Source organism: Helianthus annuus, chromosome 15 (assembly GCF_002127325.2).
Source record: "Helianthus annuus cultivar XRQ/B chromosome 15, HanXRQr2.0-SUNRISE, whole genome shotgun sequence".
Taxonomy (NCBI): Eukaryota; Viridiplantae; Streptophyta; class Magnoliopsida; order Asterales; family Asteraceae; genus Helianthus; species Helianthus annuus.
In genome coordinates this window covers 174,041,861-174,113,949 of record NC_035447.2, presented here as the reverse complement: position 1 = coordinate 174,113,949, position 72,089 = coordinate 174,041,861, and the positions used below count along the sequence as shown (strand labels likewise).

Below are 72,089 nucleotides of genomic sequence, written 5' to 3'. Positions count from 1 at the left end.
AATAATGTTAGAGCGTAATTGATATCGGCTGCTGAGGAAGTGGCGGCGAATGCTAACAGGCGAGAGGCTGCAATGGTGTCTTTGATTAAACCGGTCTTGATGATTTGAGCGTGTATGATTTGAAGGTGTTTGATAGTGGAGCATTTGGTTTCTAGAAGGGAGAGGTATGGTTGTTCTGAAATGAATTTGGATATGGAGGAGGTTGAAGATGAGCAGATGCAAGGCACCATTTTCCAGTAATTTTCTATTGGATTACACTAAAAATAATCATTATATTAAATTAAAAATACTGAATATTTTTTATTTTGAAAAAATAATTTTAATAATGCAAACCATAAAAATACTGAACATTTTTTTATTTGAAAAAAAAACTATTTTAATAATGCAGACCGTAATATTTTTTGGCTGATAATAATTAAGAATGACAATTTAAACCGTAATACTTTTCATTTTCGGTTGTAGAAGACAATCTTACTTGTATAATTATCATAAATTTATATTTGATTTCACACAGAGGAAATGCACGTTTTTTTGTGTCGCTCATAACCATCTATATGAGCGAAATCACTTATAAATATGTTATGATTATATGAGTGAAATTGTTTTTGGCAACGAAGAGAAAGTTAAATATGTCATTATAAGTTATTAAAATTATTAATATCTAATTGTTCTTTTGTTTATTATACTGTGATATATTAAGTTGACATTAAACACATAAAAATTGGAGTTCTCTTCCATAACTCAACACGTACATCTAAAATAAAAATGATTTTATTTATTGAAAAATAATGTATATGAATGAAATGCAAGTGCTTAATTAATTTTAATTTTTTATTGAGATAATTTATGTAATAAACTTGTTACATAGATACCTAAGTATATATTATGTGTACATCAACTTTGATTTGAAGGATAATGCATATGAATGAAATGCAAGTGCTTAATTATTTTTATTAAGATAATTTAAGTAAAAAACTTGTTACATAGATAGCTAAGTATGTATTATGTGTATATCAACTTTGATAAAAAGAACTAAATTATGTAAGTTGTCTTTTAAGATAAAAATATTTTTAATAAGGTATTGACATATTATATGTTAAAATGATTGTATTTTCTACAAACTTATATTCATTTTATCATTTGGCATTTTTTTTTTTTTTTTTGAAGTTGATGTAAGTAACACAATATACATACCGCCACATTGGCCTTAATAATTTTCAATTACATAGGTCTTCGGATAAATTTGTTCTAAGAATAAATGAATAATTATGTGTGGTTGCACCTTACTGGTGTTACATACACAATATAATACCATCCTAATTTGTATTTAGCCGTATATTTTATGATTATAATGCAATAATAGTTGTGTTATGAGTTATAATCATTAGGTCTTACGTAGTGGGGCGCCATGGGGGGGAATTTTTTGAGCTATAGCGCCCCATAGTGCCCGCCACACCATTACAGGCGACGCTATGGGGTAGTTTTTTGATGCCAGCGCTATGTTCATAGCGGCGTGAAGGATTTGCAAACCTTTACCCCCACTCACACGCATATATATACGTACATATGTATGCATAATTGAAGGGGTTATTAATTAATTGAGTAATGGTGAGGTAGGGGCTTTATGACTACGGGCTCCAGTGATATAACGCCCAATAAAGCCCATGTGTGACGTGACACGACATGTGTCGCATAACGCCCATAAAGGGGCTTATGACTACACATGGTCTTAGAGTTTAATATTGAAATATTCTATTTTAAATAAAGCTTGTAGCCACGTCCAATGCTAGTGGTGGCAAATTGACTTTTCGAGCAAACGTCACTCGAATATGCGGGGGTAGAGACTGATTGGTCCCAAACACACACGAATATTAGATTGAAGAAAGAATAGTGTATCTTTAAGATGACATCGACAATAAAAACAATGAACACATGATTTGATCCCAACTAGACATGACTACCAGGTGGCATGGTACGATCTGAGTTGTGATTATGTAAAGGTGATCAAATTAAATTTTCATTCCATCAGAAATTAAACTTCAAACAGAAAAAAAATCAAGATAAATTACAGGAACCCAAATAAATATTTAGACTCAGAACAGTAACAAAATGGGCATTTGGTCTAGTGGTATGATTCTCGCTTAGGGTGCGAGAGGTCCCGAGTTCAATTCTCGGAATGCCCCATCTTTTTTACTTGGTAATTTATTTATGTCTTTTTTTATACGCTCATGCTTTTTGATAACATGATAACACAAGATATCGCCAATTTTATTTTTCATAGAATACAAATTATAATGGCCCTTCTCCCATATCTCCTAGTTTTATTTTTAATAACATGATATGTTGTGTATTTGTGGCACAGATACACCAAATCTAACATAAATTCGTGTATAAGTTTGGGTTTAATGAATATCATTGTGTGAAAATAGATTCTAAAAGATTTTATTAATGTGATGACACATTTTTTTATCTACGTTTTATTGTGTGAAATTTAACCGAGCTTACTACGTAATTTTTATCTATGTTTCGTTGTGGGAAAATCTATAGATTCTAAAAGATTTTATCTATCTCACGTCATATTTTTTATCCAGGTTTCGTTGTGTGAAACCGAGCCGAACCAACTACGTATTTTTTTATCTATGTTTCGTTAAGTGAAAAGCTATAGATTCTAAAAGATTTTATCTATGTCACAACGTATTCTTTATCTACGTTCCGTTGTGTGAAAATTTATATTACAAGATTTTATCTACGTGAAGACATATTTTTATCTACGCTTCATTGTGTAAAACCAAGCGGAACCCATGACATTTTTTTAAGTACGTTTCGTTGTGTGAAAAGCTATAGATTTCAAACGATTTTATCAACGTCACGACTCATTTTTTATCTTCGTTTTGCCGTGTGAAAATTTATATTACAAGATTTTATCTACGTCAAGACGTATTTTCATCTACGTTTCATTGTGTAAAACCAAGCCGAACCCATGGCATAATTTTTATGTACGTTTCGTTGTGTGAAAAACTATAGATTCTAAAAGATTTTATCTACGTAACGACGTGTTTTTTTATGTATGTTTCGCTGTGTGAACATTTATATTACAAGACTTTATCTATGTCAAGACAATTTCTTTTATCTACGTTTCGTTGTGTAAAACTGAGCCGAATTCATAACGTATTTTTTATATACGTTTCGTTGTGTGAAATCGAGACGGACTTAACATCTCAAAAATTATTATTTAGTCAAATAACTAAGAAACATAGAATTGAATAATAAGAGAAAAAAGAAATATTTTGTTTTAAATAATAGAGTTAAATGCAATTTTAGTGGACCATGATTTTATAGCCTAGTGGTATCTTAGGGGTAGGATAAGACTTTGGGACCAATAGGCTCTGGATTCGATTCCTACAAGGGAGTTTTCTCATATTTATTGGGTTTTCTCCTGAATTGGTGTATAGACATTATGCCTAGCGGAGATGAATATGATTGAGTGGTTTCGCTGGTGGCACGATGATACTACAGTGATCCAAATTTGCAGTTAAAAAAAAATGCCATTTTAGTGGCTGTGGTTTGAGCAATTTTGCTAGTTTAGTCCAAATGTTTCATTTTTCGTCTGTGAGTCCAAAAAGGTTTTACCATTGCCATTTTAGTCTATTGGGTTAACTTCATCCATTTTTTCTGTTAACGAGAATGGTAATTTAGTCATTTTATATGTAACTCTGTTAACTAGAAGGGCAATTCAGACATTTAAAATGACCGAATTGCCCTTCTCGTTAACGGAAATAATAGATGAAGTTAACATATAGTGGACTAAAATTGCAACGGTATTAGCAAAATGGTCCAAACCAAAGAGAGACTAAAATGACATTTAACTCGAAATAATAAGAGTTAATTACGCGATAATTACATGATTACTAAAAAGTAGTATAAAACAAAAAACGGCAAAAATGATTAAATTGTTAACTTTGGTGTCCAATTTACCAAAAAAAAAAAAAAAAAAAAAAAAAAAAAAAAAAAAAAAAAAACCTCAACAATTTGAGACTTTATTGTAAATCATTTCATTGATTAAAGCGAGAAACCCCTACGGCTTCTACTACCGACTCGCCCTACCGGAAACCTTCACCGGCGGCATCTGTTTATCACGCCGTTGCGCAGAGACCGCGGCGTATCTCCGGCTACACCTTGCTTGGCGACCAGTGACGTAAGATTCGAAGGCTGAGTTGACATTTTTACCTCTCACTCTACCGATTCATCATTCAATCAATAATTCTGGTACGAATCTGGCTTTCTGCAAGCTCTTATACGATTACAGACGTCTGTTCTTGTGCAATTCTCAACTGAATTTGAATTAGTTATGATAATTGACAATATACATGATAGTAATCTAGTATAACTCCAACAATTTTGTGCATAATTGTTACGCCGATACGAATTCTGGTGCGAATCTCGCTTTCTGTTTGATTTGAAAGCTCCTATAAGTTATATAATTACAGATGCGTTTTGCTTTTGTATTTTTCAATTGAATTTGAAATTAGTTATGGCAATAAACATGATAGTATATGTAGAATAATTTGTGTATAATTACGCTGCTAATACGAATCCTTGTCGAATCTCGCTTTTTGTTTGTTTTGCAAGCTCTTATATGATTACACAAGTCTATGCTTGTGTGATTCTCAACTGAATTTGAATTAGTTATCGCGGAAAACACGATAGTATAAGTCCAATATTTTTTGTGCATAATTAATATTACGCCGATACGTTCACCGTCAATTAAATTGATTATAATGAATTTGTGTTCTGATTTGGTAGTCATGTGAATTTAAGATGGAGATGATCTAATTGATAAGTGAATTAATTACTGTGCTATTGTTGTAAGAGTTATTATACTGTTTAGATTGTAGTTCCTTTTTGTACAAAGAAGAAGGAAATGGAAGAAGATTTGATGATTGGTATTGATGTTGATGGTGATGGGATAGAGAAGATGGAGGAGAATAATGCTGTTGCTGCTGCTGCTGCTGCTGACGATGATGATGATGATATTGGACATCAAGTGGATGATTTGTTCACCAAGGTTGAAAAGGTCAGACTTGGATCTTCTGTTACTTGACCTATAAGAGTCTTGAATGTATAATTCGCATTTACTTCCGTTTTTGCTGTTTTTCTTTTCTGGTTTGATTTGATTATGATTAAGCGTGTGCTTGTTTTCGTGGGGCCAAATATGGCGGTGCTATGCGTACCCTGACATTGAAGTGATCTGATGTTTAACACAACCAAAAGATAAATGACCTGTGCTAAGTAAAGGGTTTGAATTCTTATTGATTTTCTGGAATGATTACAACTACGGATTCGAAAGTAATAAACATAAGTAATCAGAAGAAGGGATGGGAAGAACAGAGAATGCAGATCGAGAGATGGGAAGAAGAAACAATAATACTTTCAGCAATCTTCATTTTCCCTCTAATCTAATTCTTTGCTGATATATATTCTGCGATGATCCTTCATTGTTCACACATGTGGGTTCATCTTGTTGGGCCTCATAACTTGGGCTTCGTGAACGAGTCGCTAGGTTGGGCCCACAGTAGTTTATACAGTTCATAACAGACATATAATTATTGATAATGTGAGTGAGGGGTTTTGATTTGTTTATTGGTAAAATTATGGATACCGAAACTTATGGTGCTTGTCAAGTAATTCTATTGCCAGTTTGCATTTTCCATTCATCCCTTTGCTCCTATATAAGAACTATCATTTGTCAATTTGTCTTTTAGGGGTAAAATGACCTAACATATAAGAATGGAAACATGTTGGTATTAATTTCTTCATGGAATGAACAGCCTGGTTATTCTTTTCACAAATCACAACTTTAATGTATGTTCTATGGATGGATATGATGATGTTTGATTAGGCCTTAGGGTCTTTTGAACCTTATCTTACTAGCTTTATGCTTGTTTGCAGCTTGAGCAAAGAGTAAATGAGATCGAACAGTTCTACTTGACTTCAAGCAAAATGCAATCCGGTACTTCTCAAAAAAGCTCTTTTGTAAAGGATAAAGAAAAGTTAAAGCATATTCCAGGGTATAAGAAACATCAACAAGAAGCAGCACGCAGAGAGGCAATCGCTGCCAAGAGAATGCAGGATATTATGCGACAATTTGGCTCAATTCTGCGCCAGATCACTCAGCACAAGTGGGCCTGGCCATTTATGCAACCCGTAGACGTTGAAGGTCTTGGATTGCGTGACTATTATGAGGTAATCGATAGGCCGATGGACTTCAGTACGATAAAAAATCAAATGGAGGCGAAGGATGGTACCGAATACAAACATGTTCGGGATATATGTTCCGACGTTCGGTTGGTTTTTCAGAATGCTATGAAATATAATGATGATAAAAGCGACGTTCATGCGATGGCCAAAACTTTGTTGGAAAAGTTTGAAGAGAAATGGCTTCAGTTTTTACCAAGGGTTACTGAAGAGGTAACTGTTACAGTTGGCAGTTGATCCTTTTGTAAATTCTGTCATATGTTAGTCCTTATTTAGATACAATCTGAGTAGGAAAAAAGGCGAGAGGAAGAGGAAGCAGAAGCGCAATTGAGCATTCAGCGTAGTCAAGAGGCAGCTCACGCTAAAATGGCTAGGGATCTAAGTAATGAGGTAAACTTATTATTTCTTGAAATTAAAACAGTTGTAGTTTTGAGAGTTTGAACTGACTTTGTTTTTACTTCAGCTGTATGAAACTGATATGCAGTTGGAAAAACTTAGAGAGACTGTGGTTCAAAAATGCAGGTACGTTAACGTCATATCATCTACTACTCTCATTCAAGTTTTCTTATTTCAACAGATTTAGTACATATTTGGGTCTTAAATAGTATTGAAATTCTGAAGTTTCTCCCGCAATAATGCTAATTCTTAAAGGATATACAATAAGCGGTTTGTTTGGTTTGGTTATATATCGGTTCGGTTTTGTTAATGTAAGTAACCAAAAAGCTACCAGTACCATAGTTGTCAATAGCGGTTGCTATGGTCGCTATAGCGAATAGCGTAGCGTATAGGTCGAAGGTCGCTACAGGGTATGCATCCATAAATAGCGGGATTTCAGTTTTTTTTTTTTTTTTAAATCATCAACATACTCAGTAAATCCCACCAATAGCAAGGCTAAGGTAGGGTCTGAGGAGGGTAAGATGTAGACAACCTTACCTCTACCCCGTAGGAATAGAGAGGCTGCTTCCAGTGAGACCTCCGGCTCGAAAATATAGCTATAGAATATAAATATACATAATACATGTAAAATAGCGTATATACCAAGGTATTTTGATATAATATACATACAATTTTTTTAGTGTATTGCTATTTATAAAATAGCGCCCGCTATTTATCGCTATGTAGCATAAAGGTACCTTATCGCTATTTGCCATTAACAACTATGACTAGTACAGTCAGTTATCGATAATATTAAAGCGGAACCATCTGTTTTCTGGTTTTTTTCCGGTGATTTTGGTTTGGTTTGGCTTTTTCGGTTATGGTTAGGTTACTCGGTTTTTCTGCTTGTTTCTTATAATGGTTATGTTTATAGTGGCCCATGAATTTTCTTACCTTTTTCTTATCAAGGTTAGTTTTAGGTATTTGATTATTAGTCAAAGATAACACTAAGTGTTAATTAAGTCTATGAAAAAGCTGAAACCGTAAAATTTTGTCAGGAAAATGTCGACTGAAGACAAAAGAAACATCGGGATAGCCCTTACTCGCTTATGTCCTGAAGATCTTAGTAAGGCACTCGATATTGTAGCTCGGCATAATCCGAGTTTTCAGTCAACAGCAGCAGAGATTGACCTCGACATTGATGCTCAGGTGAACATTAATTTTTTAAATGTATCTTTAACCACATACATATATTAAGTTGTACAACTCTTCATAGCATAAAACTTGTTAAATCATTTTATTTTATTTTATGCAAAAAATCATATTTATCAAGAACATTTTTATGTGAATCTATCTATACTATATAATAAAAGAAAACAATGTGGGACACGTGTCATTCATTGGAACCATCTATTTTTTTGTTTTCCCGCCCGTCTCTTCTACTTAAGTATGAATAAGTATTTTTTAATTAAAGATAGTTATTATATCATTAAACAAATAAATTTAATATATTATTAATTTTTATTTGGGCCTAGGCGCGCCTGGGCGCTCGCTTTAATAACTATGCTTAAAAGCTTCACTAACTTGAAAGTTGGTTAAAATATTAAAAAGAACGAAGAATAATGATGATAATTGTTTTTATGAGTGATTTCTAAAAATTTTCAAACACTTAATGTGGTTGGATGGTAGAAATGATAAAAATAAAATATGTTAAATATTTAAAATAGGTGGTATTAAAAAAATCAATGTTAATACCCAGTTTAAAGAAATAATGTTTAAAAAATTAACTTAAGAAAATTTATAACTGTCAAGTCGATGTTCATTTTTTAAATACATATCTTGACGATTGTATATGTTAACAAATTACATTATATTTTATTCTATTAGTATCATACATAGGTTTATTCAGTCGTGCAATGCATATATATTTTTAAACATAACTTTTTTATTACTAATTATATAACATTACATTTATCAACCCGTGTAATACACGGGAGTATAATCTAGTTGTACATAAACTTGGATTATTGGACGTTAAATTTCAAATAATCTAATTCTCGACACATGTAAAATTGTACGTTTTTTGAGCCATTACCCAACCCACTAGTGTGGTATTGTTGCTCATTTTACCACTACTAGTTGAAATCCTTGTGACGTTTACGTAATTTTTTACATGATCATTTGTTTATGTCTTTAACATCTTGAAAACCACCTGCCCAACGTCAGCGGCTAAAAGGTATCGGTGGCATAGTTGTCGATAGCGAATAGCGACAAATAGCGACAAGACACCTATAGGCTACGTAGCGAATAGCGACAAATAGCGACGGCTATTTATAAATAGCGATTACACTAGAAAAAGAATTTTGAAAATTATTATATGTATATTACATCAAAATACCCTTGGATATATGCTATTTTACATGTATATTTAACAAAAACCTATAAATCCAACTATTTTATAGCTATATCTAATTGATATTAACATCAAAAAAAAAAAAAAAACCTAACTGTCGCTAAGTTCGCTATTGATCGCTAAGACCCATATAGCGACACTTGGTCGCATGGCTACATAGCGCGCTATAGCGGTCGCTATAGCCGCTATTAACAACTATGATCGGTGGGGCATGTGAGTTTTCTAGTGATGGGTTTCCACTGTTATAAAAGATAATTTTGTGCCTCACAACTATATTGTACGTGGTGTGTAGAGTGAATTAACACTATGGAGGTTAAAGTATTTTGTAAAAGACGCTCTCCATGGCCAAGTCAAGAATGATGCAACGTTTGAAGTCGGAAACAAAGCTGATAGTCCTGTGAACCCCATCGAAACCATCGTGTCCAAGCGGAAAATGCAGATATGTAATGCACTTGCCAAGACTGCAAAGAAAAGGAACCAGAAACGCTAATCGCACACTCCTGCACACATAACATGACGGTGATCTTTATAGAGCATCATCATTCACTGAGTTATGCATGCATGATTCTCGGGTTGTATTAGATGTTAGATTCTCATTTCTTTCTTTTCAATCCATGCATCGATAAACTAGAACTAATCGAGTGTTGGTATATCCATCAATCATGTATGGGGATACCGAACATCGTAAAGAGTAGTTGCTATCATCATGTACATGTATCATCTATAGGCAGAAATGGAGGGGGTGAGGAGTTTGTTGACACACTGATCGACTAAAATTTTCTATTTACAAGTATACAACGTTATATTTTATGAGTTAGTTCCCGTATAAGGTGTCTTATCGTACATAACGTACGAAAGGCATGAAAAAGACAGAAAAACGCGGTGACATTTTCGTAATTATTCACTCGTAGAGTAAATATCAAAATTACTCTACAAATGATCTTGTAGGGTTATTTTGATCTTGTAGAGTAATTTCGTAAAATGTTCTTGTAGCGTAATTTTGATCTTGTAGAGTATCATAAATACTCTACAATTGATCTTGTATGGTAATTTTGATCTTGTAAGGTAATTTTGTAGAGTAGTATAATTACTCTACAAATGATTTTTGTAGAGTAATTTTGAATCATATGTTGTTTGTTAAACTTGCAGAAAAAAATTTAGATAAACTTGTAGAGTAATTTTGATGTAGAGTAAGTTTGATACACTTGTAAAGTAATTTTGATAATTACCATACAAGATCAAAATTACGCTACAAGATTAAAATTACTCTACAAGAACATTTTACAAAATTACTCTACAAGATCAAAATTACCCTACAAGATTATTTGTAGAGTAATGTTGATAATTACTCTATGAGTAAATAATTACGAACATACCATTGCATTTTTCAGCAAAACCTTCAGTTCGTACGTTTTGTACGGTAAAGTTATTTGTATTTGATCTTTTGTCTATATTTTATTTGTCTTCTAAACGGTCAAAAGTAGTGTAGTTGAATGAAAGTAAAATAAAATCTCTGTTTTCCTGTTTGAAAAGTTGTTGATACATCTACGCACGACAACATTGTGTCATCCTTCTTCTTGATGAAACCTGTACAACGATGAACTCGATACAGTAAGAACCCTTTATCAACTCGTGACGCTGATTTATTGTCTATTGCATTTCCGTTTGTGTTTGTATCTATGATTCTAAATTGTAAAATGTATCATGTAACTCTAAACATAGCAAAAGTTACACCCCTATAAGTTGGGTAATTTTCTTGCCCACTTCGTTAGCCTTATCATTTCTTGCAATGTCACATTATCCGGCTAGCTCAGACAATTGTTATCATATATGAAAGGCACAAATCTCATCTCTGATGGATCGTTTATGAAAACAGTCATTGTTATTGAAACCATCGTGATCAATCTTTCTAAAAGCTGTTAAGACATGATAATAGTTACACGTTCGTTTGTATTTTGTAAATGAGTAAAGGACATCTTATCATTATTAGCCATAAGGATGGCAAAAAAAAAGTTGTATCGGGAACACAATTTGAAACCTGAAATATTTGAGAGGTAACATGATACGGTTTAGATGGTCAAAGGGTCAATAAGAGTTAGTTGGAAGTAGTTATGCTTGAGGTGGAAGTTAGTTGGAAGTGGTGTGTGTTGGTTAGAAGAGTAGTTAATAGTTTGGGGTTATAATAGAACCGTTGTAATAGAATAGGGTGTCTTTTGAAAATAATAACTTCTTATCTCTGTCTCTCATCAACTGCAATTAACAACCTTTCGGAAGCTCTTTCAATCTCGAGCATCCCTGAGTGTTAATCAGCTTGTCCATTGTTATTCAATCACAAGCTTGTTCAAATTCAACCCTTAACATTGGTATAAGAGCAGCCTATCCTAGGACACTCTCAATTTTAAACCCTAATTCACTGAATTGGGGAAAATTGCCGTTCGATTCAAATTCTGAATTTGGTCATTCTTTCGATCAAATTCCATTCAATTCCTGTGCGATTCAATTCAAATTCATATGTTGATCACTGTTCGATCAATTGTAATTCCAAATGACAAGGAAACTTGGAATCCAGATGTTAAGAAAGCTGAAAGTAGTCAGCAGCTTCAGATGAACATTAAAATTGACGAGAACTCGAGGGTTTTGGAAGAGATGCAGAACATGATGACAGGATTTTCACTTCAGTTGACTCAAATAGTGAATAATCAGAGTAATACCAGAAATCAAATACAGGAAGTGCAGAATGAGGGTGAAGGTTTCAACTACACAACTAGGCTTACAAAGATTGAGTTCCCTCGGTTCAAAGGTGATGAGCTGACTTCATGGTTGTTCAAAGGTGAAGAGTTCTTTCAACTTGATAGAGTGACAAATGCGACAAAGGTAAGGTTGGCTGCAATACATTTTGAAGATAAAACGTTATAATGGTATCAATCATTTACTAGTCGAAGGGTTAAGGGTGAGGTCTTGTCTTGGGTAGAGTTAGTGGAAGCCTTGAAAGTTAGATTTGGTAAGTTGTTTGATGATCCTATAACTGAGTTGAAAAATTTAAAACACACAACAACGGTTCAATAATATCATGAAAAGTTTGACACTATTTAGATTACAACTGCCTGGGGTATATGCTTTGAGTTGCTTTATTGTTGGTTTAGAAGATGAGATACAATTGCAAGTTAGAATGTTCAATCCCAGAAATATTCAAGAAGCTTTTTGTTTGGAAAATCTGCAAGAGGCAACCATCAAAGCCAAAAACAAATTTGGATTTAAATCAGCTATTCTACCCAGGCCAAAATTTAACAAATAGTTAGCACCATATGTTAAACCAATAAATAATGAAGCTAAAAGAAGTGTGGTTAGAAGGACCTTGACTAAGAGTGAGATGGATGAAAAAAGGTCTAAAGGGTTGTGTTTTAACTATGATGAAAAGTATTCGCAAGAGCATGTGTACAGGGGTTATAAAATACCCTAGTTGTACCATATAGAGGTGGAGTGTATGGAAGAGAGTAAAAAATGAAGAAGAAGAAGAAGAAGAAGAAGAAGTTGTGATGGAGTGTGCTCAGATTTCTGTAAACGCGGTAGAAGGTAGTGATATGTATAAGTCTACTCGAGTGACGGGTCATTTTGGGAAATATGAGCTGCAATTGTTGATGGATACTGGAAGCTCTCACGATTTTCTGGATCTTACATTAACCAAACAGTTGGGTTGTAGGTTAGTTAAAGGGCCGATTATGTTGGTTAAAGTGGCAAATGAGCATGAGGAAGTCTGTGATATGATGGTTTAAAGGTTTCGTTGGGTTATGCAAGGCATTTAGTTTGAAGCTGATGTTTATGTGATGCCTCTTGGTGGTTGGGATTTGGTATTAGGAGTGCAATGGTTTACTACTTTGGGAAGCATTAAGATGAATTATAATGACAGGATTGTTGCGTTCAAGTTTAAGGGATAGAAGGTAGTATTACGAGGGCAACATGGTAAAAGACTAACTCAGTTCAATAAAGGCAGTTTAAAGAAGATAGAAAAGTAGAGGGGGGGAGTTAGCTATGGTTCAAGTTTGTGTTATTGAGGGGTATAGTACTGGTACCTGTGTTATGTTGCAGAAAACTCAGCAAACCAGTGAGCAGAGTCAACAATTACAACATATATTAGCTATATTTTGATGATGTGTTTCGGGATTTAAAGTCTTTACCTCCGTTTAGGGGGCAATATGATCATAGGATTCCTTTGAAACAAGGAACTGATGGTGTGAATTTAAGGCCTTATAGGTATCCTCTTGTCCAAAAGGATGTTATAGAAAAAATGACAAACGAATTGTTAGAGCAAGGGGTAATTAGAACAAGCACCAATTCTTTTGCTTCACTAGTGTTGTTGGTTAAGAAGAAGGGTAATACTTGGCGGATGTGCATTGATTATAGGAAATTAAACCAAGCTACCATTCCTGATAGGTTCCTTGTATCTTTGGTGGAAGATTTAATGGATGAACTATATAGGACTAAGTTTTTTTTTTTTTTTTTGCTAAACTAGACGTGATGTCTGGATATTATCAATTCAGGATGGGGGCAGAAGATATTCATAAAACAACATTCAAGACTCATAATGGCCACTTTGAATTCTTAGTAATGCCTTTTGGCCTTACAAATGCTCCTACTTTCCAAGGTCTGATGAATCAAGTCTTTAAACAGTATTTGAGAAAGTATGTGTTGGTCTTTTTTGATGGCATATTGATGTATAACCCCCGCTAGAACACTCACATGTCACATTTGGAAGATGTCTTAACTGTGTTGAGGCAACATCAGTTGGTGGCAAAGAAGAGTAAATATGAGTTTGGTGCTACTGAATTGGAATATATGGGACACATAATTTCTCAACAAAGGGTAGCTACGGATCCTGCAAAGGTGTCGGCTATTCAACAATGGCCTGTTCCGAGAAATGTCAAAGAACTTAGGGGGTTTTTAGGTGTTACAGGATACTATCGATTATTTGTGAAAGATTATGGCAACATTACTAAACCTTTGACTCAATTGCTTAAAAAGGACTCTTTTCAGTGGTTAAGCAAGATTTACAAAAGGATCCTTTATCTCATGGGCAGTATAGTTGGAATAATAATGAATTGAGAATGAGGGATAAATTGGTCATTGACAGTATAGTTCCTTTAAAACAACAGATCTTGTAATGGATGCATGATTCACGGCAGGGAGGCCATTCGGGAATTCATGCAACTACAAATATGGTTTCTAGACTATTTTATTGGCCAAAGTTAAAAAAAATGTCATAGCTTATATAAAGCAGTGTACTGTTTGTCAGCAATGTAAGTCTGAAACAGTAGCTTATCTGGGTATGTTGCAACCTTTACCTATTCTAAAGGGTTATGGGAAGACATAGCTATGGATTTTGTTGAGGGACTACCTAAATCTGGCTTGGGAACAAAGTGATCATTAACCGATATTTAAGGATGGCTCATATTTCATCGCTGGCATGTGTTGTCCTAGGTCTTCAATGGGGATGACGGTTAGGAAGTTTTGAGCATGAGGACCCAGAAGACACTCTAACACTGCTTTATGGTGCAAAGATAGGTTATACTTCTCTCCCAAACATAAAAAGAAACCACTTCACCTGCCATAGAATTTACCTTCAACATATAAAGATTAGGCTAACGAGCTATAACTCAATTGACATTAGAGGGGAAGTGAAGATTGGGTTTCAGGCTGTAGGTCTCAAATTTGAATCCGATCCCAACCGGATTTTACCGCAGTGGACATTCAGCTTTTTCCCAAAATTAGAGATGGTAGGCTTGAACTACCCAACGCTATCTATGATCATATAGCCGTATGAGTCCCATTTTACCATTGAGTTACTTATTTAACCGGCCTTTTATTTCCTTAGGCCGTTAAAAAACATATAAAGATTAGAATTGCTTTAATGATTTGTAGTTTTTTTTAAATGACAAAAAAAAAAAAAAATAATATTATATATATACAATTGAGGTAGATGCTTATCTACAGTACTAAAATAAACCCTCTTTTAAAATTTATTTACAAATATGCCATTTGTTAATAATATGTCATTTGTTTACTTCTGATTTTGCGCAGGGAGGAAAATGGTTTGTGTAGCATTGATTTTTTTTTTGTCTTTTGTTATATTTGTTATGTAGTGAAAATATATTATATTTTGGATCTTCAAGTTAAATTTCTCGGTATGAATCCGAGTTTATATACAGTATAAGTTTGAGTTTGTTTTTGTCTACGTGTTACGTAACGTGGCGATATAAATTCGCGTTTATGTTTTACGATTTTTTCCGATTTTGATTGTCATTTACCTACTACTTTGCTCGATTTTACGACTCCCGCACCCGCAACGCGGGGTTGAACACTAGTTTGATTTATAAGTAGGACTTTTGTGTTGATGCATGATTCACATTTTATTATGAAGGGTAGAATAGTCAAAGATGAATACGGCGTCGTTTGACAATAGGAGTGTGGTGGGCATATTACCCAACCCCTTTTGTGCATTTGTCCCACCCACTCCTCCTCCATTCCCCAACTTGCTTTAAACTTAACTCATCATCTGGGTTTCATTTCATTTGTCTACCCTCAATTCTTCCGCATCGGCATCATCTAAGGTATGAATGCTTCGATTTCTTCATCTTGAATTTTGATCATCAACTTTAATTTTCGATGAAATTGATAACTGATCATATGGGTTTTCGTTGCTGAATGTTTATGCTTCTTAAATTTTGTTTGGATTTAGACGTTTTATATTCGTTTGCATGTGTATTTTCATGTGGATCCATAAAGTTCCTGAAGCCCTTTGTTTGTTTTTGTCAAATTTTGATTATTTGCTTTCTCCACAAATCATCTTCATTTTGTTATTATTGTTTAGCAAATGAAGGAATCAGTGATTTTTTGCATGTTAATAATATTCTGTGTATCTATCAGGATGTTTGTTATGTATAAAAGTTATATATATGTAAAAAAAAAACTTATATAAATAATACCTTGTGTGATGTGGTGTGCCTCATGCCTTTTAGAACCAGGGGAATCAAATCACACATTTTTGTTAGTCTCGTGCAACTTTTTTATGTGAATTTGTAGCTTGATGGTGTTGACTTTGACTTTCGATGCAATTTCTATGAGGTTTTGAAGAAACTGTGAGTTAACTAGGTTGATCAAATGGTGTTTTGACTTTTGATTTGGAGTCATTATTTAGATATTTGATACAGTAAAATTGTACTTTTCAAAGTGAATTAAGTATGCGAATTTATAAATAACTATACACTGTTCGTTTTGATGTTAACTAACTTACCATTGTGGTTTGAATGTTTGATGAAATGGAGTATTACTTTAATTCGATGGCTTCCTTGTGGGAAATTTGACGTTTTTTTGTGACGGATTAGGTGTTTGATGTATAGGTTTCCTGTTATCATATAACATGAATGAGATTAGAGTTTGCATAACATGGATGGAGATTTCAGAACGTGCGTCGTGTTGTATTCATGTTAAATTATTAAATAAGCCTATAGTTATTAATTGATTGTTATGACTTTATGTATGAACCCTAGTTACCATCTTTGTAGCTCAAATTTATAAAAATCCAAGCTTTTGTAGCCTTTTTTAGTTAACATGTAAATTGTTTTCGTATGTGGTAATAGTGGCAATTTCGATCCATTTACTTATGAATGGGTCGATTCGGGTATGTTTTTACTTTTTATCTCTAACAGGTGAATTTAGAAAATTGGCCAAAATGAGATGCGTCAAACGGGTTGAAAGTTACTGTTTATTTAATTGCTTACATTTCTCTTACATGTGCAGGTCATCCTGCTGTCAAAATGATTTTTTTCTGTAGGAAATTGGCCGATGAATCTTCACCGTCGCAGGATGACATTGTTAGATGCCCATTTTTGCGCAACATTAATGAACCAACTAACTTCTCCTTTTCTTCATCCATGGCTTTCTCAATCCCCGTAAGCTTTTATTATTTTCCTTGTCGATTTCACTTGGAGGGTGAGTGGGTAGTTTTTTATACGGATCCAAACAGGTTGGGTGATCCTTAACACTTTGTGAATAAATTTTGTTATTTTTATTTTAGAGTAAAATGCCATTTTCGTCCCTGAGGTTTGGCCAGTTTTGCGACTTTTGTTCAAAGGTTTGTTTTTCCGCATCTGGGTCCAAAAGGTTTGAAATCTTGCCATTTTCATCCGGCTCGTTAACTCCATCCTTTTTTCTCCGTTCAGTCAGGGGTATTACCGTCTTTTCTGGTTAACTTAAAGGGCATTTGTTCTTTTTCAGGGGTATTCGGTCTTTTTACATAAAGTGAAAAAGACCGAATTGCTCTTTAAGTTAGCAAAAAAGACTGAAATACCCCTGACTTAACGGAGAAAAATGGATAGAGTTAACAAGCCAAATGAAAATAGCAAAGATTTCAAACCTTTTGGATGCATATGCGGAAAAACAAACCTTTGGACGAAAGTCACAAAACTGGCCAAACCTCAGGGACTAAAATGACATTTTACTCTTTATTTTATAAATAACTAGTTTTTTTAATGTCGCGCGTTGCGGCGAAACCGAACAAATGATAATGTAAATAATCAAACGTGATTTGAATATAAAACATGTTTAGAAAGCCAAACCATTAAAACGGTTTAATTTATCATCGTACCGTTTTATGATACCAAATAAATACTTTATTTTAGTACAACTTCGTTTTAACAAAACATATAACGGAATGTCGAGAGAATAAATCAAGCACAAATACGTACTTAAGTTTTTAGAAAAAAGTTATAAACGTAATTTATTAAAAAAAGTATCAAATTAATTGATAAATTAATATATGTTCTAAAAAAGAAAAAGAATTATTAAAAAATGATAAAGGAAATATATGGTTTTAAAAAGGAAAAAATTAAAAATATGTCATTAAAAGAAAATATAATAATAAACTATTATATTATAATATTAACAAAATAATAATAAAAAGCTATATATTATTATAAAAATAAAGTTACTATTCATGGTCCGTCGTTAACAATATATATGTAATAGTGTGCCAAGTATGATTACAAAAATCATATTGTTGCATTAATAATCTAATTTTCAGAATTAAACGATTTAGGTGGTTATATGTGTTAAACTAGTTTAACTAATTTTTTATCTTGCCAGTTTGACTAGTTAGAAGTTAAACATACGAGTTAATGTCATTATCGTTTTTTTCTAAATCAGGCTCGTGGAACCAAAGGTCCTATATTTGAGGATGGTCCCAGTTTCGATACGGCTTTTAGGCTTTTCCATGGTCAGAACGGTGTTGTGCCACTTTCTGAAGGGTCATTGCAGTTTACCCAAAAAGTGAAGCCCGAACACGTGTCCCAACAATTTAACCCGTTAGCAGCAAAGGCTGCTACTATTAGTCTTTCGGGTTTCGGAGGGTCCTTCGGTTTTGATGCATTCAACGAGATGTTCAAGAATCAACAAAAAAAGCACAAATCATCCAAGAAAGACTCTTCTCAGGTACTTCTTCACCTAAAATCATGATAAACGTTAAAAAAATGGTAAAAAAACATTATAGTGATCTGATGACGAAATATCTAGTTTTTAGTGTTTGCATAAATTGAATTTTATTATGTAGGCGTTAAATACTCGTTTTGATTCCCGCTGCAAAACCGATTGTTTAAGAAATCTGAAATAACTTATTTGTAGACCCTTTGCCACATTATTATCGTTAATAATAGTATTTAAAAGTATATTAATGGGAATCATGTCTCATATAAAAGCTGATACTAGTACAAAAAAGAGTTAACTTCCATTTTGCTCCCTCTGATTTGGTCATTTTAACGGCTTTGCCCCAATAGTTTAAAAATAGCCATTTTCCTCCCTAATTTTTCTAACTTATCGTCATTTTGCTCCCCACCTCTAACTCCATCCAAAAAATCCATTAACTAGAAGGGTATTTTGGTAATTTTATAGATAAAAGAAAGAGCATGTAAGTCTTTTCACCTAAATAAACCTATAACTTGTTTATTTACATGTATATAAGTAATTCTTTTCTGATCCCCCATCTTTCCAACCACTCTTTCTACCGGCCACCAGTATCCACAACCATCCACCACCACCTGCAACTACCACCTGCCGACCACGACTACCGCGACTTTTAATTAAATGTTTAATTGAGTTAGAGCCAGGGAGTAAACTACCAAAATACCCCTACTTTTAATTGAACGTTTTAACTGAGTTAGAGCCAGGGAGCAAACTGGCGACAAACTCGAAATATCAGGGAGGAAAATGTCTATTTTTAAATTATTTGAGCAAAACCGTTAAAATGACCAAACCACAGGGAGCAAAACGAAAGTTAACTCTACAAAAAATTTATTGTTACTGATAGTATTGCAAATAAATGAACACTGTTATAGTTGATCACAGTAAGATGTCATATTTCTATATTTGAATGCTAAAAACAATATATACATGTCTGCCTTGGAGATTTTATCTATTAGTTTCTTGAATTGTGTAAGTTTCCAAACACCCCAACATGAATTATTCCAACATAAGAAGCACATCCAAACACTGTTTTCTGCAACATGTTTACCATAATAACAGGGGCAAATTGGTCTTTTCACAAGATTTCAAACGATTAAGTAACTGCCATTTGACAGAAGGACTCAGACTGCAACAAAATGACAATTTTCTGTTTTTATAATGTTTTGAACTACCTTTGTTATCTGGTGTCGTTTTTACCGTTTATCGCGTTTAATTACCGTTTCTTGAAAAATAAGATGTTGTAAGTTATAAAAATATTTTATATTAACAAAATAATATATTTCATATTATCTTATTGTAAGAAAATCATTTTTATGTATTTGCCTTTTTAATCCTTTTTTTATTATTAAAAATGCTCTACTAATTTTCCAATGAGCCGTAATTTTATATGTGATCTTATTAATTATAAAAATTCATATGTTTTTGCAATAACGGAACCGCTAACCGAAACCGAACTGAAAACAGACTAAACCGCACAGAAATCAACCGAACTCTGAATTAACCAAAAACCAAATTAACGAAAATCGGTTATCAGTTTTTTTGTACTCTCGGTTAACCGAATTAACTGAATCGAGTGTATGTTTCATGTTAGTCACAGACTTGATATTATTCAACATAAGAGTTCATAGCGGGCTTCAACCAAAAAGGTGTTAAAATGGTTATTGGGCCGGTCTTAGGACCAATAAGTTTATGGACTTTATAAATAGTTTCAACTAAGTAGGTTTAGGGGCTGTTTGTTTACCTCTTAATGAGTCTCTTAATGGTTCAGACCTCTTACTGCTTCAGCACTTAATGGTTCAGACTGTTTGTTTCATGAGCATATGTCTGAATGGTTCAGACATTTGCCTCTGAATGGTTAAGTATTATACAGAGTCTGAATGGTTAAGACCTCTAATATGAATTGGTCAGACATTTGCCTCTGAACGGTTAAGCATTATACAGGCTCTTAATGGTTCAAACTTCTAATTGGTTCAGCACTTAATGGTTCAGACCTCTTACTTCTTACTGGTTCAGCACTTAACCATTCAGAAGTTGTCAAACAGCCTGTATTAAACTTGTAAAAATTTGTTCAAGGACCCTTGGTCTAAAAGCGTGAAAATTTCAGATCGCGATTATTTAGTAGCACATGACCAGTTTCAGTCCACGCGAGGATATTCGAGTAATGCTGTTTTCTTACATGCGTTTTTTCAAATAATTTTACAGAAAGGTGACTCGAAACATGAAGCGATGGGCGAGGAGTGGTTGCAAAGCGGGAATTGTCCAATTGCTAAGTCATACAGGGCAGTGAGTAACGTTCTACCACTTGTGGCCAAGGCATTTAAACCGCCATCTGGCATAAAATACCAGTGTCCGCCTGCAATCGTGGCGGCTCGGGCGGCTATAGCACGCACCGCCTTTGCAAAGAACCTCAGACCACAACCTCTGCCTGCAAAGATACTCGCGATTGGGGTTCTGGGCATGGCGGCTAATGTTCCATTAGGGGTTTGGCGAGAACACACCGAAAAATTCTCACCTTCTTGGTTTGTAGCGGTTCATGCAGCGGTTCCTTTTATAGGCATGCTTAGAAAGTCGGTCTTAATGCCGAAAACAGCCATGGCGTTTACTATTGCAGCCTCTATTCTTGGACAGGTTATTGGATCTAGAGCTGAGCGGTACCGCCTGAAAGCTATTTCCGCTAGACCTCCAACGGTTGTGATGGAAACTTTTGTTGGCGGGTTTGACCCGACAGGGGTCGATGTAGGTGGGTCTCGTCTGGCGGGAGTTACGGGTGGGCATTGTGGTGACACTATTGAGTGGAAATCCTCCCCCCTGCAGGTTGCTGGGCCGTCTGCTTAATGTGTGTAATGATTATTGTTGGTAAATTGTGTTATGTTCGCCTCCTTGTCGGGCACGAGTTCAAAACAATAATGTACTGTAAGTTTGTTTTATCGTCATAAATGTTGGCAAATGCGTCTAAATGAAACCATATCATGTATTTGTGTGCTAAGAATCACTATCTACTCAACAGTTGATAGTTAGAAATAACTATGTGTAACAAAGAGTGAAGTATCACTCTAACATGCACGCTTAAGCTAAGGTTGGGTCCAAGAAAGACACAGTAGCCTAAAGTGGATCGATGATTATCAGGGCATCCAACCCGATTGGTGTTAACATAAGCATGCGTGACAATGGCAGTCGATCTTTGAATAGTCAACCTATGACAGATGGTACCTTTAAAGTACCGCAAAATACGTTTGGCAACAACCGATGAATAGATTTTTGTAGTAACCGAGAAACCTTGCTGACGGCATAAGCTATCTTGGTTTGCGTCAAGACAAGATATCGTAGAGCCCCTACGGATGTAAAAGAGGATCATCAATAGGAACTATGATAAAGTGTGAAAGCTATCGTCGAGATGATACATGATTAGATAAGGGTCGACACTCAAGGAGGTCATGTACTTAGGTAGCGTTCGTTTCATGGAATTAGGAAGTTTTTCTTTGTAAAATTGATCTTGGTTGGGGAGGGAGGAATTTGAAATCCCATGAACTTCTTTAATCAATGAAATTTTTGACTATTTCAACATTCCATTCCATTCCTTCATCAGAGTGAAGGATTTCTAAGGAATAACTACTTCTGTGATTCTCGGCTCGTCCCTAGATAGAATGAAGAAAGGATGTTTGGCAGTAAAGTGATGAAATCTTAAGAAATAAAATAACCTGGCCAAATCCTTATGCGCAAACTATGAATCAATACAAGAGAAATCATGTATTTATAATGTTATCGGCCAAAAAAAAGGAATCACTGTCCACTTGACCGAGCCACATTGGTTTAGTGTGAAATGTTAGTGCCATCTACTTAGCCGGCAATCCGGTCCAACACCAACGTACAAAGCATAAGCCAAAAAATAAAAGCGCGGCCAAACACACCCTTAGACTTGTCTTCCTTTAAAAGATATCTTTTTTTTTAAATTAAACTTTATTAAAACACGTCTCTGACCTAAACGGGCAAAAGGCCAAACAAAACAAACAACACTCTCGACCTAAACGGGCAAAGGGCAAAGAAAATTACAATATATACAATGAGTATTTACACCATTCCACCCAGCTAATATAATTAGCTGATGATTTATTGTAAATCGACTTGCATAAAATTAGAGGGGGCAATCTTGACCCAAAGTCTTCCAAGTGAGTTGCTTTTAAAATTATTTGGTTTGGTTTGGGTAAGATATTTTAACTAAATGAGTCACAATGGGTCACTTGAAATTTCATCTTGTTATTTTCGGGTTAAAGCAGGTCTACAACACTAAAGAAATGGGTCGATGTGGGTTAGTGTCTTAAAGAAACGGGGCAAGTTTTGGATCGGAATGGGTTTCGAGCCGGCACAAGTATCCGCACGAGACGGGTTACAGCAGGGAACGGCTTTTGGATTGGAACAGGTTCAGTTCAAATTGATCGGAACAGGGTCGATTCAGGTCGGGTTTCGGGCCGACACGGGTTTTTGCATTGGACGTGTTTCAGATCGCAACGGGTTTTAGGCCGACACGAGTTTCCGCACGAGATGAGTTTCGGGTCGGGATGAGTTTCATACCGTTTCGGCCTGTACCGTTTCGACCAGTACCGTTTCGAATCGAACTGTTTCGACGCATACCGTTTCGACCAGTACCGTTTCGAATCGAACCGTTTCGACCCGTACTGTTTCGAATCAAACCGTTTCGACGCGTACCGTTTCGACGCAAACCGTTTCATCCCGTACCCGACCCGAAACCCAGTCTGACCCCACTCCGAAAGCCGGTCAGTATCGGTTAGCATGGAGATCGAAGGAAGAAGCTTCTGCTTTGTTGTTGCTCACTTGGCATCTGGTGAGAAGAAAGAACCAACAAGTTTCTGAAGGCACTGTATTATTATATTATCATTTTTGTTATGTTAGTGCACGACACCCTGTTAAACCTGAATATAATTAGATGATAATATAATAATATACTATTTTTTGCTGTGATAATATAATAATATACCATTGTTTATTCAAAGGGTAAAAATGTCGTTTTGATGACAACAAGATTTTATAGATGCAACTATTCAAAAGACTTCATGGAGTAAAATGTTCACAGACAATAAAATGATCAACTTCTCCGTGTTGGGTTAATTGAGTTAGTGAAGACACTGTATAGCCCGTTAACGTCCTTGGTGTACAATCACTTTTTCTTTAAACATTTTTAACCAACCCGACCTGAAACCCGTTTTTGACCCGAACCCGTTCCGACCCGAACCCGTTTTGACCCGAACCAAAACAACCTTTTTTTAATTGACCCGTTTTGACCCGAATCCGTTTCGACCCGAACCAGTTTTGACCCATGACCCGACCCAACCCAACCCGACCCGTTTGCCAGGTCTACATAAAATCCTAGGCCCCATAAAAAGATTGACGTGATTCATTTGGTTTTCAAAATGGTTACATTTATGACAACGTAAATGTCAATTTATGGTTAGTTGGTGTATTAAAGTACGGGACTCAAATCATATATCTATAATAAATATCTAAATTATAATTTCATTTAGCAACATTTCTATATATTTTGTGTCAGATAAAAGTTTATTTACTAGAAGTGATGTTTCGGGTAATAGCAATAATGTAGAGAAAGAGAAGATGCAATATAAATAGACGATGATGTCGTTAACACTGGACAACGTTTGTTCTTTTTTTTTTTTAACGACGACTTTTTATAGATAAAGCGTTCAGCAAGAAGCTAAAAACGAACTAAGCAAAACACATTACATATACATCAGATCTATGCTTGATCCAAATAAACGAGTCCTCTTAACGTTGAACAACCATAAAGATGAACTTCGGAGTCCAATACTAGTTATATATTTCATGGATGTTCGGAAAGAAACTATAGATATTACTTGGAATACTTTGTTAGAATTGTATGTTGCATTTAGTTCAGCACAACCGATAAAAGAAATATCCAGTTTTTATGATTAAGAAAGGACCACACCATTACTGTCTTGAATGTCTTGCACAGGCTATAGTGACTGTCACAACAAATATCCTGAATAGATCACTATCCAAACCTACACTATCCACTTGGGAATAGCCAAGTGGTTGGTGAGTTTAGATAGAGCTTATGATAGGAGAGGTCAGGGGTTCAATCCCCATGGTATGCAAGTTTAGCCATTCAAAAAAAAAAAAAATCTAAACCGTGACTATTCAAACGGAATACAGTAACGTTTTAATACGTCAAATGAATAATGAAAAGTATGAAAGATATATAATATAGAGTTAATTGCTCGGGTGGTCCCTGTGGTTTCAAGTTTTTTCACGTTTAGTCCCCACCTTTTGAAAATAGCAGGTATGCTCCCTATGGTTTGTCATTTTGTTACTCGGATAGTCCCTGAGTAGATGTCAGTTAGTTTGAAGATAGCAGGTATGCTCCCTATGGTTTGTCATTTTGTTACTCGGATAGTCCCCCAACATTTATAGCAGGTATGCTCCCAAAAGGTGGGGACTAAACATGAAAAAACGTGAAACCACAGGGACCATCCGAGCAATTAACTCTATAATATATTAATTAATTTATGTACGTTTTTTACGTAACACAAAAAAGAGAAAATTGTTAATTAATTAATTTCTTAGATTTTCTAATCGAGTATCGTTGCAGCTTGATTGTAAGAAAAAAAAAACGGAAAAGTTAAACAAATGCCACGCTCTAACCCTTTTTTTATTTTTAAACCCATAATCTTTTTTGTTTAAATTTTGTCGTGTGAGACTTGAACTTAAGATCTCTCTCCAAACCCAAGGTGTTTAAAAGTTATATACTTTTGTCAATAGACCACCCCTCACGTTGCAATGTTCTAACCACATAGAAATCTTTGCAATTAACTTTGCTATTCCATATCATTCATAATTAACTGAGACATGTAAGATAACTAAATTATAGTGCAGGAGTTGATGTTGAGATATGAAAAATCCAAGAATGGCTTTAGGTATGGTTTTGTTGGATGGTCCGCTTACTTGAGATCTTGCAACATCATGTTTGGTGACGAACTTTTCTTTGAGTTTCACAACTCTACTCAACTATTGAAGTTGACAAAAGTTGTGCACACGGTGAAAAGAAAAAGCCATGTTCATGAATGTTCGAGAATGTCTTTTTGGATGATTGTTTATAAACGATATATGGTAGCTGTTTGTGGTTGTGCTTTTGGGCCTTGGGTGGTAGTAAAGTAGTTGGTTAGATATGTTTTGGTATGTAGTTATGTTTATAAACATGTTATATCGTGAATGGGTGGTTAGTCGTTTTTTTGTAGGACAAGGGAACTAAACTCATATAAGTGATGTATTAATTAAGGTTTAATTTTGAAATATAGTTGTCTATAATAGATAACAAGTTTTGGTAGCATTTCATTTAGTGTCCACTGTCAATACATATGTTCAATGTACATTTATATGTGTAACATGAAAAATCCTTGGATTATTTAATCAATTCTCTCAATATGATGTGATTAAAAATAGTTTATCAGACAAATCTTCATGGTAACAAACTTTTGAACAACACACATTATTATTCGTTACAATCTGTGAAAAACATGGTAATTCTATAAATGTTATCTGATTGACGATTTATTATAATAATTCAACAACTATTTCTTTATAATTCATTTTCAATTAAACCTTAAAAAATGTATAGTGATTCGTTATTTAATAAAATGTGGTATGTAAAATTTCTAAAAATTACCGGTGTTTTTACATAGGTTTTACATCTAGTAATATTTATAATTAATTAATATAAGTTAATTAAATAATGAAAATCGAGCGGAGCCCGAGTCAAACTCGAGCTTGAAAAACTACCTGCGAGCCGAGCTTGCATAAGTCAAACGAGCTCAAGCTCAGACCTGATAAAACTCAGCTTGTTTGCACCCTATTTTTAGTAGAATTAGCATTTTTTAACTATAGATCTACTGAAAATTAATTACACGTCTCTAGAATTATAGTCAAATTTAAATATCAGTATATTATTATATTACTTAAAAATAATATCTAACGACTTTTCAAGCCACTAGAGAAGATTGGGTTCCCAAAAGTTTGGTCTACATGCAAGTTGTTTTGCCTATGGTCCCATTGGCGTTCTTCTAATTTCGTTCTCTAGTGAGTAGTGCCTTGCTAGCAGCCAGTTTTAACAAATTTGCCCTTAAAAAACATATAAGGTAAACGCAAAAGTCTTGCCCCCTCCTCTCCCTTCTATTATACACATTATATATTGTATAATGTATATATCTATAAAGCCAACCTCTTTCCATATGCAGAATCAAAACACACACAACTATCTGTATTACCTTCTTCAAGTGTCATAAAACCAAACTCTTCTTCAATAAAGAGAAATATAAGAGAGATGGATAAAGGGGTATTTCTTGAAAAGACAAAAGAGAGATCATTAAAGATAACACCGTCATGGGCAGTTGCAGTGGTAGTGTTTGTGATACTTGCCATTTCAATTGCTCTCGAATACATACTTCATCTCATCGGCCATGTATGTATCCTATTCCTATCTATCCATATATATATGTCTTAGCTATAAGAGGGGTTTCTTTTGGGATTTGCTTATTAAAACATTTTGTGTTAAAATGAGATGAACATATTATATGTAATAAGTAACTTGTGAATCGTTACTTAAAATATGTTTATTTTATCAGTTATGTAACTAGTTTGAATAAACAATCTGTGCTTCAAATAATTGCTATTTGACTCTTAACGAATTCTCTTAAAAAGTCCAGGTATTTCGAATTGTATGGTTGATTTTTTTATCAACGTACAAAACACAATAATCAAGTGAACAATATTTTTTAAGCAATCCCGGATTATAAACACCCTTTAAATCACTTATATGATGTAATAAAATGTCGGAATCAAATACGCAATTTATATACATAATCCTACACACATTCATAAAAGTTCTATAAATTAGAAATCCCTTAAATCTAGGTTATTGGAATAAAACATCTTGTTTGTGATGTTTTGTGTAAAACTAATGAAACAAAAACAAAGTGACGAATAAACTAAAGTACTCTAATTTATGTTTTACATTTCACAGTGGTTGCAACACAAACAGAAAAAATCACTTCATGAAGCTCTTGAAAAGATAAAAGCAGGTAAATTTTGAATCTTTTCATTTTTATAACTTGCTCAAAGTATATATGTTTATATTTTAACTATATATTTTTCTTGAATTCTACTTTCAGAGTTGATGCTTTTAGGGTTCATATCATTGTTGCTAACTGTGGGTCAAGAACCAATTGCTAGTATATGTATTTCAAGTAAAGTTGCAAGAACATGGCACCCTTGTAATGATGATAGTGCCGACACTGACTTTTATGATCCTTGTCTTAAGAAGGTATGTTATATATTTTTTTTAATCAAATTCATTATTCTCGTTTATAATAATACTAGGTTAGAACCCCGTGTATTACACGGGATTAATAAATGTAATTTTATATATTAAATAATAAAAGTTATATCTTTATGAACCCCATATATTGTATGAGTTAAATAAATGTAATTTTATATATCAAAAGTAAAAAATAGTTATATCTTTAAAAACCATGTGTATTACACATATTAAATAAATGTAATTTTGTATACTAAATACTAAAAACATCGTATCTTTAAAAAAAAACCCGTGTATAATCGGGTTGAATAAATCTACCAAATAATAAAAATATTACATCCTTGAAACCCCCGTATGTTACACGTGTTGAATAGATCTAAAAAGGAGTTATATCTTTAAAAACCATGTGTATTACACATATTAAATAAATATAATTTTGTATATTAAATACTAAAAACGTCGTATCTTTAAAAAATCCGTGTATAGTCGGGTTGAAAAATCTACCAAATAATAAAAAAATTGTATCCTTAAAAACCCCGTGTATTACACATGTTGAATAAATCTAATTTTACATAGCAAATGATAAAAAGTTATATCTTTAAAAACTTCATGTATTACACGTGTTATATAAATGTAACTTTGTATAGTAAATAACGCCGGAACAAAAATCTTGGATGCAACAAAATGAAAATTTTTGGTACATCAAGCCGCGATCTGATAGTTATAAATCTAAATAGAAATATTATATTATATAGATATAAATTAATTTTAATCCTGTAATCAAAGAAAGATAGTGAATTCTAATCTTGTGACTTAGAATAAATGGTTCTCTGTGAAGGAACGAAATGACAATGTATTCCTATTTATTCCTATAGAACAAGACGATTGAGTTGGAAATATCGACAAATTCTTGCGGAGTCCAAAGAAATGAAAATAAATAAAAAGGGGTCAACTTGTTCCAATTTCATCTCTATTTTATATTTTTAATAAATTAGGATAACATTTAATATTAATTTATTATTTATATATTTAATATAAGATAAGTAAGAAAGATAGGTATTTGTTTTAAAAATATATTAAATTAACAATTTATATTTAAGGATAATATTTTATTAAAGTATGATAAGATTTAATATTAATTTTTTTTTTGAGACAAAGTAATATCATTCCACACGAAAAAGGGCAATTACAAAGCAATGGTAGGTAGTCGGGCAACAAGTTGCGCCGCCACCCCCTTTTGAATAGAAAAACCAATTCTACTAAATACAAAGTTTGAAACCTTTAGCGACGAAGAATTACTATTAACGACTTTTTGAACCCGATTCAAAAGTCGCACAGCGTCAGGAGCGAGACCACCAAAGGTATCAAACGCAAACGGGACAAACACATGTTGATTCTTCAGGCAGACTTTCTCATGTTTTGCCACTTTGCTCGCTTCTGCCTTGAGCACCGCTTGCCCTACGACAAAGCCCTTGTCCTTGAGCCCGACAAGGGGGGAGACTCCAGTTAAATCTACACAAGCGTGTTTCCCCCTTCCCATCCAAACACAAGGATGTCCGCCGGGCGTAAATTGGACCTCCCCTCTAAGGGGTCAGTCAGGAAATTTACTGGAGCCTCCTTTTTGGCAGAGATCCCGGCCCGCTTAAGAACATCACATAACACATCTCTCACCAAATCATGCCGAAATTTAAACCCTGATAGCTCTTTACAGTGAATCGCGTGCTCGCCGAAAGAATCCAAACACGCTTTGCGGCATACCAGACATGGCTCGTCAACTGGGAACAAAGGAATCATCAGTCGGTATCTAAGGATAGCACGGTATTCCACAGCCGACATGTGTTGCCCCAAGCCTTCAATAGGTGCGACAGACAGAAAATCTTGAGCATGTGGGGCACGTAGACATTCAAACACAGCTCTTTGCCGAGGGGATAAGACAAACTTCTCTTCAAACCTCTTGACAATTTCGCCATATAAGGCATTCGCCAGAATTTTCTGGGATTTAGGAGGGGCGGTGTCTTTATTGTAGAAACCGCCAATATCTAGGTCGGGAAGAGAACTATGCAAAAGGTCCAACGCACTCCTGTAATCGGAGTCTAAAACATCCCCACCACATTCTCGAAGTATGTGATCTTGTAAACCCCAAGATTGGGCCCTTGAAGCCACGAAAGCATATGAAGAGGCATCCTCGGCCGTACAAATCCCTAAGCCTCCGAACCGGGTCGGGAGAGAAGCCAACCTCCACTGGAGATCTCCAAAAAAAGCACCCCCACAAACAACAATGTCCTCTAATGCTCCCCGGAGGCCTTCATCAAAAACAGAGACAGCTCCCCCGACCAAAGAAGGTTGACACGTTCGAAGACCAAACAGTAATTTAGCAACACCCATACAAGAACGAAGCAAGAGGAGCTCGCTCTGAGGGTCCCGTAGGCGTTTAAGGCACCTCATCAGCTCGACTGCACAGTTCGCTCTTTTAAGAGCCATATTACTAATAAACTCTGCATCACGACTAACGACACCCCCCAGGAGTTTCACACCCAGCACCGGCCTCCCAATCCCCCGAGGGAATAAGCCCTCCTGAACCTTTACACCATTGCAGGTTGGCCAGAAAACTTCAGTTTTCTTTATATTAAGTTGAAGCCCTAAGGAAGAACCCTCAGCTCTGATGATATCTAACATGAATGACACGTGTCCAAAATTTAGTTTCTTTTATTATAGTAGATATTAAATTTTGAATCAAACGGGTTATATAAATTGAATCAAATGTATTATATAAATATTGAATAATTGGAATCCTTATATTAATTAATAATATAATATTATAATTAATTAGAAGAGATTAAACTAAAATTATAATTATCCATAAGACATGAACTAATATGATGACAAGTGTACTCAAAGTGGTTTCTTTTATTATATAGTATAGATATAAATGGTAGGCGCATGCTGCGCATAGGTGGGGCCAGAAAATGTTAATATTGTCACTATATGTTAAGGGGCTATAAAAGACCAGGGAGTGCATTATTAAGCTTTTTTCCGGGGACAAAAAAATCTTAATATTGTCGTTATATGTTAAGGGGCTATAAAAGACTAGGGAGTGCATTATAACTAAAATTTTACATATTTTTATGATATGAAAGTGACCCCTCTTCTTCTTAAAACTAATTACTATAGTTTACTATACACTTTTGATGATTTTGTTAATTTATTTTTATGGTGATTACCACTTAATTTTAAATGATCTAATATTCAATCAACGTTTATCAGGGAAAGGTACAAATGGTGTCAAACTATGGGATACACCAACTCCACATATTTCTCTTTGTGTTAGCTGTGGTTCATGTCGCGTATTGCCTTCTTACTTTGGCTTTGGGAAGACTCAAGGTATGATCTTGGATAACTTAGATGTACATACACACACATGTGTGTGTCTTTGAGCATTAGTTTTTATTCTCGTTAGCAACTCAAACTCACATTATGTATATACGCGTGCTAGACACCAATCAAGTTTCAGAACTGTTTCAATCAGGTCACTCATAATTTTTTTTTTTTGTCTCAACTAAGTCAGTAAAGTTCATTGATTTTTAATTTTAGATATTTTACGTACATGAAAGGTCATCCATCCTACATGGTATATACATAGTATTTTAAAAAATGTATATATATATATATATATATATATATATATATATATTGGCATGGCTTATAAATGGCAACATGGATTAGAAAATTGCAAAATAATTTTTAAAAATTCTAAAAAAAAATAAAAAATGTGAAAATTTAAATAAAAAAGTGAGAAAATTTTTAAAAATGAATAAAAAAAGTTTAATTTTTGTGATATTTTTAAAACATCAAAACTTTATAAAATCGCGAAATATAGTTAAACAAATAAACCGAGTTCAATAATTTTTTTACTATTATTTCAAGTAGGGTCGATTGGTTGAGTCTTGTATGTACATCGACTCTCTGGTTTCACAACAAAATAAACAAAAGAGTCGCATACACAAGAAATAAAACATTTTTATATGAATTGTTGTAAACATAGAGAAACGTTAAAAGTTTGTATGTAAATATTAGAGCCCAAATGCAACAAAAGATTGAAAAAATCCCACAAGATAAATATTTACAAAGTCATACAGAAGATCACAATTCTCAAATACAATCACTAAATTCATATAAGCCATCATCGAAGCTTTTCCTCTCCACGCGAAATCCCAAATCTCGAATTCTTCAATTTTCTATTTGTGAGACCGAACGAGCAAACTGTAACGAGAACTGAATCTTGTTCAAAACACAAACTGCCAGTGGTGGTGATTCGGCTCGTTGGCGATTCCAGTTGATGGTCGAGGTAGGTTCTTCTTGATAGCCTCGTCGGTTGATGATAGAGGAGATGGAGAATGAGAATGCATGGAAGAGTTCTTTGGATCATTGAGATATGCAATGGTTTAATTTGATTTGTTTTCTGTGTTTTGATTCTACGTCAGCATGTTTTTTTAAGTAATAAATACCATGTATGATTGTGACTTGATATTCATGTAAAATATCTAGCATATATTAGAACACTAAAACAAGCTTCAATGACCTGATTGAAATAATTGTTTTATGAGTAATCTAATTAGAACATTCCTAAAATTTCATAACTATATTTTGTGAAATATTTTGTTACATGTAATTCAACTATGGGTAGTAAGGGTGTAAGGGGCACTCCCCTAAGAGGGGAGTCCCCTCTTTTACGCATAACCAATCCTCGTGTGCCACGTCAACTCCCCTCTTAAACTCCCCTAACACCCTAAATTGATGGCGGCACTCCCCTCTTAGGTGATTTGGTTTTTATTACAAAAAAATGGAAATTTCTCATTGGTCCAACCCTTCTCTCTCTCCTCCCTCTCTTCGGTGAATCCCCACCGATTTCTTCCCTCTCTCTACCTCACCGCATTGATGGCGGTACCACCACTCTTCGGTGGATCCACTCCCCGCATGGGGTTACCGCGAACGCCCCCTGTACCCTAATAGAAATCCTCTTACATACTTTTTAATTAAGTTATCTATGACAATCTGAAGAGATGTTAATAAGAAAATGATTATAATTGATACTCTTATAATAGAAAATACCTTAGATATCACTCTAGTTCATCTCATCTTCAATAATATGACTAGGGTTTTTTTATGCTATGAAAATGGATATAGATGAGGAGGTGGAAGGCTTGGGAAGATGAAACAAGGACATCTGAATATCAATACCATCACGGTAAGTATGTTTATATTTAAGTTTGAGCCGTTTTTTGAAATATATAAAGTTCTATACCTTGGGTTTTTGGAAATTAATTTATTTATTTATATAGCTTTTTGAAAATTGATAAAGTTGCATAATTGGGTTTGTAAAAGTCCATATTATTTCTATTTATATTATATCCTTAACTTCAGATCCCGAAAGATTTAGATTCGCAAGAGAGACGACATTTGGACGTCGACATTTAAGATCTTGGAGCACATCGTCAATTCTTATGTGGATTGTAAGCACTTATTTTTAGTTTCCATTTTTTTTTGCAAGGTAACTTCAATAAGACAAGACGCTGCCTCAAACCGAGGCAACCCAACAAAAAAACAGTTACATATTTACAAATTTACACCAGTCAGTCCAAAGGACCGGCTCTTTTTTGGACCTCGTATTGTACCACAAAAAACCAACATTTTTAACTTCCCTAATAATACGATCTAAACTAACCAATTTGTTGTTGAACCTAGCTTCATTCCTCACTTTCCAAATGCTCCAGCATCCAATTCTGATAATGCCCTTCACTACTTTTTTCTGACCACACAATCCAACATGATTATGAGCTTCGATCAGGTCCCTGAACGAGAAAACCACGACGTCCTGACATTTGCACCAGCTGCTAATGTACGACCACAACATGGAAGCAAAAAAACAACTAGTGAAGATATGCTCGACACTCTCATCCACATCGCCACAAAGACTGCAGGGCCGCATCACCATTGCTGACATTCCTTTTCCTTAATTCATCCATAGTAGCTATTTTCCCCGTCTCTGCCTTCCAAATGAAAATATTACATTTTTTCGGGATCCATTTACATTCTTCTGGCACGTATACCTCCGAATTGATCCTACTCGAGTCGAGAAGTTTCTTTACCTCCTTTGTACTAAAATCGTTGTCAGCGGCACCAATCTAATTCCATTTATCATGATTCTGATTCAAATTCACATCCAGCGAACACAGCCTAACGAGTTCGTTGACTTCCTCCTCGGTCGAAATCGGCCTTTTCCATCTCCAATTTAGTTTATGATTAACGCTGAAACACTTGTTTACCCTGCACCCTTTTTCTTTTTTCAAGCGAAAATAAAACTGGGAACAACTCCTTCAACGGTCTGTTGCTAATCCATGGGTCTAACCAAAAAGCCGTTGATTGTCCGTTCCCCACCGAGGCTTTAAAAAAAACATCTCAGAGGGATCCCGTCTATCTTAGTTTTGTTTAAAACTTGCACAATATTGCACCATACACCCGATAATGATTTTTTAACAGGCAGAAAATCACCTTCGTTCCTCACCATGTGTAGTGCTTCAATGGTTTTGGTCCACAATTTGTCTTTATCGGTCAAAAATCTCCAACCCCATTTGGATAACAAAGCCGTATTGATGTTTTTCAGTTTGCTAAGCCCAAGACCGCCATTCTTTTTCGGAAGCGACACACAATCCCATGCCACCCAATGAAGTTTCTTTACTGAGTCGTCACTGCCCCATAGTAAATTCCTTATCTTCGCTTCAAGATCCTTAACCACTTGAACCGGTACCTTGTATAATGAGAAATAGTAGTTGGGAATACTTTCCAATACCGCTTTAATCAACATAATTCTCCCACCGATAGATAATAACTTTGCCTTCCACTTAGCCAAACGGGCATCAAAGACGTCATAAACTAGTTTCCATTATTCACCCGGTTCATGTTAGCCCCCACCATAAGACCCAGATATTTGAATGGTAAACTTCCAGCAAGGCAACCCACAGAAGCGTCCAGCGAATTCAGCTCAGTTAATGAAACCCCCACCACAAAGATGTTGGATTTATCCAGATTTATTTTAAGCCCCAAACATATATTGAAAACCCGAAGAATACGAAGGACGTTTCTAATGTTCGACACTGACCACTCCCTAAGAATGACCGCATCATCCGCATAGAATAAATGAGAAACACAAGGCCCGTTGGGAATCTGAATACCCGATAAAACATTCTCACTTATAGCTTTCTCGATCAATGCATGAGAGAACCTCCATCACCATCATGATAAAAAGAAATGGCGATATAGGATCTCCTTGGCGTAAACCCTTAAAGCATTGGAACTCAAAGGTCGGAGACCCATTAACTAAAACGGAGGACCTCGCCGATTCTAAGATTCCTTTGATCCACAAACACCATCTATCCGGAAAACCCATCTGACTCATAGTAGATAACAAGAAGTTCCAATTTACGTTGTCGTATGCTTTTTCAAAATGGAGTGGTGGTCCATTGGCAAAGGCAATGCCTTTAAACACCTTGGAAGAGAGAGGTTTTGAGTTCAAGTCACTCAAACGACTGGAGTAAAGAAATTTGTTGTTAAAAAAAAAACACTTATTTTTAGTTAATTTTTCAAAAAGTCAAAAGTTAAACCAATTTCATCCGAAAAAACTATTATCTTTATTTATAACTAGGTTATAACCCCGTGTATTACACGGGTTAAGTAAATAAACAATCAAATAGTTAATAACAAAGATTTAAAAATGATAAAAACGATATTTTTAAGACGTTAAGAGAGTTAGTTACAATTGTTTATATTTATTATTTATTAGAAGTTAAATTAGATAAGTAATTATATTTCTTACATAAAATTAGTTAGTAATTAGATTTTGTAACTCGTAAGTAAGAGGGTAACCATTGATAATATGTGTATTTTTTAAATAAAATCATATTGTCTCAAGGAAAATCCGTTAGTAAATATGTTTCACCAAAAATAGTCATGAACGTACTATGGAAAAAAATCGTACATTAAAATTTTTAAAGAATTTATTTTGAAGTTAGTTAAAAACATACTTTCTCATAAGTCGATAATGCATGTCAATTGGAAATAAGTTCATAAACATGCCTCCATGTTTTTTTTTTCAAATATTTTACAATATAAGTCGATATTTTATATAAATTAAATTAAATAACATATATATTAAATTTAATAAATTAAATTAAATATATACTAATTTAATTCATCCTTTAGATATATTAATTGTATTATGTTTTCATCCTTTTGATCGTATTATATATGATAATATATATTATACATAAGTCGATATTTTATGTTTAAAATATATATATTGAATTTAATAAATTAAATTAAATAATAATTATCTATAATTAAGAATGGTCTAGAATAATGACAAGTGTCCCTTTAATGGTTTTAGAATAATGACAAGTGTCCCTTTAATGGTTTCTTTTATTATATAGTATAGATACATGTTAAGTGATATTATTTTCGAAGGTCACATGTCCTCTAAAACAAAAATATTGAAATCATAGATCATCTTGAGTAGTTATCCAAAAACTAATTAATTATATGTATTCTTTTATTAAAATTAATATTATATATAAGCTGAAAATATCTAGTAATTCAAGAAATTCCAACCACGTGTATCAAGTCGACATTTTCATTTTCATTAAATTGAATATAACATACACCAAAACATTGACTGTGACAAATGTTGACTCTATAATTATCCTATAGCTTGAAACACAACCACAGACAAAGGGCCCATCATTAACTATTGTAATAAAACGTCGAACTAAAATTAATAACAAGTTGCATTTTATTATTTAAATAAAAATACTATATTCTAACTGCCAACACATAAAAAGTTAAAAACGAAATTACATGTGTGTAAAAATTCTATATAATGAAGTTGTCTTCAACTAAAAGACTACCCTAAATATGTTATAACCAAGTGTAGATAATTTCTAGTTTATAATAATTTATAGGGAAAATTTCACAGAATAGTAACAAAGTTTTAAAAGTGTTCTAATTAGGTCACTAGTGTCGTTTTTGTCCCAATTATATAACTTAATATTCAAATCGAGTCATGTCCTTTTTTCCATGTATCAAGAAAAAAATGGAGCATAAGATGTTGGGGTCGAATTATTTTAATATATGAAATTATATTTATTAAAAATAAAAACCATTTAATTACGATTTGGAACCTTTTATTTATTTATTTATTTAGATCAAAAAAAAAATTAATTACATTAAAAATAAAAAAAAAAAAGTTACAATCCACGTCATTACTCGACGTTAGCATCAAATAAAAGAGAAAAAAGAAACAAAAATCCACATCACCACGATTACCTATGAAATGAATGAAAAAACACTTAATTTTAATGAAGAATGAATGTTGAGTGACCTGATTGGAACACTTTTGAAACTTGAGTGACCTGATTGGAACACTTTTAAGACTTGGTTACTATTCTACAAAGTTACCCCTAATTTATACGTATCTAATATGAAGTTTAACCATATTGGCATATTTTGAGATACATCTTTCTTATTTACGTTATAGTAAATTTTTGACATGTTTTTCCTTTAACTAATTAAAATGTTGATGGTGAGATCAATAAAACCATATTGGCATATTTTGAGATACATCTTTCCGATTTACTTTATAGTAAAATTTTAAAGTGTTTTGCCTTTAACATTTGTCAATACTAATTTACATTTTTCTTCAAAAATTACAGGGTTGCTTTTTCAGACAGTTCTTCTCATCAGTAGCAAAAGTTGATTACCTTACCCTTAGACATGGCTTCATCAATGTAAGAACTAAACAACCTTCCAAACATATTATTATTATTATTATTATTATTATTATTATTATTATTATTATTATTATTATTATTATTATTATTATTATTATTATTATTATTATTATTATTATTATTATTATTATTATTATTATTATTATTATTATTATTATTATTATTATTATTATTATTTTATTATTATTATTATTATTATTATTATTATTATTATTATTATTATTATTATTATTATTATTATTATTATTATTATTATTATTATTATTATTATTATTATTATTATTATTATTATTATTATTATTATTATTATTATTATTATTATTATTATTATTATTATTATTATTATTATTATTATTATTATTATTATTATTATTATTATTATTATTATTATTATTATTATTATTATTATTATTATTATTATTATTATTATTATTATTATTATTATTATTATTATTATTATTATTATTATTATTATTATTATTATTATTATTATTATTATTATTATTATTATTATTATTATTATTATTATTATTATTATTATTATTATTATTATTATTATTATTATTATTATTATTATTATTATTATTATTATTATTATTATTATTATTATTATTATTATTATTATTATTATTATTATTATTATTATTATTATTATTATTATTATTATTATTATTATTATTATTATTATTATTATTATTATTATTATTATTATTATATTATATTATTATTATTATTATTATTATTATTATTATTATTATTATTATTATTATTATTATTATTATTATTATTATTATTATTATTATTATTATTATTATTATTATTATTATTATTATTATTATTATTATTATTATTATTATTATTATTATTATTATTATTATTATTATTATTATTATTATTAATGTGGCATTTTCTTTGAAGTTTTAAAAGAAGTATATTTATACAAACACAAGCCCACGAGCCCAATTTAGGCTCTTTTGGGATAATACCTGGATCGACAAAAGACTGAACTCGAAATTTCAAAATCATTTATATAAAAAAGTCTTTAATCATTTGCTCATCTATCTAAAACATTATATGTCTACCATAATCATATTTGTGTATATACAGACACATTTGAATCATTTGAGTCCCGAAAGTCAACATAAGTTTGATTTCCACAAATATATCACCAAATCACTCGAAGAAGATTTTAAAGAAGTCGTTGGAATAAGGTTAGTCATTCTATTTTGTTTAGAAGCTTTATTATATGTGTGTGTAGAATACTATATTGCAATTTGCTAGAAACACAGGCAACATTCATTTATTTCTTAAATTTTAAAAACTTTTAAAGTATAAGAAATTGGTTGATATGAAATATTTATTCATCTCTCCTGAGATTCAAAAAAATGAACAAATCTAAGTTTATGTACAGAATCTATACATTTAAAGGTTATATTACCTACACATGTTTAGGTAAAAGGTTAAAAATTAACTAAAAGAGTAAACTGTCATTTTGGTCCCTGAGGTTTGGTCACTTTTGCCACTTTAGTCCAAAACTCAAACATTTTGCATCTGGGTCCCTGTGGTTTCAGTTTTATTGTCATTTTGGTCCAAAAATGAAATCAGGTCATATTTGTAGTATAAAATCCTGCAATTTTGTCATTTTTCTTAGGGGCAAATCAGGTAATATTTGTCTTATAAAATATGATATTTATTTATAAAAAAGAAATGATCATTTTGCCCCTGCGGAAAAGGACAAAATAGCAGGATTTTATAAGACAAATATGACCTGATTTCATTTTTGGACCAAAATGGCAATAAAACTGAAACCACAGGGACCCAGATGCAAAAAGTCTGAGTTTTGAACTAAAGTGGCAAAAGTGACCAAACCACAGGGACCAAAATGGCAGTTTACTCTAACTAAAAATATGAAGTGCAAAGTTTCAAAAGTATGAACCATTGATAAAAATTATAAAAATAACATACACATTTGTGTATAGATTTATAAAAATAACACACAATTTGATTCTTTAATTTGAAGATGAATCATGTATAACAAGTTAATGTTTTGTATATGCAGTCCTATAGTATGGTTTTTTGCCGTTTTGCTCCTTCTCACAAACACCCATGGTATGTTAAATATATTCTTAACGGTTATATTCTTGAAATATACGTGTTATAGAGCTAATAATAGACGTGTAAATATATTGTTTCTTTGTATTAAATTCATTTTTTCTTGACAGATTGGTATGCATACCTTTGGCTGCCCTTTATACCGCTAGTTGTAAGTAGTGTTCTCATATCGATCATCTTGAGACCATGGGGTCAACATGTGTTGCTGATGACCTGAATTTGAAACAATGTAGATAATACTTTTGGTTGGAGCCAAGCTACAATTAATCATAACACAAATGGGGAGGAGGACTAATGATATGGCCGATGTGGTGAAGGGTACACCTGTGGTTAAGCCTGCGGATGACCTCTTTTGGTTTGGTCGACCGCACCTTGTACTCCTTTTGATCAACTTCGTTCTCTTTCAGGTCCAAAACTTATTCTACCTTTACAGAATAATTAGTTTTGTGTCATTTTGACATTGTTATATAATCAATTCTTGTTAACTTTACAGAACGCGTTTCAACTGGCTTTTCTTTGGTGGAGTTGGGTAAGCATCTCGGATTTGATACAAAAGGATTAGCTAGGGATAAGTTAGTTTTGCTTCTTATGGTAGTAAGTAATTGTTTCTTGTTCTTGTAGGATACATTCGGTTTCACTTGCTTCCACCGTCGAACTGAAGACATTGTAATCAGGATCACCATGGGGTGAGTTCCTGTTTCTCATGAGTCTCTTGTAACGAGTAATAACCACAAGTCGTATCACGCTAATTTTAGATTGTGCTCGTTTTCAGGGTCGTGATACAGTTTCTTTGCAGTTATGTGACACTCCCGTTATACGCCTTAGTAACACAGGTAAAGTTTCGGGTTAACTTCTACTTTGAAATGCATACCACATTAGTAAATGAACGGACATGTTTATGTACTTTAACTAAACGAACGAACACAAACACTCAAATGAACAAATTTTCTTGCTTATGTTTGTTCATTAAGAAAATAAATGTTTTCGTGTTCACTTATGTTCATTCGTTAATATTCTAAATGTATGGTTTACAAACATAAACTAACACAAATGGCCATAAATGAACACAAACCATTACAAGTTAAAAAGTAAACTTCAATATCCAAATTAAGTCTAAAAGACCATCATTATTACATCAAACATTTCAAAATTAGCAAAGGGTTTTAAAATACGAAAATTAAAGTGATTTCAGTATTATAACAATAATAAATAAATTTGAATGATAATTTTAACGAACATATTTGAATGAACAAATATGAATCAACGTAAATGAAGGAATAAAATAAACATTCATGCGCGCAAATAAACGAACGAGACAGTTGCTCATGTTTGTTTGTGCAACCAAAATAAAAAAAAATGTGTTGATGTTCGTTCTTTTATTAAGCGAACGGACTTCCTCCAATTGGCATAGATGTGAACAAAAGGGTTAACCCATGACATTATTTGCTAACTTTTCAACAGATGGGTTCAAGAATGAAACCAACTATTTTTGGTGACAATGTAGCAAAAGGACTAAAAACTTGGCACCATACAGCCAAGAAAAATATCAAGCATGGACACCACTCTAGCACAAACACACCATTCACAAGCAGACCCGGAACCCCACTTCATGGGAGTACATCCCCAATAAGTCTGTTGCATAGGCACCAAGAAGACAGCCTTGATAGCCCTTCAGAATCTCCAAGAGGTGAGCACGAGGGTTGGGCCAACGAGTCTTCTTTAAACGACCGGTACCAATACCATGAACCCGAAAACTTCAGAAGAGACAGCCACACTGATCTTGAGGAAGAAGAGATTCAAGAACTTGGCCCGACATCCACCCGGTTGCCATCCAGACCAAGACCTGTTAGAAGTCAAAGTGCAGTTGATATGACGGAGTTCTCATTCGGCCAGAGTAAGTAGATATATATATATATATATATATATATATATATATATATATATATATATATATATATATTTTCTTTTTTGTTTTTAATGAATACATTCATAGCTAGTTGCGTTTGATGTACTATTCTCTATGTGCTTGTGCTGTTGTATACTGGATCTTTTTTCGATATACTCAACATGTAAGTTTAAAGCCAACGTAGAATAAGTGAAACAGTTGATTGCAGCCCCAAAACAGTTAAAACAAGTGTAATGATCGATGTCGTAAGCGTATATAGTGTGCTTTCTAACGCGGAATCACCACAAATACTAATTAAGTGATCATTACAAAAGCGTATGTGGTTTATTTGAATTGAAAAGAAAGCCAAAATAGGAATCTAAGTTTTCCATGTGTTTTACTAGAGAGTTAATTTTTTTTCTCTCTCAAAACTCACTTAAATTTTGTTTATTACGAGTTGACGTTACCCGCGCGTTGCGGCGGGATGTTAACTATGAGTGCGGGGTTATAATGGTTTGATGCTAAGTTTGATATTCCCACACTACCAGGGACTTTTTACCAAAGTATTTCCTTCTAATTTGAAACGAACATTTTCAACCACCTCAAACCGATCAGACCTTTTACCATTTTCTTCTTCAAAAGCTTGGTTCAACGTCTTCAGCACATAAGTAATTTATTTTATTTAGTTCTGCCACCGGCTTTAAATCAATCAGAATTTTGATTGGTATCCGATTTCTCTATTGATCGCAACTCTTGCAATTTCTTAATAGTTTAAAATTTTAATTTTGATTATAAGCTTTTACAAACAAAAATCGTTGTTGTTCTGGTCGTTCTTGACCTTGGTTACACCGCTGGTTATCTAATTAGGATCGATGAACACAACAATATAGAAATCAAGATAAAGACACGAACAATTGACAAGAATCGACGCTGGTGCCACCGCTCCCATCCCAAGTGGTAGAAACAGCAAGCATCGCAACCACCGAACCAACGTCCCAACCGTAATCGATGTTCTCGTTATCTTCTTCTCGAATTTGTCTGGAGAACAATTTGGTTTTCCAATCCAGTGAGTGATTTTGTTTCACCTGATTAATTTGTTCGCCTGAAAGTTTTCATGTGAGTAGGGGTTGATTTGAAACGGGCGATAAGACGGTTTCGAATCCATCAATATTAATCGGATTGTTCTTGGTTCCAATCACTAATCAATCAAATAATCGTTGCGTGAAACACGGTGGTCTGGTATCTTCTTAATCAAATTGAAGTTTGAGAAAAGCATATGGGGATGTTCAAATTGGCCGAGTGGGATGATCACAAATGAATGAAATGGGTTAATATACACCCTATAGCCTTAATCTATTATAAATTTTGTATGCTTTTGTATATTTAAACATGACAGGCTTTAACATGTACATGTACCAATGTATACTTTTGTATATTTGAATATAACAGGCTTTATAACAATATTATTTTCAAGACAAATCACAAAAGGGTTTTAGAGGACAATTTTGCACTGCACAAAATTCAACATGTTCTCTTCCATTATCTCTCCTCACCCAGACGCCCTCCATTCCCGCCGTCCGCCACCAAAAGATCCATGCTCGCCGGAGGGTCAAAATCCTAGATCTACATCAGACCTCGTTCACCACATCTCCGTCACATCTTCCTCTGCAACCACCGGCTATCTATTGTCTTTCTACATCATCATGACTTGCGTTGCCGGCGAATGAGTTATCGGTTGGAATTGAGCGATTCCTCTTCCTGGTTTTTGTTTTTTTTTTCGACAACACAACATATAGCCTCCGCGATCATCTTTTTCTTGTTCTTTCTTGGCATAAATTCTGAGGAAATCAGACGGTTAAAAAGGACGGGAGATTTCTATTTGCGGTGGGGTTATATAGGGCGTGGAATCGGTGGAAAACATTGAGGGAAACGGTGGATGGAGTAGACGTGGCGGTTTGATTTGTAACCGTAATGTGAAGACGGTAATCCAACGGTTTTCTTCGTTCCATTAACTGAGAATCTGGTTTGGTTTTATATCAATAAAATAAAGAAAAACATTTATGTGTGTGGAGGTGTGTTGATATGTGTTATATGCAACGACAATTCCTCTTTGTGGTCAAAAGATGCGTCGGTTATTATTCGGTTGTGTCTCAAGTTAGTTTTTGTAGGGATATATAATTCTATCTTGTGTAATTTTCGAGTAGAATAATCTATACTATCTATAGTACATTTGAGGAGGATTGTCTTCTTACATTAAGTTTGATCGATATTTCTAATAATCTTTTTATTGGAAATGACATGTAATTACCATATAAGCATTTGTAATCAAAGGAAAAATATAATCGGACTTGTCATCAAGATTGCACAAGACTGGAACACGTAACTAGACTTGAGTGACTTTAAAGAGAGAAAAAAAAAAAAAAGAAATCAAGTGACTTGATTGTTGTATCCGTTGGTATAAAGCATTAAACTGGAATAATTTGATTTCAATACCCGCGTGGGCGGCGACAATGTATCCACTGGTTAACCAGTTACGGACATTAGTACCCGTTGAGGGCCCGCCCACGCTAAATTTATTATTGTAATATTCTTCCCCTTTTAACTTATAAGTACATGTATAAAAGTGTACATCCCATATTCATAGATATCTTATTGGATAATGCCTTTCTCTTTACTAGCAGGAATCATTTTCCTAAAAAGGAATAGATAAATCTCAACTCCAGACAGTAATAATTTTAAAAATAACTTACCAACCATAAGATAATAATTTTCCAATGCTTATAGTGAAGAATTAAGATATATGGTAAGAGATATACAATGAGAAAAGCTATAATAAGTTTAATATTAAGGTTTGTTAAACTAATTAACTAGCTTATAGTATTAAATATCAGTTTTTAGTTGTAGTTTGGTGTAGAGTGACTTTTCTGGAACGTCAAACAAACTGACGTATTATTTATTTGAGTTAATTGCCAAAATCGTCCCTGTGGTTTGGACAGGTTTGTCATTTTCATCCAAAATAACACTTTTGTACCAAATTGCCCCCAACGTTTGTAACTTTTTGCCATTTTCATCCAAACCACTAACTTAGTTTATTTTTTCTGTTAAGTTGAGGATATTTGGATGAAACTGGCAAATATAAAATCACAGGGATGATTTTGGCAATTTACTCAAACTCTTTTAAATGTCTTTTATTTAATTAACTTTGTTACATATATAATAAAAAAGAATATATATGCAATTTTTATATGAAAAAAATAATAGCTTTGTCACATAATTTTTATAAATTTTCATCCAACCACTAACGAAGTTAATTTTTCTATTATGGCGCGCTATGAGGCGGTCTTAATTATTTTTCTAAATATTTATTATGGAAAAGTCAATTATTGAAAATATTAAATTTAAAATTTAAAATTTAAAATTTGTAGAAGAGATTTTAATGATAAAGACAAAGATAACTGATAATAATATATCAATTATTATAATCATATATCTAACTACTATAATAAAAGAAACTAACTTTTAGACACGTGTCATTCATCGAATGTATCCTCAAATTTATATTTATCTAAATAAGTAAATAATAAATTAATATTAAATCTAATCATACTTTAATAAAATATTATCCTCAAATCTATATTGTTAATCTATACTATATAATAAAAGAAACCATGTTAGGGACACATGGCGCTCTATGAGGCGGTCTTAATTATTTTTCTAAATATTTATTATGAAAAATCAATTATTGATAATATTAAATTTAAATTTAAAATTTGTAGAAGAGATTTTAATGATAAAGACAAAGATAACTGATAATAATATATTAATTATTATAATCATATATTAATTATTAAAATCTAAAAAAATATAATAGCGTTTTAAATATTTATAAAGATAAAGATTTTATTTAATTGGCAGTTTTAGTTGTTTTTATATTTTGATGATAAGGACAAGGATAACTGATAATCGCATATTAAAATAAAAATATTTATTTTAATCATCTGTTTCGTTAAAAGGATTCATTCGATACATGTAGAACATATATATTTTTTTATATATGTGGTATATTTAGAATCCTAATAATAAAGGATCCTAGGATCCCGTTTTACACTCCTAGGGATGGAAAAAATACCCGAGCCCAACGGGTATACCCGAAACCCGACACAAATGGGACGGGTAAACCCGATACCCGACGGGTAATGGGCCGGGTATGTGATTAGTTTTAAAAAATTTCGCGGGTATGGGTCGGGTATGGGATTAGGTGATACCCAACCCGATTACCCGAAACCACATACCCGTTTACCCGAACTATATACCCGATCATATACCCGGATTTTTTAATTTATATTTTTGTTTTCCATTAACCCTTGTCTATTAGTGATTTATTTTAGTATGTTCATAATGTGAAAAAATAAATTTTCTTTTAGTATATGTATTTGATAATAATATTTATATTTTATTTGTTGTGAAGTATATACATATAAGAGTATAAGTATTATAAAGTTATTATTAATTTATGATAAAACTTATATTATGTAATGTACATTTTTAATTTATAATAGTTATTGTATAAATTAAATATATAATAATTATAATTGTAAAAAAATGTATTTGGAAACCCCAACGTAAATATTTTAACAAATTAATGGGTATACCCGATACCCGCGGGTAAACCCGATACCCAATGGGTAATTACCCGACAAATACCCGACGGGTATTGGGTCGGGCATGGAACACGATATTACAAGCGGGTATGGGTATGGGATTACCAATACCCGACCCGAACCCGACCCATTGCCATCCCTATACACTCCACTCCAATGAAATAATAATATTAAATTCTAATATCCAGCTTATCTCTTGTATATTTAATATTTTTTACTAAAATATTTCTTTTTTTTTCTCTGCTGATTATCCAACATAAGGTAATAGTAAGTTTCTAACCTAATAATAAACAAAACAAAAAACAAAGTAAAATGTTATAAACCATGTAATACACAACTCTCTAACCTAATAAAAAATAAAGTGAGATGTTGCAATAAGTAAATAGTACATCCAAGTTCATTTTGTTAGAAAACACATCTTGATGACCAAATGTGTTAACGGATTACAATATACGAGTTTTCAAAAGATGTAACTATTTTATACTTAGTATATAAAATTATATTTATTCAACCCGTGTAATACACGGGGTTTTAACCTAGTTTAATATATTTTTAAAACAAATACCTCTCTTATCTACTTATCTTATATTAAATGTATAAATAATAAATTAATATTAAATGTTATCCTAATTATTTAAAAACATAACTTTTTTATTATTTGGTATACAAAATTATGTTTATTCAACTCGAGTAAAGTGCGAGGTTTTAAGGATATTTTTTTTATTTGGTAGATTTATCAACCCGACTATACACATTTTTTTTAAAGATACGACGTTTTTAGTATTTAATATACAAAATTACATTTATTTAGGATATAATTTTTTTATTATTTGGTAGACTTTTCAACCCGACTATACACGGGTTTTTTAAAGATACGACGTTTTTAGTATTTAATATATAAAAATACATTTATTTAATGTGTGTAATACACATGGTTTTTAAAGATATAACTATTTTTTTATATTTATTCAACACGTGTAATATACGGGGTTTTTAAGGATATAATTTTTTATTATTTGGTAGATTTATTCAACCCGATTATACACGGGTTTTTTAAAGATACGGCGTTTTTAGTATTAGTATAACAATTACATTTATTAAATCTGTGTAATACACATGGTTTTTAAAGATATAACTTGTTTATTCTTTGATATATAAAATTACATTTATTTAACTCGTACAATATACAAGGTTCATAAAGATATAAGTTTTTATTATTTAATATATAAAATTACATTTATTCAACCCGTGTAATACACGGGTTCTAACCTAGTTTTATATATAAATATTTAAAAACATAGGTTAAACTAGTATTTCCAAGAGAAAATTATGTAGAATATAGTTTACCTATCTGTAACAAGAATGAAACTGTAGATTACCATCCTCACCTAAAATGTTGCTGCATACGTCAGGGCCAATCAACTCAAATCACGTGTCATAATTGTTTACCTCGACACTCCTCCGTGCTAGTCAATAACGTCTAGACATATATCATATTAGGCAATGCAGCTCACCGCATCATGACTTCAATTTTAGTTGCATTTTGTAAGATAAGACTAAATTGTTTCATAACTTTTCAACAAATACGAGCTAAAAAAAAAATGAAAATAAATTATTATCTGTTAAATTGTTGGGTTCTTTTTTCAATTTTGAATTATTATTAGTTAATGGATAGTAGGTATGTTTATAAAATTGAATTTCTAATAATTCAAACTATAACCTTTTGATCAATAATAATCGTTTAATCTTTAATTATTTATGCACTTAACTATCATTTTTGTTGGTAAATACAATTTCACTTGCATAATTATCATAGATTATAGTCGATTTACACTTGATTTACTTTAATTTCGCTCTGAAGAAAAAATACATTTCACCATTTTATTTATAACCATCATGTGAGTGAAATCAAGAGATTAGATGAATTATCCATGTGAGATGACTCTTGAAAATGAAAGTGAAAGCTATGAATTGAATGTAATTAGTCAAATTTTCAGTATAAATATTAGAATTCTATTCACAAACATTTTTTATTAGTTATAACTTTTTTTTAATCTTCGCATATAACTATAACAAATAGATAAATAAGTTTAGCGTATAAAAAACCAACACGAAAGTTAGAATAGTCCTATTTCTCTTTACAAAAATGTGACTATATATATAAAGTATAAATTCTCTATAATTAAAATTAAAAAAAACAATGATAATTTGATTGAAAATTGTAATATATATCTTACAAAATAACTCAACTAGCGGATGAGCGTAGTACTGGTACCATACTGAACCGATACCGTACCGATACCGATACCGAAAATACCGATACCGAAATTCATCAAAACTGGATACTGGTACCGAAATATTTGGTACGTACGGTACCGGTATTTGAAGGTAAAATTCGGTATTTTACCGGTACCGTACCGAACTGGTACCGATACCGAAAGTACCGATATTGAAAATGACAAAAATTGGGTAGCGATATCAATACCGAAAAATTTCGATAAAAAAATTCAATACCAGTACCCACAATACCAAATGCTCATCCCTACGAACATTTCTCTCTCACACACTCGTCATTTGCCATGCAACATACACATACACACACAATACACATATTATATATAACATCTTCAATCTTTCAAAAAAAAATATATCACATCTTCACCTTCTTCACACTTCCCATAACTTCTCACCTTCCCTACAACTACCTCCTTACTTCCTGGACCTCCAACGTCCAAGATAACATGACGGCTCCGTCACCCACTCTCGGCGAGCTTCTCAAATACGTCGGAGACCTCAGAAAAAACGTTAACGCCGATGAAACGCCGGCGCATAGTGTTGTAGAAATGAGTGAAACTAGCAACGAGCCTCGATCATTACCGTTTGTTCTATCGTTTAACAATCTAACGTATAGTGTGAAAATACGAACCAAGATGAGAATTCCGGCGGGTTTTGGACCTTTTGGTGGCCAGAATGGGTTATCCGGCGGTGCTCCGGCGACTTCAGCGGAGGCTGTTGGTGGAGAGAGGTTGTTCTCACGGCATAAGACTTTGTTGAATGATATTTCCGGTGAAGCGAGAGACGGTGAGATACTTGCGGTGCTCGGTGCAAGTGGGTCGGGGAAATCGACGTTAATCGATGCGTTAGCGAACCGAATTGCGAAAGGAAGCTTGAAAGGTACGGTGACTTTGAATGGTGAACAGTTGGAGTCCAGATTGTTGAAGGTGATTTCGGCTTATGTGATGCAAGATGATCTATTGTTTCCGATGTTAACGGTGGAGGAAACTTTGATGTTTGCAGCCGAGTTTCGGCTGCCTCGATCGCTATCGAAAGCGAAAAAGAAGTTGAGAGTTGAAGCTTTGATTGATCAGTTAGGGCTTCGAAACGCCGCCAAAACTGTTATTGGTGACGAGGGACATAGAGGCGTTTCGGGTGGCGAACGAAGGCGTGTGTCGATTGGTATCGATATTATTCACGATCCGATTATATTGTTGTTGGATGAACCGACTTCCGGGCTAGATTCGACGAGTGCGTATATGGTGGTGAAGGTGTTGCAACGTATTGCTCAAAGTGGAAGTATTGTTATAATGTCTATACACCAACCGAGTTACCGGATTCTTGGTTTACTCGATCGGTTGTTGTTTTTGTCGCGTGGACAGACGGTTTATAGTGGTTCGCCGTCGAATCTACCTTTGTACTTCTCGGATTTCGGTCATCCGATACCAGATAAAGAAAACCGGACCGAATTCGCACTTGATTTGATTAGAGAGCTTGAAGGATCGCCAGGTGGAACCAAAAGCCTAGTTGAATTCAACAAATCCTGGCAAAACCTCAAGCGGTCTCGAAACAAAATGGGTACCGGTACTGGTAATGACACACCAGCACATGGCTTATCGCTCAAAGAAGCGATAAGTGCAAGTATCTCAAGAGGCAAATTAGTCTCTGGTGCGGGGGCCACCAATGACATCAACCATAGTCCATTGGTCCCTACATTTGCTAATTCAATGTGGATGGAAATGGCCGTTTTATCAAAACGGTCATTTACCAATTCACGACGAATGCCTGAGCTATTCGGCATTCGTTTAGGCGCGGTGGTGGTCACGGGGTTCATACTCGCGACAATGTTTTGGAATCTCGATAATTCTCCAAAAGGCGTTCAAGAACGGTTAGGGTTCTTCGCGTTCGCCATGTCTACAACGTTCTACACATGTGCGGACGCATTACCCGTCTTCCTTCAAGAACGTTACATCTTCATGAGAGAAACCGCTTACAACGCGTATAGACGATCATCATACGTCCTCTCTCACTCCATCGTCGCCATTCCATCTCTTATCTTCCTCTCTTTCGCATTTTCCGCAATCACATTTTGGACCGTGGGACTCGATGGGGGGTTCTCGGGGTTCCTGTTCTACTACTTCATAATTCTCGCCTCTTTCTGGGCCGGAAGCTCGTTCGTCACATTCCTCTCGGGCGTGGTCCCTCACGTCATGCTCGGATACACAATCGTGGTCGCGATCCTCGCTTACTTCCTTTTGTTCAGCGGCTTCTTCATCAACCGCGATAGAATCCCTGACTACTGGATATGGTTTCATTACCTTTCACTTGTGAAATACCCGTATGAAGCGGTTTTACAAAACGAATTCCAAAACCCGATCAAATGCTTCAGTCGAGGAACTCAGATCTTCGACAACAGCCCTCTTGCCGAAATTGATGACTCCATGAAAGTAAGGCTGCTACAAAGCATGAGTAAATCACTAGGATTCAACATCACCAGCAGCACCTGCTTGACCACCGGCGCCGATATACTACAACAACAGGGAATCACTGATCTGAGCAAATGGGGCTGCTTGTGGATAACAGTTGCATGGGGGTTCTTCTTCAGGATCTTGTTCTACTTCTGCTTGTTGCTAGGAAGCAAGAATAAGAGAAGGTAAAGTGTAAAAAGTGTTGGAAATTTTATCTACTTGTATGAAAATTTTTTAGGTTTGTAATTGTATTAATTACTTTTATTATTTTTGCAATATGTATGTATTGAGAATAATAATTAAACTTGGTTTGTTTGGAAATTGCATGTTAATACAATCCTTTGAATTTAAATTAAATTCACTTTTAACTATGTCTATCCTTTAAAATCTTTGTATTATGAGTTTGGTGTTTACCTTTTGTTTGTGACATGTATAATTTGAAACTGTTCAACTTTTTATTTAAAACTTAAAAGTAGACATATGGGTGTTATGTAGTTTTCGTATAGAATTTTTTAGGTATATACGTTTTCGACCCCCCAGTCGGAAATCTCAAGCTTCACCACTAATACTATCAACGTTAGTTTGATCAAAGTTAACTTCTTGTAGAGTCCTAACATGATGTGAGGTGATCCATGATAGTCGTGTGAAGCAAAACATACGATTACGAAACATTATGTTTTTACAATAAAAGATAAGACGCGACAACATGATAATCGTGTGACGTACTAGTGTAGCCAAACTCTAATCTTTATCTAAACCATGAGATATGTAACATCAATATGATCAGAGATAATCAGTTGTATGCAAAGGAATCCAGTTGCATACTATATAGTTGCACCTGTACCATAGGGTTATCCTTCTCCAACATATTTGTTAACCTCTCCACTGAACACAACGATACCTCATTGCTATTAGATCCCTTTAAGAGCATTCACATCCATACCATCATATTTTTACCCTATATTACACTAAAAAACACTATATTTTCTCTCTCCTTTTCAATTAAATAATATTTTCTTATACCTTTATCATTACATTCTCTCTCATTCACTCACAACCACTTTCAAAATATATTAAAAAATTATAGGGGCTGAACAGTGTCCCTTCAAATATACAGATACAGATGAACAGTAACATTTTTTCTCTCTTTCACTCACAACCACTTTTTATACTCGTTATCTTATAAAAACTCCACTCACATATTTTGATGGAATGGATGTGAATGCTCTAACATGATTACCTTTAAATCCACCATAAATTGCATGGTTAATGCCTTGAAGTTCCAGACTATATCATCAAGAGATTGTAGCCATTGAACCCCAAGAACCATATCATAACTTTCTAGTGGTAGGAGTAAAACATCTGTTTTAAACCACACACCTTGCATAAGCCACTAGTAGTCTTGACATAATTGGCTACAATCTAAATTCTTCCCATTTGCCACTCTTACTTCATGACTGGCACTCCTTTTGTAAAGCATTGCAGTTTGGATGCAAGCTTAGAATCAAGGAAATTATGAGTGGAGCCCGAGTCAATCAAAATCTGAATTTGCCTAGTACCAATAGTCCCCACAATTCTCATAGTTGAAAAAGAATTAACTGCCATTATTGCATGAATGGAAATTTGAGGATCTAAATTCATAGCTTTTAATTCTCTAGAAATATCACCATCTTCATCTTCCATATCATCATCTCCATGAATTTCTAACACATATAAGTGTTTGAACTTACACGTATGTGTTGGTGTATATTTTTCATCACACCAAAAACACTCATTTCTGGCATTTTTTTCTTCAGCCACTTTTGTAGGTACCTTCTTAACATTTTTAAGCATCTTATTGGCAGGGGATGTCGGTTACGGTGCTAATGTATTGACAGCGTTTCCCCCTACCTTGGCACCAACGAATTTCCGGTTACCCCCCCCCCCCCCTCCCCAAAAAAAAACAAAAAAAAACAAACTAGTAGCATATTCATCTGTTAGTTTGACTCTATTAAGCAATGAGTCAAACTCTTTAGTGTAATCTTGTAACGAACCTGTTTGATAGAGATTCTTCAACTCTTCCATAGGATCTTTTGAAAGTCTCTCTGAAAACCGATTTATAATGGATCTTGAGTACTCATCCCAAGTAATGTCTTCAATTTCTCGATCTTGACTATCAAAATAACCTTAATGCCAATCTAGGGCTGGACCTTCCAAATTGATAACTGCGCAATGTACTTTCGCAAATTCATGAGTCTTGTCTACTGCAAAGTAATGGTTGTAGCGTATCACCCAACCTTCCACTTCATTACTATCGAATTTTGGAAAATCTACCTTTCCAGGCTGTATGAACCGATCTTGGTGACCACCACCTCGATCATGGCTCATCTTGTTGTTAATTTCTGTCATTTGAGTCACCAATGTTGTCATACTTATCTGTAACAACCGAATAGCCTCTGAATTCTGGTCTAAAATTGCTTGTTGAGACTCAATCAAGCTAGCATTACCCTGTGCTAACTTCTCTAACCTTTCCATTTCTTGTTGCCTGGTTGCCATCGATAGTTATCAAAAATTGATATCAAAAATTGATTGAAGAATTATCACGAAGATTGAAACTGGAACAATTAGTTAACGAATTGAAATGAAATCGAAGGAAAATTGCTCGAGAAATCAAAGCAATTCAAACGAAATTGAAGGAATGAACGAATTAGGGTTTGCAATTCGAGCGTGTCCAAGCATTGAACAGCTCTGATACCAATGATAAGAATAGAATCGAACAAGAAGAATCGTAAGAGAGGGAAAGCTCAATTCATTATCCAGATGATGATTACAACTGACTCAACTATCTCATATACCGACTCAACATCCCTAACCAACTAATTACAAACAAGTCCCTGAACTATGACAAACTCTACATACAGTCCCTCTAAGCTCAATTACTATTATACCCCTGACTATTTTTAACATGTAACAGATATTTACTTAAAAATTCAACGTATAAATAAAAAACAGGTTAAAGTTTATTACTTTTAATCTTTCATAACATTTACAATAATAAAGATGCATGAAATAGCTCCATGACTTTCCTTGATTTCAATGTAAAATGAACACCATATACAAATGTACCTAAAAAGCATATTTAAAATTTTATCATTATATTTCTATTTAGAGTTAATTATGTTTTCGTCCCTATGGTTTGTTAAAAATCACTATTTCAGTCCATTAGTTTAAAAATTGTGATTTCAATCCCTATGGTTTCACTTTCTAACCATTTCAGTCCTTGTGGTTTCACTTTTGTAACCATTTCAATCCATTATTCTGTGTACAAGGACTGAAATGGTTACGAGTTGGACTGAAATGGTTACGAAAGTGAAACCATAGGGACTGAAATCAAAATTAAAAAAAAAATGGACTGAAATAGTGATTTTTGACAAACCACAGGGACGAAAACAGTAATTAACTCTTCTATTTATAATACTTGTGAAAAAAGACTTTTAACAGTAAAAAAAAATATGAAAAAATGAATATCACATGTTTAAATATCAATATAAGAAATCAATTTGCAAAACCCTAACACAAAATTTGTATCCACAATCTGCCATACAGGTACACCTCTACACAAAATAATGAAGACCATAATCTAATCAAAACAACTTTTACTATATCAACCGCTTCTATCGCGATGATCATACACTTGCGACCCCCTTATCGAACCATGCCTCGGTGTACAAAAACTCTCGGCCCGTTTCCATGATTGGGGATTATATTAGCTCACCTAGTTTTGTTACAGCTTTCTCGTGTGTGTGCTTATGGCTTATTATACGGCTATGATAACGAACGCGTCAAAAAATCATTAACAGCAAGACTAGCATCCCCGTGGGACACTGCATCATCAGGCTCCGGCATGAACAGTGAAGCCATTGAGGCCTGCACATCGACATCCAAAAATCAATAAGTTTCGACCCGTTTACCCAACCCAACCACACATTTCACGGCCCATTGGTAAACCGTAAACGTACCTTGGCATCAAGCATCATCTCACCAGAACCGTCGGTAGCAAGACATGCACCATGAGCCTTTAACCATTCAGTGCATTCCTCCAATCCGCCTGTACCTTTTTCGTCAGATGAGTCGGCTGATTGGAACCCGAGAACCTGAGCCACATATGACACTGGGAGTGTCGGCCGACATGAACGTGTCATGCATTTCACAGCTGCATACCGCATCTTCTCAACATAAAGATCTGCAGATAAAAGACAAAAACAATACATAATTGTGGATTAATTTCATATATAGCCTTACAAACTTGAAAATTTTCATATATACCCAACCAAAACTCAAAATATCATATATGCCCTCACAAAAAATAGTTAAAATACCAAATATACCCAATTTATTTAAAAAATCTAATAAATAATCATTTTACACTTATTTTTTTAACTTCTAAGTTTTCATATATGCTCATCTTTTAACTTCATATTTTTATATGACACGTTTTATGCTTAAATTTATTTTTACCCATTTTTATTTCTTTTCCCATAAACAAAGTATTCTCCATATATAATATTTAAGCTAAATAAATTAAGCTAGAAATGAGTAAATATAATATTTGAAGTTAAAGGTCATATATGAGATTTCAAATTCTAAAAAAATAAGGTAAAATTGTCATTTATTAAATTATTTTGGCAAATTGGAAATAAATAATCCCACCTAACTCAATTTGGCCGATAATAATCCCAAGTCAGTTATTGGCCGATAATAATCCGAACCAGTCAATTTTTTTTGTAAAATAGTCTGCCGTTAAAATAGCTTAACGGAGTTAAGTTTTTTTCCGAATTACAAACCAATGTTTTAGGGCTTTTGATCAGAACGAGGATACGAGTCGATTGATGTAAAACTTACCTCGAAATACTGCTCCAACCCACGAAAACGGTGCTTCAATTCGAGTGTTTAAACTTCCAATTAACAAAAATCAAGCCATTTCGAGCACAATTTCGAGGTAAGTTTTACATCAATCGACTCGTATCCTCGTTCTGATCAAAAGCCCTAAAACATCGGTTTGTAATTCGAAAAAAAACTTAACTCCGTTAAGCTATTTTAAGGGCGGACTATTTGACAAAAAAAAATGACCAGTGCGGATTATTATCGGCCAATAACTGACTTGGATTATTATCGGACAAATTGAGTTAGGTGGGATTATTTATTTCCAATTCGCCAATTACTTTTAAAGAATTGGGTATATATGATATTTCAACTACTTTGTATGGGTGTATATGATATTTTTATTTTTCATGGGTATATATGATATTTTGCAAGTTTGTAGGGGTATATATGAAATTGCCCCTAATATAAAGCATACATTTTTTACTAACGGTTGCAAGATAGTTGGTTAGATATATAACTTACCCATAAGGCAGGTATTTAGGTTAGGAGCATTCTTGTATAATTTAAAAAACGATACGTAATTTCCTGATGTGACGGCTGCACGAACTGCAAGAGCATGTTTTACCCCCGTATCTTTCCTTGCTTCAACTGATAATCTAGAAAGAAAACAAAAATATTTCACTCTGATATTTATTTATCCACTGGAAAAATGAACAAATAAATAAATAAATGCATGAACGTATCATGTTACGAACCTCGACATTGCTGACAAGAGATCTCTGTTGTTATTAGAGTGCAAGATAACACAAAGTAAATTGTATGCAGAAAATTCCATATCTTGTCCTTTAATTCCTTCAGCATAAAGGGTCTGCAACTGTGACTGGCACTGTAAAACGAATAAACGGTTTTATCAACGAAAAATATTGAAAGTAGATACCGATATATCTATTCTCATTGCATGTACGAACAGAATAATGGGATATTTGATGAAAATAAGATCACTAATGTTAGTGATATCTTACAGTAAAATAACATACATTAATCTCTTTTTTATAATTTTTGGAACACGCATCTTAGTAAGCTAATAATTAGGTACGCATTCTTATGTAAACAGATTATTAAGAAAAAACATGGTAAATTAATTAATATTACAGCACAATAATTTGGATGTTGCGCGCACACACACACATATATATGTATATATATGGTGAGAGACTCATTAGAAAATTCATTGTTAAACCAAAAAACTCCATCCGAAGTTGTGTTACTTATATGTAACACATATATCCAAAGTTGAAAAAACACGTTGCGGACCGTAATGGGAAGGTGCTTGCAGTACTTTTTTCCAAAATTTTTATTTTTTGGATATACCGCATATATGCATTATACCCAAAAAATATTTGAAAAAAAAAAGTTGTATTACATATGTACAATATTTTATGTATTGCATACATGTAATACAACTTTTTTTACATTGAGGACCGCAAGCACTTTCCCATTGCGGTCCACAGCATGTGTTCTCAACTTTGAATATATGTATTCCAACTTTGGATGGAGTTTTTTTAGTTCTCATAAGTTACATATATAGAGAGAGAGGCCGGTTATTGTACAATATCCCTTAACGTACATTACGTACGTGATTTGCGTATAGCATGCGATTTTGTAATTTTGGGGAGTCCGAGTTTATCAGCCATGCGAATTTAAACACGTCCGGGTTTGTATAACATGCGATTATGACATGTCCGAGTTTGTGTATAACATGCGAATATCAAATTCGCATGTTATAACGAAGGTCGCATGTTGTAAATGGCATCAATAATCGTGTACGTAATGTACATTAAGGCCAATTGTACGATACACTTTTTCTATATGTGTGTGTGTGCTTATAACGGAAAATAAAAACAAACCTGGTTATACTCAGACAAGTCTCCAACCTCTATTGCTAGTCGTGCATGAGTTTCATAGACCTGAATTATAAACATGAAAGAATTAGAAATTGTTTCAACATGAGAAAAATAAATTTGTTAACTAACAGAGATATATCGGTATGCTTTTATGGTAATTTGCAATAAGATTGAATAAAAAATTAAAGTATACCTTAACCGTTAACTCATTGCGTATCCGTTGTACTGTAAGATCTTGCCTAATAGATTTTAGCTGGTCACATTTATAAAGATAGTTTTTCGGAGAATCTTGAACAAAACGCAAAGCCTTTTCTAATACTTCCTCTGGTCTTACCTGCGAAAGAAGTAAAGTATTAATCTCAGAATCATTTATTATATATACCATAAATATGCTATTTTGTTACATCAACTAACTTTGACCCCTCAACTTTGGCATTAACCAACTTTAGCCCCTCAACTTTAATAATTACCTGTTTAGCCCCCCAACTTCGGTAATGACATGTTTAGCCCCTTATTAACTAAAAAAACTTTAGCTCCTCAACTTTAATAAACGAACAACTTTAGCCCCTTAACTTTAATAATGACATGTTTAGCCCCTCAATTTTAATAATATGTTTAGCCCCTCAACTTTAAGAATAAACAACTATAGCCCCTCAACCTTAATAATGACATGTTAAGCACCTCAACTTCAATTATAAACAACTATAGCCCCTCAACTTTAATAAGAAACAACTATAGCCCCTCAACTTTAATAAGAAACAACTATAGCCCCTCAACTTTAATAATGACATGTTTATCCCCTCAACTTTAATAATAAACAACTTAGCCCCTCAACTTTAATAATGACATGTTTAGCCCTTAACTAAAAAACAACTTTAACTCTCGCGATTTGCTTATTTTTATCTACGTTTCGAACCCACTGCGGAGCGTGAGTGGTAACCCATTAGTTTAAATTATTTAGGGAGCGTTTGGATTTGTGTACTGAAACTGATTATCTGATCCTGATTATTCAATATCACATAAATCATCTTCAAACTGAAACCCATTTAAACTAAAAACTTGAACAGAAAAAGGCAAAGACTTACAGTAGCGGGATCTGGTGCAGAAGTGAGACGCAAGTAACGTTTCTCAATTTCTTGGCAAGTTCCTTTAACAGTAAGAGAATCCCAATCAATATCTTCAACGGCCCTGCTGGCGGGACCCTCATCCAAACTGTTACTATTTGCCAACAAAGATGCAGATGCCCTTCGAGTGTACAAATTTCCACCAACGTTTTTAGTTTTTGCAAAATTAGATGCTGCTCTGTTGCCATGATTTTTTTCAAAACGCTTTGAACGACTTTCACGTCTTCTTCTTTCCTCGGGTGTATCCGCAAGTGCAATCGCACCCGCATAATACGCAGTCAGGCTTTGTTGTTCTTTATCACTATCACTATCAGAGTCACCGTTATTCAACCCAATCCGTCCATCACCGACATGTTGCCGCTTAGCTGGCCTAAGACCTGCTTTATTCGTTTCTTTCTGATTTCCTATATAGAACTTAAGGTTACTAAATTTATTCTCCTTGTTTTCTGGCCTTGCAGTGGACACCTGTTTATCCCTTTCGTTACTATGAACAAGCCCACCATATTTTACATTATTGGGAGTAAAAGACATTTGTTTTTCAACCGGTTTATCCTCTGGCAACGGTTCCCACCTACTTTTAGTACGCCTACTTGGACTTCTTCTGTTCTTCATCGGTGATGGCGTAGTTGCACTATTAGTAAGCATGAGAAAAATTAATACAAGTGTTTAATCATTATGTACCAATATATAATCATCGTCTAATCTATTATTGTGCATCTGCATATATACATAAAGAGAAGCAGCATACTCATTATTGATCAAGTCGGTGTTAGGAAGCGGGAAAAGAGGCTCAGTATCCCAGTCTCGTGTAGCAAGAGTACCATCAGTACTTGCCTTTGTAATAACCTGGAGCAATGATGTATAAGAGTACTGGTAGTAATATCAACATACGATATAACAACTGTATGGTTATGCAACACAAACATGAATAAAAAACACAACATGATGCTACATTGCTACCAAAACTACTTCACCTTACTCAAATGTCGTTACAAAAAAGCGAAAAAATGATACTCATGTTTACCTCCTTGAGGATATCTTGACAAGCTGACATCTGTTTATCGTCCCTGCAACGCGCCAAAGCCCTTTCTACATATCCACGCAGTGATTTGGGAAGCATACCAGGCTGCAAGCAACACAAATTTCAGTTGAGTAGTCGATAATAACATCGTTTTGCTCTCTCTGTATACATGTGTGTGTATAGAGTGAGAGAGAGGAGCAAGGTCCAAATAAGAACAATTCAATAACTTGAAAAAGGTTTAGGTGGTCTAAGTGTAGAGCTGTTCAAAAAGCCGGCGGCTCGCGGCTCGCTCAAAGTTCACTCGATATCAGCTTGGTTTACGAGCCAAGCTGAGCCGAGCCTGAGCCAAGGTAGTTCGGTTCGTAGTTGGCTCACTCGTTTATATTAAACCACAAAATTTATATATATGTGTATATACAAATAAATTATAAGCTAAAATTATAATATGTATGTTTAAGCAATGGTGTTTAATTAGTAATTTGATTATTTTTTATCGAAAGAAACAGATTTAAAAACTATAGCATTATTAGTAATATCATTTAAAAAAATACAGATCAAGGCAACCTGCTTATTTCTCTTGTTGGTTTATAGTTTGCCTAAATCTAAAAACTGGTTTATTCGTTGTTTTTTGGTTTTATGTATATCAATCTACGTAAAAAAATACAAAAATGTAAACTTGTTCTTCAAATAAAAGAGCCGGCTCAACAAGCCATGAGCTGGCTCGAGCTTTTGACTAGCCGAGCCCAAACTTAACACTTCAGCTCATTAAGATAAACGAACCGGCTCAGCTCGGCTCGACTTTTAAACGAGCCGAGCCCGAGCCAAACTGGTCCGGCTCAGCTCGACTCGTTTACAGCACTATCTAGGTGGAACAACTGTGAAACTTAATTGGTATGCAGTGGTGTTTACTGTTTTCCCTTAAATAAATGACAACAAAAGCAACTTCTTTAAGTCAAGATATAGTCTCACCTTCAGTGAAGAATCAGCAGCAGCAGCAGCATGTGATGATGCATTATCATTAGTCTTTGGAAGTGAGACACTGATATAAGCCGGTTTCGTCACTCCAATTGTAGTGTTATTGTTTTTGGGCAAACTCACCGGTAAATTGGAAGAGATTCTAGGGTTCGTTGGAATCTGCACGTTGTTTACTTGGGCCGAATTGAAGGGTGCAGCAGTTTGAGGAGGAGGAGGTGGTGGTGGCAGAGGCAGAGAAGGATGATAAGTTTGTGTCACCTGATGAGAAGCTGCTGCATATGGTACATATGGTTGTTGAGGGACCTCGGGCTTTTGTTGGTTCTGGAAGCTTCCAGAAGCAGGATATAAATCCAAAGGCTTCTGAAAGTTCGATTGCATGTTACTACTAACATTGTAATTTTGGAAAGCCTGACCCTCTTGTTTCCAATATCCCTCATGGACATTGTTAACTGGTGCACTAGGCTGAGAACAAATCGCAATATTATTTAGTCCATATCAATAGCTAACATATTACATGTGTTGGTAACACAAGAGAAGCATAAATATTTCCACACGTGTATGCATGTATAGCTTGTAACTAGCTTGTTATCTTTGTTTAACTACAAAATGCAAGAATGTATGGATACATACAAGTACGTATGGTAAGGTCGTTTTATATATTAACGTATTACATAACATAACTATATGAGTATGCTTGATTGTATGTATGGATGATAAATGTATGCATTCTTCACTATGAAATAAGAAGCAAACATGGGTTTGATAAATGATAACTGTGAACTCAATCAGTCAATCAACAAATAAGATTCATCAATAGTTTATAGGATGAACGGTTTGGAAAACTTAATAGTGAACATCTTAATATTACAGTCAGTCACTTGCGTGAACTTGAAATTATTGGAAAACACTCTTCTTAAGCAGGTTTATAGAAGCGAAAATGGAACATAAACCAGAAATGGATATTGACAAAACAAAAAAAAAACACTGAACCAGATTCTACGAGTAGGAATGTACCTCAACATGAGTTGAACTTGAAGTGTATTGTGTATAATAACAAATTCACTCATTAGGGTTAATTCATTCTTATAAGACACTAAATGACAAACTCGCAGAACAATTCGAATTTTAACATGGTAATCCATATAATTGCGAATAAATAAACACAAGAATAACATGGCTTATATTCACATATAGGACTACAATTTAAAGAATAACATGGCTTATATTCACATATAAGACTGTACAATTTAACATTTATATGATATATAGTAAAAATATATATTATAATCACCAATTTAGTTTCTTTGCTTGCTTCCATACAAATGTGAGCAAATAGACATTACTAAGTGAAAAGATAAAAAGAATGGTCAACAGTATCTCTTAGATTACCCTTACATTGTATTTAAAGCTCCAGGGAAACGTTATATGTAACCTATCAGATTAAAGATGCTCTCAACGTATTCTATAGGTTAAAACATAGTTGTTAATGGCAAACAGCGACAAACAGCGATAAGGTACCTATATGCTACATGGCGAATAGCGATAAATAGCTGACACTATTTTATAAATAGCGATACAGTAGAAAATCTTTTAACAAATTTTATATGTACATTATATCAAAATACCTTGGGATATACGCTATATTACATGTATATTTAACAAAAACCTATAATCCAGCTCTTTTATAGCTATATTTAATCGCTATTTATATTAAAAAAAAACTCAAATCCAACTATTTATTGCTACATACGATTTAGCGACCTTCGACTTATACGCTACACTATAGCGACCATAGCGACCGCTATTGACAACTATGGGTTAAAAAAACTTGCTCATTCTGTGAATAATTAATTAATTAATACTTATAAAGGCAACATAGCAGCTAAATTTGACAAATTGTAATGATAAGAAATTATATTATATCACGCAATGCACTCTACGGTTGCCATAAAAGTAGAGGCTTAAGAAAACCATATAAACTGTATAAACATTCAATAGTGTTACCTACTATCTAGTTTGCAAAAACCATTTCTCGTTGGTTATTCTTTTGGAAATAAGTTCAATAACACGTAAAGTCAAGAGCAGGTTTAGTATGCAATATTATTTTCTCACTGAATTAACACAACTATACGAAAAATAATCCCAAACCTGTACTGTCGACACTTGCTGGCTGTTTGGAGCAGAGTAACCAGCAGGCACCAAATTGGAAGCGCTGGTAGAAGCTACATTTTCTGTACCAGGAGCACAAGTAACTTCCGTTTGACTATAATAATCTGTCCACTGTTTATAATCTTGTTGGTATTGTACAGATGTTGCAGGTGCAGGTGCAGGTGCAGGTGCACTTTGAGCATTATAAGCACCGTTAGATTCTGCAGTATAGCTTGGATATTGATGAGCATAATTCGCATAGCTTCCTTGATTCCACGTGTTCGTCTGACTATTATTGTAATTCGCACTTGGATAACCACCGGAGGATGTCTGATAATCACCAGGATTGTAATAAGTGGTTGAAGAATAACTGGCGGGACCAGCATAAGACCCTGCATTCTGAAATGATGAAATAGGCTGATGAGGAGCACCTGTGCTTTGATACGCTCCTGTTGGTTGACCATATGCTTGAGTTTGACTCGGTTGTTGCTGTTGAGGATATGCTTGATTCGGCTGCTGCTGATAGCTACCATAGTAATTTGAATAATTTGTGTTTCCATACCCATATGGATCATTGTTAGGGTATGCTGCATAGTTGGCATACTCTATATTAGTTGCTCCGGAACTTGAAACGGCACCGGCAGATGCCTGTGGAACCGAGCCGGGTGGCCCGGGTTCGGTATGCTGAGCATGGTTGTAGCTGGCCCAGGATGCTGGTTCGGAGCCAGGAGGTGGGGCATAATAAGATGGTGCTTGTGCATGGCTCGGATCAACAGTATGCTGCTTAAAACAAACAAACATATCAAAATTGTATCAGCTAAAAAGCTAACATACATGATGAAAATGATCATAAGTCATCAACACCATAATATTCAAGTATGAATCACTGAGCATACACAAATCACCAGACCTACATGTGGCTTTTGTTTGCCCCATAGTTATCAATAGCGAATAGCGAATAGCGACAAATAGCGACGAGGTACCTATATGCTATGTAGCGATAGCGACGAAATAGCGCCCGCTATTTTGTGTTTAGCAATAAGGTAGTTAAAAATTTAAGAAATAAAAAATAGCTATTTGTAATTTTTTTTTATATATATAATGTTAATTTTATACTTTTTACGTATAAATTTTGAAATTCAAGGACCAAATGTAAACTAGTGATGATAGAGGGGGTTAAATGTTAAAATACACAAACTAATTTACACTTTTATGTAAATTTTTACAAGTTTTAGGGACTATATGAAAACTAGTGAAAAGATAGAGGGGTTAAAGGTTAAAATCCAAAAAGTTACTTAAACCTAAAAAGCTAAAACACAGAACAAACGCAGCCGCTCTTTTCTCTTCTTCTTCTTCCTGACTTCCGGTAGGTTTCCGGCAGAAACTACAGCACCGGAGCCTCGGAATCCCGCAATAATCACGCTATGGAGTCGCTAAGTAACATATTGCGAGGTATGGTCGATTCGCTATGAAGCGCGCGATAGCGAACGCTATGTTCGCTATCGATAACTATGGTTTGCCCATATTTAAGTAGTGTTCATTTCGTGGAATGTAATGAAATTGGAATTGAAATTTGATTCGAAATTTAGGTGTGTACTATACTACTATTCGTTTCATAGAACGAAATAGAATCCGGATGGGATTGAAATGTAGATTTTGTTCCTTATGTTATTGTTCAATTCCAATTCCTTCATTTGTTGAAACAAACAGCATAAGAAATTGAATCAAAAATCCAACTTCATCCGGATTCCATTCCATTCTGTGAAACGAACACTACCTTAGTGTCCACGATAATTGCACCTTCCAATTACTAATCTCAATATTCTAACATTACATACATAGTAATCACTTGAACGAAATTCCGAACAACTATAACCTAAATGTTATTCAAATCCATCATACTTAAACACCTAACCATTAAACCAATAATAACCAACACAATATAGTCTAACTAAGCCCTAACAATCAACCACCAATGAGTAACATCAAATGATATCGCAAATTATCATTTAAAAAGCATTAAGCAGAGGCTAATACCAACCTCAAGTGAAACTTTCTGGTCCAGTGTGGTTCTGGTGTCTGAAACTCCTCCTTGATTCATCATATCACACCATAAGCTTCCTCCTGCTGAAAACAAAACATCAGTTAAAACCTCAAATTATAATAAAAACGATGATAAATAATATGAAGAAAAACCCTAAGTAAATCGGCGGAAAGAAGAAATCGAAGTTACGAACCTGTAGAGTCAATTCAGAACGAAACAAGTGGTGGCCGGCGATCTGTGGATTGGATGAGGGCTGGAGAAGAAGAAATTTGAAAGGAGAAATATGAAAAAAGGAATGTTGAGATTTAGGAATTAAGGAACGATCGGAGAGGGGAGAGGGCGAGAAAGGGGGATTAGTGAAAGATTCAACTAGGCGTCTACGTTAGGTCCAATTTGAGGTTCCCAATCCTGCCTGCCTGCCTGCCGGTGGCCTATATTTACATTTACATTTACAATCAATTGCTATGTAATGCTAGGTAACTATGTTACATTTACAATTATTAACGGGTATGCACATATGACGTATATCGTGTGGGTGTTAAAGGTGAAATTGCACCAACTTTAACGTTATTTTATTAATTTCGTGAAAATAACATTAAAAGCGGCGGACGACTAATCGTGCATCGGTGGTGTTGATAGCCGAAAGACAAGGGGTACATGCACAAATGGTCTTTGTCTCGATTGTTGAGTGTTATGTGTCTCATGCCCAAGGCTTGATGAAAAATTACTATCGAGCTAGGGTCTTACTGGAAGTAGTCTCTCTATTCATATGGAGTAGAGGTAAGATTGTCTACATCTTACATTACTCAGACTTTATCTTAGTTTTGCTATTGGTGGGATTTATTGAGTATGATGATGATGTTATATTTATAACTAATTTTGTTTAATTTTATTTTAATCATAACCCTAAACTTAAAAATTGTAAGGAAAAATTAATATAGGTAAGTTTCACAGAAAGTCTTATTTAAAGCATTAGGATACATAATATCTTATTTATGTTGCCTTAAATATTTAATTTGAAAGAACTTAAAATATATGATAGTGATTTTGTGTTTTTATATGTAAACTAGTGGGATTTCTCATGTTTTTGTTGTGGGCTTTCTATCGGTATTAGTTTTGTTGATTATGTTAGCGGTTTGGTTTGTAACGAAACTGATATGATATAGGTGCTTGGTATAGTGATGCGTCTGAAAGACAACATGATTTATTGTAAAATGACTTGTATTAGTAATGCTTTGTGTGCAAATCATGTTAGAAGTTATTATTGTTTGCTTTTATGATGATTTGCAAGTAAAACCCTAAAAACTAATGATTTCAATTAAAATCTAAAGATAAAGCTAAAGAAATGAAGAATAATAGTAAAATCCCGCGGAGTACATGTACCCTAGACATAGTACGGATCGTACCGCTAGACGACAAAAGAAGAGTTGGAAACCCTAATGGCGGCCCATTATTGTTGGATACGACTCGTACTCACTTAAGGGGTATGGATCGTACCTACGCCACGGAAACCCAAAATTTCACAATAAATAGAACGTGACAGTTGGAAACTAAAAAAAGACTAGAAAGACGACTGAGAAGTTGTTTTAGATGTTGTTCCAATCCATTCTAACATGAATCAAGGCTAAAACGCAAGAAGATCAAAAGTGCAGATTGCTAATGATTTAATGAAGCATTGCAAACTGGTGTGATTATTCTTTTAACTTTTGTTCTTTGACCTTTAATCATGTTTTCATTATGTTTTTGTGATGTTGAACTTGAATATGTTTGTCACACCCCAACCGATGGCGGAATCATCGGAGCATGGCACTGAGCGAAATAGATTGTCCAGAAGTTTCCACAACAACTATCATTACCTTTAATCATGTTTTCATTATGTCTTTATCATAAGCTTTATTTAACTCAAGTTGTTCATCAAATGCAATGTTTGGTTCATCTTGGTTAAAAAATAGTAGTGAGAATCAAGCTTCCTCCAATAGATATCTATGGAATGTAATGGAAAGGATTCAAATGTGTCCACATACCAACTAGTACGAATAGGACAACCACATGCTTTGTCTTTTTATAATATCTTTAATCCGCGTCAGCTCACTGGTTAATACATATAGAGCTTCAACAGAAACTTTAATTAATATTACAGCAAATGTTTTGTTGTTGTGTTGATGTTTTATCTTAATTCGTGTTTTCTCGAAACTTGCCTTTATTTGGGTGTATTGTATGCAACCTATGTCATATATAATTCTTACAAATTTATCTATAGTTGACTTATCAAATTTCAAATGCCTATTTAGCAAAGTATGCTAACTTTCTACCATGTTTGTTATTCGTTCTCTGAAATTGAGATGTTGATCAATCCATGCGAACACAAACATCTCCGTAAGATCCAACTCTCTATTTGTGACTATGACTCATGGTAGCATATAACGGTCTAGTGTCTGTCTCAAAAAATATAGAGCCCATTTAAAATTATCTATTTTCTCATTTTGTATGAGTGTGGATACGACACAAATGTCTTGTTCGTTGAAGTTAATCCAACAATTTAAAGAAAAGGGATACATGTTCGTCTTATGCATGGCATCCAAAAGAAGCACATTTGGGAATGCACGCCATATTTTCTATTGAAGTTGGATTCATGAAGAATAAATCTTGTACCTAATTGGAATGATCACCTTTATGAATATAATGGACGTATCCGCCGTTGTGTAACACCCTAGTTATTTTATATGTAAATACCACAATTAGATGTGTAGTTAAGACCACACATATTATATAAATGCGGGTTTATTTAAAACTTTTACAAATTATAAATTATTCTACATAACGTGATCGAAGTTCGTTGTTTAAAATTTACAACGTGGCGAAGTGCGGAAGCATGTAACTGTATCGTGTTCGGTTCTTCGTTGAGCTTGATCGTCTTCCGGCTTCCACAAAGTACCTACATTTCATAAAAACATGAAATGCTTTAGTCATGCGGGATTTAAAACGTATCTAAACAAGTCCGGGAAACAAAACTGATCAAAAATACATTTTGTACAGGGTCCACCGTAAATTACGGTGGACACCGTAATTTACGGTAGTCCTTGTTTTGATTTGTTTCCATCGTAAATCAGGAGTGTTTCACCGTAAACCATTTCAGGTCCACCGTAAATTACGGTGGCACCGTAATTTACGGTGGCACCTGCATCCCACCTTTCCATTTTGCCGTAATTTGACACGAAATCTTTCGTATCTTTCAAACCGCTTATCCGTTTGACCTACCGTTTCTTCCCACATGTTTGTAATTTAATTCTCCATTATATGGAGTTAAGATCTGACATCCGGATTAAATAAAATTGAGACTTTTAAGCCTTCGGCTTATTATCTTTTCAACAATTTTCGACCGGACTATGTGATTATCAAACAAACATGTTTGTTTGACCACCATTCATCATGAACCCTTAAATTCTAATATTGTCAATCATATTAAGTACTGAACACGGGTTTCTACACAATTATTTACCCGTTTTCGTTTAAAATCTTATTTTGACCCGTTAAGGGTATTTACGACCATTTTAGCACGGACGGTGCTCATTTCTCATGTACCTCATAGTTCCACCAATTTGTTATTAGCTAGTCTTCCACCACAACTATGAATGTGGTGGATTTAACGAAATGGACTATTTATTCCGAGTTTAATCCTACGGATGTGTTATTTTTGCGGCAACACACAATTTAAGCATTTAACTCTTGAAAGTTTATGTCTACAACTTTCATGCGCGTCTAAAGGTTACAAGATCGTAAGATAAGTTCCTAAACAACCTTTATAAGTTGTTTGCTCAATTTACCCTTCAAGGGCATTTTAGTCGACATTAGCCCCTCATTTACTACGAGGGGCTTTCACTACCTATTTGACCAAGTTTGTATGTTAACTATAATCGTATGCATGCGTACCTGGCTAGGGTCAACATATAGACCCAATTTATACCTTGCTTTTATCATCACACTTAGTGTGGGCGAAATTAACTGAATTGCTAATCGCTCCTGTTAACACAAGACTTGACAATCGCATTAGTCGATATTGTCAAATAGTGTTATCACCACCATTTGACCCGTTCGGCCTATATGCCCAACGTTGCCTATTAAATCAAAAACATGGTTTTTGACTTCTAATTCATACATCCATCCCGTCCCGGATTTCATTACCGAATCCCCTTTTTGCCATAAACATGGTTTTTATCATCTTTATATGTTCCGACTCGTATCAATCACGTCGGAAATCCATATTTTCAATATTAGCATTATTGCATCTATAACGTATAGAATGAACAAGTAATCTACACAATTATGTAAGTTTCACTTACCTTGCATCGAGCTACGCTTTTCTTCCATGCTTGACTTGTTTGACCCGCTTTCACTCCAAGCTTCCACCTAGCTTGTGACGCGTCAAACTATCATCATCGTTTTCAAGGTGGTTAGTTTAATCATACTCTAATACGATTATTCCACCTTATGCATTTCATATCAAAATTGCTATTTATCGTATTATATGTCAGTTTGACCTTTTTAATAGTCAAATGCCCATTAGTATACTAATTTGCATTTTCGAGTTGTCAACTAGTTTTAGCACTCATTAACTACTCGGTTGGCGTTATCTTTAGACCTCCGTTTTAACCAAAGTTCTAATCGCGTTTAACACATTTAGAACTCTCTTTAATCACTTTTTGCATAATAGTCGAAACATCACAACTAGGTGTTTTAACTACAAAATTCTAGTTTCGAGCCTTCTTTGAGGCATTTCAACGAACACCTTAAGGGCAGAATTTTACATGTTTATTTATCATGTCTCTAGCTTATCTCTTACCCCAAATTTCACATAAATCAACCATCTTACAAAGTGGTTAACTTCTATAATTTCTGAATTCACTTCAAAATCGTCAATTTACACTAGATCAACAATCTATTTCCTAGTGTTCATCATATTAACATAAAACCCACTTATCACAATATAGGGTAATTACCAATTCCCTAGTTTTGACAACAATTCATCAAATTTTCTACTAGGGTTTGTTTCTACACCAAGATATAATCACAATAACACTCATAGATTCAAGATTCATTCCAGAATTTCGATTATGATTATTCATCATAATCTCAAGGTATCACCAAATCATATATTTCAACATACCTTGTAATCCCCATGATTAGGTGATCACGAATTTGTGTTCATGCAGTGATTTGGCTCTTGATTTGGGCTTCAATTTGATCAAGTTGTGGAAGTTAGGGTTTGAGCTCCCTGAGCTTTCTCCTGGTCGACCTCACACACGCACACACTAGGTGTGGTGTGTTTTTATTTTTGTTTTTAGTAAATAAACCTTATTTCCAATTATCCAACTTTGGTCCTTCATGTTTCGTTAGTTATTAAGTTGATTATAACCTACTTATTTACAATCCATATTCCCTTTTATTAACCGGGTCAAGCATTCCTAGTTAGCTTAGCGGGTTCGGGAATATTTATGACTAAGTTTAATTTAGGTCCCGTTAACTCGGGCCTTCTAAGCTTTTATTTCCTAAAAGCTTTTATTGACTTTTTGTTTAATATTAGGATTAATTATTTAAATCCTAACATTTACCGGTTAAATTTTACCACTAACGATATTTTACCCACTCTTTTGTATTAACGAGGTTTAATTACTAAACCCGTTTTCGGGGTGTTACACGTTGTGCAAAGATTTTAACAGAGCTTTGATATGGGTGCTTCTAACTTTTTGGGCCATCTGTATCTTCTTTGGTGCATCGTGTATGGTTTCATTTGTGGAGATGTTTGCCTATTATCTTCTTTAATTGAAGTGAGAATATGACGTGGTTGAATGCTTATTATTATCATGTCTTCCACCATTGCGAACTCTTTTTATATAACCTTTTTGCATAAGCATGCCCCTAAAAAAATTGAGTGACTCATGGTTATGTTGGTCACATTTTACTTCTATTTTCCAACCTCCAAGTTCTTTGTGGTGTTTTACTATAAGCTGAAATGGACATCCAGTTTTCTTTGTCCCTAAATGTGTGGTTGACTTTGTTGTTTCCTTGTACACACCACCACGATTGCACATAAGATAAGCCTTGTTGACGAAGCCTTTATGGGTCTTCCTCGTTCTTTTTGTGACAACAATGTATCCAAGACTGCGTATTGTGTTTTGCACCTTGTGCATCAGCTCCTCCCGTGTCTTATACACCCACTCATTATGAAATCCTGAACTTGTATTGGAAACATATCCTTCGTTTAAATAAATTATTTTAGAATCAGACATTATATATTGTCCCTTTTGGCTATTAAAAAACGTAATTAGTTACATGTAAAGCTACCATTAAGGTTGGTGGTTCAATGACAAGGCAAAACCTTTTAGTACATTTAAGTATTAGGTTTTGGGTTCAAATCTTAAAAAAAAAAATAAGAAATTCGTGATTAAAAAAAAGTTACATGTAAAGCATACAATTAAATTAAAGAAAAAAATGAATTGCAACTCAAAATATTTTTTTTTACAACTTTTGGCATAGAAATTAAAGAAAAAAATGAACTCATCAAAACACAAAGTCAAAGGATTCGATTCTGGTTGTTTCATCAAGTAGTGCGTAAACATACAAATTTATTGCCGACTGTGGTACTGTATTATCAATAACAAACCATATGTGGCAAAATTTAATACTATTAGTGATTATATTTGTTTTTTCTTTGGGCTATTGGATTTTATCACCCCTAACTATTGGTTATTGGCCGCTGCCATCCTCAACTATCACTTTGATGCTCGTCACCCCCAACTTAACACTTAGTGTATTCTGTCACCATGTCGTTAAGTAATCACTAACTTTTGATCTTGTTA

At 33.9% G+C, this 72,089-nt stretch overlaps 6 protein-coding genes, 1 long non-coding RNA gene and 1 other non-coding gene across 15 annotated transcripts in view; 5 read left to right on the top strand and 3 right to left on the bottom strand.

Moving 5' to 3' along the window:
* LOC110913025 (pentatricopeptide repeat-containing protein At2g42920, chloroplastic) overlaps positions 1-236 on the bottom strand; it is a 1,630-nt gene extending 1,394 nt beyond the window's left edge. Inside the window, exon 1 of the mRNA XM_022157886.2 lies at positions 1-236. This exon is cut by the window's left edge and continues 1,394 nt beyond it. Coding sequence (XP_022013578.1) covers positions 1-230 — 230 coding nt within the window. The 5' untranslated portion in view covers positions 231-236.
* Positions 237-2,111: 1,875 nt separating this feature from the next.
* On the top strand, positions 2,112-2,183 carry TRNAP-AGG. The gene has a single exon. It is a non-coding gene; the product is annotated as a tRNA-Pro (tRNA).
* Positions 2,184-4,045: 1,862 nt separating this feature from the next.
* Positions 4,046-9,860, top strand: LOC110913026 (transcription factor GTE6). 4 transcript variants are annotated; one of them, XM_035983676.1, is made up of 7 exons: positions 4,046-4,266; positions 4,913-5,074; positions 5,950-6,468; positions 6,547-6,645; positions 6,719-6,777; positions 7,689-7,839; positions 9,336-9,860. In XM_035983676.1, exons 2-7 carry the CDS (start codon positions 4,922-4,924, stop codon positions 9,531-9,533), a joined length of 1,179 nt encoding a protein of 392 aa, XP_035839569.1. In that variant the 5' UTR covers positions 4,046-4,266; positions 4,913-4,921; the 3' UTR covers positions 9,534-9,860. The 4 variants fall into 4 exon arrangements, with proteins under 4 accessions (XP_035839569.1, XP_022013579.1, XP_035839570.1 ...); XM_022157887.2 differs by having other exon boundaries at positions 4,047-4,266; positions 4,889-5,074; XM_035983677.1 differs by having other exon boundaries at positions 4,047-4,266; positions 4,916-5,074; positions 9,336-9,836.
* A 5,582-nt stretch (positions 9,861-15,442) lies between these two features.
* On the top strand, positions 15,443-21,539 carry LOC110913027. The gene is made up of 4 exons (XM_022157888.2): positions 15,443-15,648; positions 16,838-16,989; positions 18,242-18,526; positions 20,756-21,539. The coding sequence occupies exons 2-4, from the start codon at positions 16,855-16,857 to the stop codon at positions 21,386-21,388; spliced, it is 1,053 nt and encodes a 350-aa protein (XP_022013580.1). The 5' UTR covers positions 15,443-15,648; positions 16,838-16,854; the 3' UTR covers positions 21,389-21,539.
* A 5,205-nt stretch (positions 21,540-26,744) lies between these two features.
* LOC110913029 (MLO-like protein 12) lies at positions 26,745-41,971 on the top strand. The gene is made up of 15 exons (XM_035983675.1): positions 26,745-27,059; positions 27,621-27,678; positions 27,769-27,920; positions 31,179-31,295; positions 33,099-33,159; positions 33,336-33,424; positions 37,676-37,750; positions 38,861-38,964; positions 39,813-39,862; positions 39,976-40,016; positions 40,099-40,272; positions 40,359-40,394; positions 40,487-40,551; positions 40,638-40,698; positions 41,327-41,971. The coding sequence occupies exons 1-15, from the start codon at positions 26,922-26,924 to the stop codon at positions 41,765-41,767; spliced, it is 1,662 nt and encodes a 553-aa protein (XP_035839568.1). The 5' UTR covers positions 26,745-26,921; the 3' UTR covers positions 41,768-41,971.
* Positions 41,972-49,048: 7,077 nt separating this feature from the next.
* On the top strand, positions 49,049-51,474 carry LOC110913030 (ABC transporter G family member 1). Its single transcript, XM_022157890.2, has one exon. The coding sequence runs from the start codon at positions 49,153-49,155 to the stop codon at positions 51,340-51,342; it is 2,190 nt and encodes a 729-aa protein (XP_022013582.1). The 5' UTR covers positions 49,049-49,152; the 3' UTR covers positions 51,343-51,474.
* Positions 51,475-54,639: 3,165 nt separating this feature from the next.
* On the bottom strand, positions 54,640-65,641 carry LOC110913031 (SAC3 family protein A). 5 transcript variants are annotated; one of them, XM_022157891.2, is made up of 13 exons: positions 65,426-65,641; positions 65,230-65,315; positions 63,189-63,971; positions 61,035-61,502; positions 60,069-60,170; positions 59,793-59,890; positions 59,006-59,675; positions 58,114-58,254; positions 57,924-57,983; positions 56,772-56,902; positions 56,539-56,672; positions 55,152-55,375; positions 54,640-55,059 (listed from the first exon to the last, which is right to left on the bottom strand). In XM_022157891.2, exons 2-13 carry the CDS (start codon positions 65,290-65,292, stop codon positions 54,958-54,960), a joined length of 2,976 nt encoding a protein of 991 aa, XP_022013583.1. In that variant the 5' UTR covers positions 65,293-65,315; positions 65,426-65,641; the 3' UTR covers positions 54,640-54,957. The 5 variants fall into 5 exon arrangements, with proteins under 5 accessions (XP_022013583.1, XP_022013585.1, XP_022013587.1 ...); XM_022157893.2 differs by having other exon boundaries at positions 65,230-65,312; XM_022157895.2 differs by having other exon boundaries at positions 63,189-63,968; positions 65,230-65,312.
* A 3,282-nt stretch (positions 65,642-68,923) lies between these two features.
* Positions 68,924-70,751, bottom strand: LOC118487129. The gene is made up of 2 exons (XR_004880375.1): positions 70,397-70,751; positions 68,924-69,659 (listed from the first exon to the last, which is right to left on the bottom strand). It is a non-coding gene; the product is annotated as an uncharacterized LOC118487129 (long non-coding RNA).
* Between the last annotated feature and the right edge of the window lie 1,338 nt (positions 70,752-72,089).

Coding starts and splice junctions, on each gene's coding strand:
- LOC110913026 (XM_035983676.1), top strand. CDS start 4,922: ATGGAAGAAGATTTGATGATTGGTATTGATGTTGATGGTGATGGGATA. Junction 6,469..6,546: donor TACCAAGGGTTACTGAAGAG/GTAACTGTTACA, acceptor CAATCTGAGTAG/GAAAAAAGGCGAGAGGAAGA. Junction 7,840..9,335: donor ACCTCGACATTGATGCTCAG/GTGAACATTAAT, acceptor CGTGGTGTGTAG/AGTGAATTAACACTATGGAG.
- LOC110913027 (XM_022157888.2), top strand. CDS start 16,855: ATGATTTTTTTCTGTAGGAAATTGGCCGATGAATCTTCACCGTCGCAG. Junction 16,990..18,241: donor CCATGGCTTTCTCAATCCCC/GTAAGCTTTTAT, acceptor TTTCTAAATCAG/GCTCGTGGAACCAAAGGTCC. Junction 18,527..20,755: donor CCAAGAAAGACTCTTCTCAG/GTACTTCTTCAC, acceptor ATAATTTTACAG/AAAGGTGACTCGAAACATGA.
- LOC110913029 (XM_035983675.1), top strand. CDS start 26,922: ATGGATAAAGGGGTATTTCTTGAAAAGACAAAAGAGAGATCATTAAAG. Junction 27,679..27,768: donor TCTTGAAAAGATAAAAGCAG/GTAAATTTTGAA, acceptor TTCTACTTTCAG/AGTTGATGCTTTTAGGGTTC. Junction 38,965..39,812: donor AAAGAAGTCGTTGGAATAAG/GTTAGTCATTCT, acceptor TTGTATATGCAG/TCCTATAGTATGGTTTTTTG.
- LOC110913030 (XM_022157890.2), top strand. CDS start 49,153: ATGACGGCTCCGTCACCCACTCTCGGCGAGCTTCTCAAATACGTCGGA.
- LOC110913031 (XM_022157891.2), bottom strand. CDS start 65,292: ATGATGAATCAAGGAGGAGTTTCAGACACCAGAACCACACTGGACCAG. Junction 57,984..58,113: donor GCAATGAGTTAACGGTTAAG/GTATACTTTAAT, acceptor TTTATAATTCAG/GTCTATGAAACTCATGCACG. Junction 55,060..55,151: donor AGATGATGCTTGATGCCAAG/GTACGTTTACGG, acceptor GTCGATGTGCAG/GCCTCAATGGCTTCACTGTT.